Source organism: Schistocerca cancellata, chromosome 2, assembly GCF_023864275.1.
Source record: "Schistocerca cancellata isolate TAMUIC-IGC-003103 chromosome 2, iqSchCanc2.1, whole genome shotgun sequence".
NCBI lineage: Eukaryota > Metazoa > Arthropoda > Insecta > Orthoptera > Acrididae > Schistocerca > Schistocerca cancellata.
The window spans coordinates 984,558,599-984,630,687 of record NC_064627.1 but is presented as its reverse complement, the minus strand read 5'-3'; the positions used below and the strand labels follow the sequence as shown (position 1 = coordinate 984,630,687).

The 72,089-nt window shown below is 41.9% G+C and overlaps 1 protein-coding gene across 1 annotated transcript; it reads right to left on the bottom strand.

Moving 5' to 3' along the window:
* Nucleotides 1-30,015: 30,015 nt before the first annotated feature.
* Nucleotides 30,016-68,146, bottom strand: LOC126149112 (uncharacterized). The gene is made up of 6 exons (XM_049915795.1): nucleotides 68,116-68,146; nucleotides 58,200-58,348; nucleotides 52,961-53,138; nucleotides 48,181-48,375; nucleotides 39,471-39,582; nucleotides 30,016-30,285 (listed from the first exon to the last, which is right to left on the bottom strand). The coding sequence occupies exons 2-6, from the start codon at nucleotides 58,336-58,338 to the stop codon at nucleotides 30,079-30,081; spliced, it is 831 nt and encodes a 276-aa protein (XP_049771752.1). The 5' UTR covers nucleotides 58,339-58,348; nucleotides 68,116-68,146; the 3' UTR covers nucleotides 30,016-30,078.
* Between the last annotated feature and the right edge of the window lie 3,943 nt (nucleotides 68,147-72,089).

Sequence of the window (72,089 nt, the reverse complement as noted above, 5' to 3'; positions counted from 1 at the left end):
TAATCTCTCTGATTTTATCCTCATGGTCTCTTCGCGAGATATACGCGGGAGGGAGCAATATACTGCTTGACTCTTCGGTGAAGGTATGTTCTCGAAACTTTGACAAAAGCCCATACCGAGCTACTAAGCGTCTCTCTTGCAGAGTCTTCCACTGGAGTTTATCTATCATCTCCGTAACGCTTTCGCGATTACTAAATGATCCTGTAACGAAGCGCGCTGCTCTCCGTTGGATCTTCTCTATATCTTCTATCAACCCTATCTGGTACGAATCCCACACTGCTGAGCAGTATTCAAGCAGTGGGCGAACAAGCGTACTGTAACCTACTTCCTTTGTTTTCGGATTGCATTTCCTTAGGATTCTTCCAATGAATCTCAGCCTGGCATCTGCTTTACTGACGATCAACATTATATGATCATTCCATTTTAAATCACTCCTAATGCATACTCCCAGATAATTTATGGAATTAACTGCTTCCAGTTGCTGACCTGCTATTTTGTAGCTAAATGATAAAGGATCTATCTTTCTGTGTATTCGCAGCACATTACACTTGTCTACATTGAGATTCAATTGCCATTCCCTGCACCATGCGTCAATTCGCTGCAGATCCTCCTGCATTTCAGTAAAATTTTCCATTGTTACAACCTCTCGATACACCACAGCATCATCTGCAAAAAGCCTCAGTGAACTTCCGATGTCATCCACCAGGTCATTTATGTATATTGTGAATAGCATCGGTCCTATGACACTCCCCTGCGGCACAACTGAAATCACTCTTACTTCGGAAGACTTCTCTCCATTGAGAATGACATGCTGCGTCTTGTTATCTAGGAACTCCTCAATCCAATCACACAATTGGTCTGATAGTCCATATGCTCTTACTTTGTTCATTAAACGACTGTGGGGAACTGTATCGAACGTCTTGCGGAAGTCAAGAAACACGGCATCTACCTGTGAACCCGTGTCTATGGCCCTCTGAGTCTCGTGGACGAATAGCGCGAGCTGGGTTTCACATGACCGTCTTTTTCGAAACCCATGCTGATTCCTACAGAGTAGATTTCTAGTCTCCAGAAAAGTCATTATACTCGAACACAATACGTGTTCAAAAATTCTGACGTATACCCGGCCCGATGTTGGAAATAACGAAAACGTTGACTCGTCGGAATGTATGACGTGTTTCCACTGATAAACCGCCCAGGGTTTATGCTGCAGACACCATGTTTTACGCTTCTTTGCGTTGGTTGTCGTCACTAATGGTTTCGGTATAGCAGCTCGTCAATGAATATTCGCTTTATGGAATTCTTAGAGGACAGTGTCGATAGATACAGGGAATTGGAGACGGCTATTGAGCTTTACAGTCATTTTACTCGCCGTAGTTCTGTGTTGTTTTGACACAATTCGTGTTAGTGTACGACGATCTTTATAATTAAGTTTTGATTTGCGCCCACTATTACGTTTACACGGTGATGTTTTTCCATGTTTTGTGTAGGCTTTCGTGACTGTTGAAACAGTCAGTAAGTTGTCATGTTGATTAATCGGGTTTCTGCCGGCTATTCGCGTCTTTCCTGCACGATATTTCGACTGCGTGACTCGCAGTCTTCTTCAGGTGCTGTCTGATACTGATTCCAGAGTGGAACGAGTCCGTTATTTATGCCTACGTTGTGCCAGGCGTTCTCTCTGCGTTCCGCGCCGCTTCTGGGGCTCTGTCCGTGGTTTGCGCCGACCAATAGCAACGGCTGTAGCGTTTTCTTCTAGCCGCGGCTGTTCCGAACGCTGTGCGCGTACTTTGTGGTTATTATCCATTGTCAGTATAGCTGAATTAAGTTCTGAATGGCGTCCAAGCTCTGCTAGACGTTTTATCTTCCGATTTGTGTCATTTGAGTCCTTCTGTGCATTACGTCGTTCTGTTACCGTGCTGTGTCGTTGAAATCTGGTGTCGCAGGACAGAACGGATCAGGTTGTGGAAAGGGACTCAAATCAGTTGCTGCTAGTTGTTCAAAGATACAAACTTTATTTGTTAAAAACGCTTAATCACATGTGCCCTTAAAAGAATTCAGAAACAATACTGCTGAATCAAAATATCCACGGTTGTACTGCCGGTCTACAGTGTCCAACGGGCACAATATTTCGGCGATCATAGATGTCGCCATCCGGCACGGAGATCCGCGACCGAACCCAGTTCCCTCTGAGCAACCATAGCGTACGGATCTCCGTGCCGGCACGTTCACAGGAGCTCAGTCCGTCAGTTCACCTGATGATGGCGACATGTATGATCGCCGAAATATTGTGCCCGTTGGACACTGTAGACCGGCAGTACACCCGTGTTTATTTTGATTATCAAATACGCCGGGAGACACTCAAGAATCACAATACTGCTTAAGGCCAGAACATAAGTTATTAAAATTCCGTTGAGGAATACACACGGCTGAAGGCCGTAGTTACAAGATAGAAGAACTGAGGGCTTAAAATATTTCACATAAATACGACTGAAGCCCTCATACTGAACATAAAAGAACTCAAGGTTTAAGGCTTGGGTAACAAAAATGAGAGAGAAGACAAAATTTTCAAATCTTCAATTTTTTTTTAATTTCAGATGGCTGAAGGCCGTATCTTAAAATATTTCACATAAGGTTCGGCTGAAGGCCATATACTGAACACTAAAACAAACTAAATTAATACACGGCTGAAGGCCTCGCACAGGAGTTGAGACTAAAGAAAATCACAATCCCAAACAACAGATCAATGGTGCTCATAAGTGTTCCAAGTGTCAGCCTGGGTTCAAATGGCTCCAAGCACTATGGTACTTAACATCTGAGGTCATCAGTCTCCTAGACGTATAACTATTTAAACCTAACTTAACCTAAGGACATCAGACACATCCATGCCGGAGGCAGGATTCGAACCTGCGACTGTAGCAGCAGCGCGGTTCCGGACTGAGGTGCATAGAACCGCTCCGTCACAGCGGCCGACGGTCGGCCTGGGGAGGAAACTCTAACAACAGTTTAGGTGAGACAGGCAGCCAAATGTAACACTAAATATTCGGGTGGCAGCACGACCTAGGTACGGCTGACGAATCAACCAACAACCTAATAAATTCCACCCGACCAACGGCACACCAACTGAAAATATCAGCGAGGTCGAAGATCCCAGCAGCACTATGTCTTGACAGTTGGCATCTAAAGACAGTCAAAGCACAATAACCACTCAAAGACAAAAAAATGAAAAACACTAAAGCAGTCAAAAACTACACGCCATGCCGGACTGCATCAACACGGTGAGGAAAACACACTGCCAGAAAACTACACTAACAACCACGGCAGGTAACTGGAACGATTATGGCCACAAGGCAGAAGATACTGCTGGCGCACTTCACTAAAAAGTTACAATCATTTCAATAGTTAAACTCCATTCAGAAAGACATCTGCAAAATTTGTCGGCTCCAGCACACCATACGCCGCTGCTTGCGGGAACGGCCCAGGAAGCAACAACTGGCAACGAACGAAGAGATGTCACGGCAGTTGAGGTATCGTGACAGGTTAACTGATTACTCAACTCCAGAATCCAGGTTCGGTGGGCGACGAACTTTGCAGCTCTCGCAGCTAGTGCCTCACAACTCCGACCGCGCGTGCACGTCGCCAGTGGACCCGCTCTGACCTCACGCCGTGGAGACTTCCTCGCTGCTCTGTCCCAACCGACCGACTGGCCACTCCAGTACCCAGACAGCATTCATCCGCTCAGCGGAAATCACAGAAGCTCCACAAAGCTCCACGCAAACACTTGCTCCAAGAACTCCGACAATTCTAAAACCGGTCACTGTGGAACAACAAGGAGAAATGACAAGTCACACACACACACAGAGTTTCCATAAGCCATCGCCACCATATACACGTCGTCCAATGATACGACCAACCGAACAGCCAGCCAAGGTCGTCCCCACTCAAGTTACGAGTGTTGGCAACGGGCGGGCGAGTCTTGGCTGTCCGGAGCTCACTGCAGCTCCAACCCAACTCAACTCGATGTCTGTTCGGAACTCGGAGACACGGCGACCCGGGCACACTGGCTCGGTAACTGTTTCCCATCAGCGACGACATCTCTGCACGAGGAAGGAACCGACCCACTTCCGGTAAGATTACCAACTGACGAGGCCCAGAAACGGTCAAAAGACCAAATACACGTCTCCCAATGAGAGGACCAACCGAACGACCAACCAGCGGTCGTTCCGGCTCCAATGTCCTTCCGTCGGACAGTTCATGTCTGTGTCCAGCGGTCGGCGAGTACTGGCTGTCCTGACCTCACTGGCACCCCGTGCCCTACACCATTCCAGACATACGACGACCCGGAAATACTAGCGGTCTCTGCACAGATAGTACGACAGTGCACTTATCGATAAGCGCTGCTGCTGCCACTCACGGGCAAGCAAACCAGCAACCTAGTGACGTCAGTAAATCGAATGAAAAGAAAAATGATTCGACAGAACTATAAAAACGAGATGACGAGCAATAAACGGCATGCCCGCGTGCCGCAGACGGGTCAGTCGTGTTAGGCGTTCCGTCCGAAGTTCTTGCACGCCAGGAGCGTCTGCAGTCTTAGTTTCACGCCGATTGTGTTCAAACTGTCGCTCGAGACTCGGAAGAACGTCCTCAGATACCGAGTCTGTTGTCTGAATCCCTTACGTCCTTTGTTACATGTAGTGGGCTGTTTGTCTCTAATTTCATCCTTATGCCTGTGTCCCTTGGGCTCTGGATGTTGCCTACGTTGCGTATTCAAAAGATCGAGTGCTGAGTTCCAAGCCGAGCTCTGCTGGAAACCGGTGTCCCGGTTAATGAGATTCTCCACAACCTTAATCTCAACAGATTCTGTGATGACGCTGTCCTAGTATCTGGACGTTCGTGTTAAAATCTTGGCATCATTATACTTCATAGAATGATTGAATTATAAGAATTGCTCGGCAATCGCTGACTTGGTTGCCTGTCTCAGTTTGGTGCGCCTTTGGTGCTCTTTGCACCTAATGTCAACGGTGCTGATTGTCTGGCCGATGCATGCCATACTACATACATACTTACACACTCTTGCACAGGGATCAAACAAACAACACATTGTGTAATGGTCTCCAGCCTAGTAATACTACGTTCTTTAGCTAAGTAAGACATAAATGTTTCTTGTAGATACATGTCTGGACACATTATAAAAATCTGTAAGGTGGTCACTAATAACTTGCCTCACTCTTGAGATTGTGATTTGACACATAAGTATCTTGTATTGGTTTTATTCTACAATTGGAGAGCATCCACATTAAACAGTAGAGCCCAACTGCCTTGTTGGATTCTATAACCCTAAATGTCATGTGTGTTATGTATAAGAAAGAAAAGAAAACCGAAGGAGGAGGATATTAAAGCCACATAGACTGTTGCTACGCTTTTAGCTACCCTGTTTTAACAACTTATCAAGGTCATACAACTACCCACATCCCATACAGGAAGATCGTTGTAAAAGGCAGCCTTTTTAGGATTTTGCCGGCGCAGCAAAGAAGAAATCATAATATATTCTCTGACACACAGAAAACAACTCGCTCTTTATTTTTATTTGGTGCAGGTTTAATGACGTCCAGCTTAATGTTTAGCTTATAATTTAAATCTATCTTGAACTCTTCTAATTCTTTCTCCAGTCAGTAACTTGACAGGTACAAGGAAAATAAGTTCCAAATTTCCAATACATATCTCAGCTTTTCCTATAAACAATCTCTTTTATGGCTTTGACAGTTATCTCTGTTAGTACCAGCAATATTCTTCCAGACGAGAGCATTCCGGGTTTCAATGTTACCTAGTATTTTTTGCATAACACTGTTGGTATAACACTCCACATCTTCCTGGGTGTACGCTACCAGCTCTTCTGGTGAAAAGTCTTGTGTAATTTCCGTACAGAAATTTATGTTTGCAAGATTTGCAAACGAGCAGCCATTAAAATATGTTATTCCGTTGTTTCTAAGTTCTGCAAATGGTTGTTCCGTTGTTAATTGGACAATATCCAGTCCAGCACTTTTAAATTCAGTGTAACAATCCTTCGTATGCACATCCATGTCGGACTGAAGCTTTATAAAATATTTATATATTGCAAATGTTTAATATTCCCCGGTCGTTGCCAGATTTCTCCATACACAGGGCTTAAGGCCATTTGTAAGCGTTGTCTGCACATCTGAAATAACGTTTTCTTTTTCCAACTGCAGTTTATATTCATCCGTTTTGGTAGCTGCCTTCGCCATATACTTCAGTACACGTTTTTCCACTTCGATGTCTTCCATTCCGTTTTCTTTTCCGTACACGCACCATAGTAAATGAACTTGAAGGAGTAATTTCTATAACGGGAAACCATTAATGACTATGCGACACAAATACTCTTTTTCTTAGGACTTGCGGGATACCATTCCCTGTGGGTGCCAGTCCTAATTCGCCGATATCTGTATCTGACGGTTTTGTGGAGAACAATGTCCTGGATTGAGAGAAATATGTTTCCCCTGATTTAATATGGCACTTGTGCAATACATACATTGTTTTTGATTTTTAGGGTGTAAAAGGAGGCTTGAGAATTGCAACTGAGCAGTCTTATTGGCAGCGGAAAGTGTCAACATGTCTTCATCCGATGTGCTAAACATCCCTCACCTATTAGGGTGGAGGATGAGCCCAACCTACGTTGTTACTACTGGAGAACTAGATATTGGTAGTATAAATTACACCATAAATGGAACGCTTCTTAGCAGAAGAATTTCAGTGTGCCTATGCCCAGTACAGAACAGTTTTCGTGATAACATTGCGGTTGCTAAAATTTGTTATCTTAGTGGACTGTCGGGAGCAATTATAGAAGGGGAAGACTGCAGTGTTTAACAAGGGGATGTGTGGATCATTTAACTATCATGTACGTAGTAAGCCGGCCGGGGTGGCCCATCGGTTCTAGGCGCTACATTCTGGTACCGCGCAACCGCTACGGTCGCAGGTTCGAATCCTGCCTCAGGCATGGATGTGAGTGATGTCCTTAGGTTAGTTAGGTTTAAGTAGTTCTAAGTTCTAGGGGACTGATGAACTCATAAGTTAAGCCTCATAGTGCTCGGAGATATTTGAACCATTTTTTTGTACATAGTAAACTCTCCAAGTTCGTCGCTGTGACAGATGGTCTCAAGGGGAAGCTACATTTTCTGCTACACAGGAATAACTCTGTGATAACAAGAGGAATACTGGAAAAAAGTCTTAAGAAAGCACTGGAAACCATTCTGAGGAAATATGAAGTGGCCTAATAACCCAGAAGATTTTAACTTCAAATATAAACATACTCTGGCTGTTTCATATAAAGTGCAGTTGTGTGACGTTACTTCGGGAGTTTAATGAAAGAGCTGCCTGGAATGTACTGCCAGCTTCGTATGGACGTCTATTACCTTTTTGATTTGGACATAGCACAAGATTTCGCCGGAAGTTTTAATAAAATGAAGATGTGTGACTATCTAATATCTGACCACGACTTCAGCGTGGAAAGAGACTGCTAGAGAAACAGCAATGTGATTGTTGACAATGATAAGACAATAGAACAAAAAAAAACCCAAGTTGCTAATTTCAATTTTTTATTTAGTCGATGACTAGTTTTGGGCCAGGACCCATTTTGGAATCATCATCACATTAGTCAAAATTGTGTTTTGGAAAATACAATAATCATGCCAAAATTAAGTACTTATTATGTAGTGCAAATGAACAGTAATTGTTAATTTCCTTTCAATATTCATTCAAATTTCATTTGAAATCCTGCTGAATATTGTTTTATATTGTGTTCTCTGTTGCGTATATTATATAAGGCAATTTCGTTCACTTTATGTGCATGATTTCAGAAAAGACCATGTTTTAAGGATTTATGTACTCATTATCATTATTGTAATGATTCTGTATCATAATAATGAGTTACTCATTATTTTCAGTTAACAGAATACACGTATGTGAAATAGTATTCTAAAAAATAAAAACAAAAATGAATGTGAAACGTAAAATAACAATGTAAAAACGAAACAAATATAAGTGAAATAAATAGCAAGACTAATAAAGAATGTTTAAATATTTTATTTAGGTATGCTGGAAATACTCTGACAGCACACTGCATACAGCTTATTTTCCCAAAATGGTATTTCAGAAACCAGTTTTATTACCTGTGAATGAACGCAGCTTGAAAGCTTCTCTAATATATGTTGTAACAAATGTTTTCAATTTTCAAAATTGATTAATGCTGGTGCGATATTTTGCAGAATTTCAAATTATTACAAAATTCGATAATTCAGCTTTCACAGACGTTAATTACATATCAACTTTCATATGAGAACAATTTTTTATACATCATCATTTCGAAGATTTCCCTTCAAACCTGAATATGCCATATTACGTTTTGGGCTTTATTCCTTGAAAGTTAAATTGAGTACTAACAAATAAAACACGTATTGCGTTATTTAGTCGCCCCTACACGCCTGTCAAGTTTCATCAAGGTCGTTTATTGACACATGCCAATATTCCCTTCTAAGAACTGGGAAGAGAAGTTGAGCGATGTGCCTAATGTCTTCAAAAGAAACTGTAATATGAATATTAATAAAAATAAACCTAGGATAATGGAATGTAGTCCAAGCAAATTAGCGATTCTGCAGATGAGTTTTGTCTTCTGTACAGAAACAATGGCCGGAGTAAGGAATATATAAAATACAGACTGGCAATAGGAAGAAAAGCATTTCTGGAAAAGAGGGATTTATTAATATCTAATATAAATTTAGTGTTAGAAAGTCTTCGCTGAAGATATTTGTCTGGAGTGTAGCCTTACTTAAGAGTGAAATGCAACTGAGACAAGAAGAAAAGAGAAGTTTTATTTAAATGTTATTGTATAGAAGAATCGAATAACAAATAAGGAGGTGCTGAATAGAAGTGGGGAAAAGAGAAGTTTGTGACACAACTTGACTAAACGAAGGGATGGATTGATTCGACATATCCTGAGGTGTCAAGGAACTGACAGTTTCGAAATGGAAGAAAGCATGGAGGGGCAGAAATTGTAAGGGGAGACCAAGACTTGAATACAGAAAGGAGGTACGTTGTAGTAGTTACACACAGAGGCTTGCACGCAGTGTATCTGTAAGCCTTAAATTTGCTATACGTGCGGATCGGTGGATGTTATCGTACCCTTGAGAACAGATCGCTTTCATCAGGTTATCGATCATCCGCTATCGTTGGCAGTGGGAAAGCGCACGTCAGTTAGGCACTCCAAATCTATTGCAAGTCATCTAGACGTAACGTATTGTTGTGGCAGTAACTGTTCTATAAGGCAGTGTTTCATGCTTCGTAGTGGAATGTTTGTTTGTCTAATTGACACGGGCGCAGAAGACAGTATGGATCTTAAATAGGAGCTGGAGATCAACGTAGAACGCTGGGGCGTGCAGAAACCCAAAAAGGATATTTCAGACTGCTTGAAGTTGCAGGCTTACATCCCATAAATGTTCGGGATCACATGCGGTTCCTCTTCGTCGAAATGTCTTGGCTCAAACTTGTCTAGGGGTTGAATAGCAGGTGTCGCATTACACGACCTAAATTAGAGGCTTGTGACCCTTTGGTTCAATTGTCTGGCTGATGGCAAGTTTGCGAAATACAAAGTTAATACAACATATAATAACAGTAGTAATAATATCGGGAACTAAATTAACGACCCATAAATGATGTAGACCACACAGTAGCGATTTGGTTAGAATAATGTTTATTCAGAAAGCAAACTAATAGCGAAAGTGGTCGTATTTAGAGTTACTGTTACACTCGAGCGCATGTCCATTTGACACAGTTGGATCATTCGCAATCTCATCGCGAAATACAAGTTATCTACGCGAAATGTTAGAGTTCACATCAGGCGCGCCGCTGCTCACCGCTCAGAGACTAAGTCCCGCCATACCACACAACGCGAAATTTTCTAACAGTAAGTCGTTTCACTTCCTAGCTGCGTAAGGACCAACTGTCCGCTTTCGCGTCTCAATCCGAATTATACACTTCGGTGTCTCCAGCCGCACTGTACTCTTTGGTGTCTAGACCAGAACTACCCTTTGCCCTGCCCGTCTCTGACCGCGTTTCCCGCGCGCCGAACATCTTCGCTCAACCAACTAGCGCAGTTCCCTTTTCTGAAGCCGTCCATATGATTGGCTACAGCTTATTCTACATTATTTTACATTTGAACATATTTAAATAATCAAAGCTTGACTACTTTCACGTTCTAAATAAAGTAACAATAATATCCATTGCATAATAAACGTTAAATTCTTTTACATAAAACCAATACAGTTTCCTTCTTAGCTTTGAATGCCACGGCCAGTAGCTTTGCAGCAATGTTATCGACTACAGTCTTAGGCAACTGAAACCATACTGCGAGCAGTAGCACCAGTGCATGTTGGGAGTGGCGACTGGGTAGTGGTAAAGAGTAAGCTGGAGTGGGGAGGGGGAGGGATAGTATGGTGGGAGTGGCAGACAGTGAAGTGCTGCAGGTTAGATGCTGGACAGGGAAGAGGTGAGGAGGGGGGAAGTTTCGGAAAAGGAGAGAAGTAAAAAGACCGATTGTCATGGTGGAATGATGGCTGTGTAGTGCAGGAATGGGAACACAGAAGGGGCTGGATGGGTGAGGACAGTGACTAACGAAGGTTGAGGCTAGGAGGGTTATGGGAATGTAGGATGTATTGCAGAGAAATTTCCCACCAGTGCAATTCAGAAAAGCTGGTGTTTGGCAGCCTGTTCAGAAATAGGTTGGTCCCCTTGTTTCTTGGTCACTGTTTGTCGGTGGCCATTCTTGTGGACAGACAGCTTGTTGGTTCTCATGCCCACATACATTGCAGCACAGCATTTTCAGCTTAGCTTGTAGATCAGATGACTGGTTTTGACAGGTAAGCCTGCCTTTGATGGGATAGGTAACATTTGTGACCAGACTGGAGTAGTTGGTGGTGGGAGGATGTATGGGACAGGTCTTGCATCTAGGTCCATTATAGGGGTATGAGCTGTGAGGTAAGGCTTTGGGAGCAGGGGTTGTGTAAGGAAGGAAGGGTATGTGTGTAGGTTCAGTGAACGATGGAATACCACTGTGGGAGGGGTAGGAAGGATAGTGGGCAGGGCATTTTTCATATCAGGACACGATGAAAGGTTGTCGAAACCCTGGCAGAGAATGTAATTCAGTTGCTCCAGTCCCGGGTGGTACTGACTTATGAGAGGAATGTTCCTCTGTGGCCAGACAGTGAGACTTTGGGATGTGGTGAAAGACTGGAAACGTTGGGAGGATAGTTACAGCCTGTGAAGGCTTCAATGAGACCTTCAGTATATTTTGAGAGGGACCACTCATACTGCAGATGTGGTGACCATGGGTGGCTGGACTGTAGGGAAGGGACTTATTGGTATGGAATGGGTGGCAGCTGTCAAAGTGAAAGTATTTCTGGTGGTTAATAAGGCTGATATGGATGGAGGTACTGATGTAGCCATCTTTGAGATGGAGGACAACGTCCAGGAAGGTGGTTTGTTGGGTTCAGCAGGACCACGTGAAGCAAATGGGGGAGAAGTTGTTGAGGTTCTGGAGGAATGTGGATAGGGTGTTCTCAACCTCGATCCAGATCACAAAGATGTCATCATTGAATCTTAACCAGGTGAGAGGTTTAGGATTATGGGTTTTTAGGGAGGCTTCCTCTAGATAGCCCATGAATAAGTAGGCATAGGATGGTGCCATGTGGGTGCCCATAGACATACTCTGGATTTGTTTGTAGCCTTCAAAGGTAAAGCAATTGTGGGTGAGGATATAGCTAGTCATGATGACAAGGAAGGAGGCTGTTGGTCTGGAATGCGTCAGGCATTAGGAAAGGTAGTGTTCAATAGCGGTAAGGCCATGACATTAGGTTTGTTAGTGTAAAGGCAGGTGGCATCAATAGTGAGAAGAAGGGCATTGTGTGGTAAAGGGACAGGAACTGTGGAGAGTCAGCGGAGGAAATGGTTCGAATCTTTTATATAGCAGGGTCGGTTCCAGATAATATGTTGAAGGTGCTGGTCTACAAGAGCAGAGATTCTCTCAGTCGGAGCACAGTAACCAACACAATGGGGCATCCTGGATGGTTAGGTTTATCGATTTTAGGAAGCATGTAGAAAGTAGAAGTGTGGGGGGTGGTAGGGGTGAGTAGAGAGATTGACTCCAGGTAGCGGTCCAGGAGGGGCCTAAGGATTTGGCTAGTGACTGGAGATCCTGCTGTAATTCTTGAATTGGGTCACTGTGGCAAGGTTTGTAGGTGGAAGTATCTGACAGTTGATGGAGTCCTCCTGCCAGGTAATCCTTGCGGTTCAAAACAACAGTGGTGGAGCCTTTGTCTACAGGTAGGATTATAAGGTCAGGACCAGTTTTTAGATGGTGGACTGCAGTTCTTTCTGCAGAGGTAAGGTTAATTTGCATGCATCATCAGCCACAATTACTTCCCATTTGTACACATTACCTACAAACAAATATGGGGTACGGCTATGGGCACCCACATGGCACCATCATACGCCAACCTACTCCTAGGCCACCTAGAAGAATTCTTCCTAAAAACTCAGATACCTAAACCCTTCACCTGGTTGAGATTCATCAATGACATCTTTGTGATCAGGATCGAGGGTGAGGACCCCTGTAACCTCCCCCTCACTTATCGACCTTAATGACAGTGAAAAATTAAACCGCGTGTACCTAATGGAAATTTGGGAAAAGCAATCGTCACCGAAGTTAATTTGTCGGTAAAGAGGGAGGAAAGGGTTACATCTAAATGAAAGGAAAAATCTAATGAAACTGGTGGAAATTACTTTTGGAAAGGGGTAAAGTTAATAAAGAAAGTAAACGTGCGGCCGTTACATTAACAATTAACTAGCGGTAATTAGATATTTGAGATTTGGGGGAAATTACGGTCGCCAGTCCTAAGGACAATTACTATAGTAACTGAAAAAGAAAGGTTATTACACATATAATTAGCACTAGAAGCGTGGCAACTGAAGGTTGACACGTGCAGTGTGAAAACTGAAAGTTTGTTAGAAGTAATAAATTTCGCTACACTCTGACTTAATTTAGCAAAAGAATTAATAAAACAGGAAAATCTAAAGTTAATTTAGTGACTGAAGTTAATAGTGAGCTTTCTTTCTGAAGCACATCGAAATTCAGTAAAAAATCATTTCAAAAGCTACTTGAATCTACGCAATTTAGAAATAAGAGATTTAACTTTGAACTTGAATTAAATGATTCTGAACAATTAACAGTAGTAAAATTTAGTACGTACCAAGCTGAGCTGCAGTCACAGGTAAGCTAAAATACGGTAACAAAACTCGCACTCTTAATTTGTGCTTGTGTAATCTGAATATTGTAGCCAGCTATGAATACCTTAACTGAACTTTGAAATTAAAGCAGTGAAATAGAATAATGTTACTTTAATGCTGGCGTTTGAATTTCAACGACACTCGGGTTCATTCCGGAAAAGGAAGGGACCCTGCTTGGTAATGCAATTGGGACAATGAGCAACAAAGGTTCATGCTACGTTGCTGTAATTTTGTGATTTGAACAGTTTTAAAAGCTGAGGTCTGCCATACAGTTCTAAAACTTTACGTGCTTCCAGTCTTCCTTGTTGGTTGATTGAAGGTTTGAAGCCGTCGATCGAGGAGGTGGCGACAGTCACTCATTGTCGGCCGTCGCTGTTGCAGAAGTTGGATGTTGGCGCGCCTCCTTCTCGACACCGTCACCAGGCGAAACGGGCTCTTGATGAGCGCCAGCTAATGCTTCCCGTCCGCGACACCGTGTCCGAAACTATCATCGCAAGTCGAGCGCAATTACATGCTGCCAAACCCCGAAAGCGCGGCAACTCGTGGGAGCTTTTCACAACACACCTGCTCCACTCGCTACTCCAGCCAGACTCTCCTACTGCCCTCGCTCCACGCGGCAGAGTTAACACTACCAAAGATCCTACACACTTTGATTCTTCACACGACCTATCGATGTAATCGTTGGATAGCAGTTTTCCCTAGGCAAGACCCAGCGTAAAAATACAAATAATATTTACGAAACAAACCAATTATACATTGACATAAATGCATATATATATATATATATATATATATATATATATATATATGTATATATATATATATACAAATAGTAAAACAATTACAATATGTAAAGACACAGAAATGTCATATATTCAGGTAACAAAAATAAGGAAAACAAATTTATAGTACAATAGATGGAAATAGGAGGATATGCATTTCCGGCGTTACACACCCTATTATCCACATTACTCTAGAACCTCAACAACTACTCCCCCAATTGCTTCACGTGGTCCTACTCAACCCAACAAACCACCTTCCTAGATGTTGACCTCCATCTCAAAGATGGCTACATCAGTACCTTCGTACATATCAAACATACTAACCACCTTCACTTCGACAGCTACAACGAATTCCATTTCAAGAAGTATCTTCCTTACAGCCTAGTCACCCACGTCGATGTGTGACAACAAAGAGACAGTAGACAATGACTCACACCGTTGGCAGCCACAAACTATACTTATGAAGCTGACGACGCAGCTGCCGTAGCTAGTAATTACGTAAAAATGGAAGACATTAGGGAAATCTTACTCCAGGAACACGATGTAAAACAGAACAGCATTGCATATCCTGTAATTTACGTTACAGTAAATGACGTAAAATTTACTACAGTACTTGACTCTGGCAGTCCCATTTCAGTAATTAGTGAAACAGCCTTTAGCAAATGCAACAAGTCGAACAATTGCCCCACACTACCGTTACGTAAGATTAAATTACAAGGTGCAATGTGTAGATGTACGCCAACAAACCAACTTAGAATTCTTTTGTCAAAGCCACAGTTTCTCTATGAACTTTCTTATCGTTGAATTATTGTCGACAGAAATTGTATTGGGAGTAGACGTTTTGAATGAATATGAAGCAATCTTAAACTTTCACGAGGCTGAAATAAGTATAAAGAAAGAAGGTAAGTCAATACCTTTGAAATTTGTGCGGCAAATCATGGCGAGGAAATTAATCGGCTTTACCTCTTGTTAGACAACAGTTCGGAATTTTCGACGGAACTTGACACTAACAATCACTTTGCAAGTATTGACGGGGATGATATCGACGACGTATTTGGGGCTAATGACTTAATTCAGAATAAAATTAAACAATTGAGAACCATAATGACACTGATAGGCAGGATCTTTTTGACATTTTTACAAGCACATTCCACAGATTTTACTCACAAAACAGGAACAATCAAGGCATTTCACTACCAGTTTCGTGTTCGTGAACATACTACACTTTGTGTTAGACCATATGTAATTCCGGCACATTGTAAGGACCGTGTTAGAACAGAAATACAATCCATGCTTGACGAGGGCATTATTGAACCTGCAGTAAGCTCATACAACATTCCATTACATGTTGTTGAGAAGTTAAATGGATCGATAAGGCTTGTCTTAGATTCGAGACAAATCAATACTATCATCGTTCCTGAAACAGACAGACTGCAAACGTTGGAAAAACTTCTTCAAAATTTTAATGGTGTAAAAGTGTTGTCTTCTATTGATCTCAGATCCAGCTTTTATCAGATCGAACTTCATCCAGAATGTAGAAAATACACAGCTTTTCTTTGTTTCGACGTTTGTTATCAGTTTCGGAAATTTCCTTTTGGTTCGAACATTTCTAGTGGGCTAAATTCTATATTAACTGAGTTCTTAAAACGTCAAATCACCTTATATGTGGACGACATTCTAATAGCAGAAGCCTCATGGGAGCAACATAATCGCATACTCAGCAGTGTGTTACGTATTTTTGCAGAATCTGGAATTACTGTTAACTTGGAAATGTTTGAATTCGGTAGGTCAAAGGTGAAGTTTTTGGGACACATTATTTCTTCTGAAGGCATTCAGCCGGACCCTGAAAAGTTACAAGCAATCAGAGCCATTCCAGTGTAATCCACAAAAAAAAAAAAAAAAAAAGGTCCGCAGTTTTCTAGGTCTCGTAAATTTTTACCGTCGTTTTCTGAATATGCATATTCTAGTAACACTAAAACTTTGTTCTCTCACTTAAAAAAATACTGTATGGAACTGGCACGAACAGTCACAGTTGGAATTCAATTCTTTGAAAGAAGCGCTACTTAACACGGCAATACTAGCACATCCAGATCTGTCACAAGAGTTCTGCCTTAGCACGGATTCTTCTAAAGTAGGTCTTGGTGCCCATTTATTTCCAGAAGTCATAGAAAATGACACTAATGTTCAGAAAACTATTGCTTTTGCTAGCCGCTTGCTAAAAAAAACTGAAAAATCTATTCCGTTACTGAATTAGAAGTTTTAGCTATCGTTTGGGCATTTAACAAATTCCGTTTCTTTCTTTCTGGTGAACAAGTAAAAGTATACAGTGATCATCGTGCATTACAATTTCTTATGTCTTCAAAATTAAATCATGACAGGTTAAAACGTTGGGCATTGTTTCTGCAAGAATTCCACTTCACAATAGTCTACATTCCCGGCAAGGAGAACATTGTTGCGGACGCACTATCACGTTCACCGGCTGGGCTTGAGAAAAGTAACACAGAAGGCAACCTTTGAAAAAGTTTCAGTATTCCTTACATTCAGAAAGTCGCCTTCGAAAACTTCATCACCACATCTTTAAAGGACATTGCTCATGAAGAAGATAAAGATCCTATTTGGAAAGACATCAAAAATAAATGGGATGAAAAGACACACACAGATTCGGCATTATTATCTGGTAAGAAACAACATACACTTCAAATGCTGCACTGTTGATGACAGACTATGGGAACTTTGCATTCCTGACGATTTTGTTAATAAGCTCATTTGGTACATTGATTTCAGCTACGCACATTTTGGTCCATGAAAATGTTATCATATTTTTCGAACGACTTGTTATTTTAACAATATGGAAAAGAGAATTCAGAGAGTCTTGTCTATTTGTAAACTTCCTCAAAAAGCTAAGCCATCTACCATCTCACATTGTGCTCCGTTGTTTCCCATCATTCCATCTAAATTAAAAGAATTTGCTGCTGTTGATCTCTTGGGGACCTGTGTCAGAACATCGATGGGTCTTCGTACGTTCTAGTAGCTGTTGAACTAACTTCAAAATTTGTTTCTTTCACTCCGTTACTTAAAGCCACTGGACGGTCTGTATCCAACGCCTTTGTTAAAAATTTCTTACGTGAAGTTGGACACGTTGCTAAAGTCATTTCAGATAATGGACCGCAATTCAGACGTGCTGTTTGGTCACACATGCTTCGGAATCATAAAATCAAACCTGTTTTTATTTTATTGTAACCCGACTGAACGGATTATGAAAGAAATCAATAAGCTTTGTAGACTTTATTGTCACAGAAAGCATCAGTATTGGAACAGACATTTGCACTTATTTCAAAACGTGCTGAATGAAATGCTTCATAACTCCACTGATTTACCACCTATTCTTGTACTGAAGAATGACGAACCACCAAACAGAATCAGAGAGCTTGTACCTTTTCCGAATACACGTAAACTCTGACACAAAGACATAATTGATTTGGCTATTAAATATATAAATTCTGCTGCATGCAAAAGGAGAAAACTACATGGTAAAGCAAATGCAAAGAAACTATATATTGGTCAGAAAGTTCTCATTAAAGCTCATTCATTGTCACATAAGAAGAAACACTTGAGTCACAAATTCTTTCTGATTTACAATGGACCTTCAGAATCCGACGTATATCACGTGATAATTGCGTTGAAGTTGAAACTCTGCGTACTAGAAAGAGTAAAGGTTTACACCACATTTCACATGTAAAACCGTTTACTGAAAGATAATTTGCTTTCTGAATTAGTCGTTGCTATAAGATTCCTACTTCACGTTACTAGTATGCTTTGTCACACTTAGAAACTGTTAACATGCAACAATGTTTTGAAGTTAACTATCCAGTCATGAACGTAGGGAACTTATTTAGACAGTAATTACGAATGCACTGTTATAGTGAACAGACGACACAGTGTTATTGTGTGTACATTCTTGCTTGTTAGTTGCACGATTACATAACGACTATAAGGCGTATATACTTAGAACATATACTGCTAATGAGATTTTAATGCAACATTTTGGTTTACTTGAAAATACATTTTGGATTTAAAGTACTTTCTGAGAGATTGCAGATGACTTAGTATTTGGTTTGTTTGACAGCTACATGATTATATCAAGTCGACTATTAAGGAGTAATACAATTTACATTGTTGCTTTTGCGGTGTATCTGTTTTATATCTGCACAGTTTTTCTGTATTAATCTCGAAAGTAAAACATGTTTTAGTAGTAACTTTTATGGTATAGTTACAATGAGACAGCCTTTTCCGTAGCACAACAATACGTTACAGTATAGTACTTTCTTGATCAAGGTAATGTATGTAATAATTACAATATCTATACGCATAGTATTTCACTTGTGTTTATTACGAGGTAAGTACATTGATTTCTGTAGAACTTTGCTTATGGACGATTACAATTACGAAACTTGGCACATTTTACCATTAAGTGATGACAGAGATTATCTTACAACAAGACGCACAGTTTAGCCCTACAGTACACACATCTGAATGATTAATTTTTGAACTTGGAACATATTTTTTTGGAAAGATTTTTGAATTACAACGATACAAAGAAGGTTTTCGGTGATACATTTCATTCGATTGCTGTAATCTGTAACATCCGAGGGTATAATTGCATCAACCTTATGGGGTACACACCTACTTTGTGTACTAAGCGTGTGGCAAGCTCTAGAAGCCCTAGCTAATATGGTATTTGCTTGTACAACTTTACACATCGGTACCATATCTCTCTAACACAGAATTACACAGCTATCTGATCATTTAAGAGAGACAAACACTTTTTTTACTACATCAATGAATTCACACTTACGAAATTGTATTGTGTCTGTACTTTGTGAAGTTTTCAAATTTTTTTGGTACCATTGTGATACTATGAGAGCTTTGGATGATATACAGAGCTATTACAAATGATTGAAGCGATTTCATAAATTCACTGTAGCTCCATTCATTGACATATGGTCACGAGACACGACAGATACGTAGAAAAACTCATAAAGTTTTGTTCGACTGAAGCCGCACTTCAGGTTACTGCCGCCAGAGCGCTCGAGAGCACAGTGAGACAAAATGGCGACAGTAGCCGAGAAAGCGTATGTCGTGCTTGAAATGCACTCACATCAGTCAGTCATAACAGTGCAATGACACTTCAGGACGAAGTTCAACAAAGATCCACCAATTGCTAACTCTATTCGGCGATGGTATGCGCAGTTTAAAGCTTCTGGATGCCTCTGTAAGGGGAAATCAACGGGTCGGCCTGCAGTGAGCGAAGAAACGGTTGAATGCATGCGGGCAAGTTTCACGCATAGTGATGTGAAAGATTCAGTGTTTAAACCTCCTCTACCAAGAAACGTGCCAGAACTGCGAGCTCGCATCAACAATGCTTTCGAACTCATTGATGGGGACATGCTGCGCCGAGTGTGAGAGGAACTTGATTATCGGCTTGATGTCTGCCGAATCACTAAAGGGGCACATATCGAACATTTGTGAATGCCTAAAAAAACTTTTTGAGTTTTTGTATGTGTGTGCAAAGCATTGTGAAAATATCTCAAATAATAAAGTTATTGTAGAGCTGTGAAATCGCTTCAATCATTTTAATAACCCTGTATTTGGTATGGGATCATAATTTGTAAATTATATTTTAGGTAGAAGACACTATTGAAATGAGCAGAGAATTTTTTTTTTGGTTTTGAAATTATTAAAGAAAGCTACAACGTTTTTGAGATTTGACTGTGGTATTGTTGTTGTTGTTGTGGTCTTCAGTCCTGAGACTTGTTTGATGCAGCTCTCCATGCTACTCTATCCTGTGCAAGCTTCTTCATCTCCCAGTATCTACTGCAACCTACATCCTTCTGAATCTGCTTAGTGTATTCATCTCTTGTGATGTTAATATTGTGACTACGATGTGTATTATGCTGTTGAGATATATTTATTATCAATAAGATGATGCTATATGAGGAATGTGTTTATATGCATATGAATAATGAGAAGAGATTAGGGACACTGGTTTGTGAAAAGCATGCTGGAAACCAAGAATCGTACTTTAAGAGTTATGAAATGTGTGTACATGGGTGAATGTAGCACAATGCCGGCAGAAATTTTTGGACACTGTTATATTTATTGGATTTTATTTCTACACATATGTAGCGTAAATTTTCAACCTGTGAAATTTTTTGTATGAGACTGTCACTATAGCAGAAACTGCTGTCGTAAATATTTAGGTAAAGAAGCTAAGTAACCTTGACGTACTGCGTAGTGGGTGCCCAGCTGTGTGACAGTCGCCTGGAAGAAAACGATTAGTGTGTGCCTTTTAGAGGCACAGATGTAGAAAAAGAGGCCATTAACCTAGATATTGACATTTGTTTGTAGAAAGCATCGCAAATACGACACACTCATACATGAAAACATATGATTACACTTTGGAGCTTGTAATTTCTGATATTTACTGAAATGCCTATGAAATCATGAGAAGTTTTGTACGTCTACAAATCTGACTATGACTACTGTCTTTCTAGTAGAGAGACTTTTTTACCGCCTAATGAAATGCCATATGGCTAGCGAATGAAATCTGTATTCTTTGCCTTGTATATATTTGCTAATTTTGTTTAATATCTAGTTTCTAGTTGCACTGCAGCACTGGTTAAAATAAAATTTAATAGATGTACTAATATCACTATTTTATGCCTACAGATCCAGTAAATAATAATTTTATGATCTACTTTCTTAAAAAAAAATGGAGTGTAAATAGACATTTCCCTTCACAGGAATTGCATATTGCATACATAATTTTTTCACCGGTTTGGTAACTTGTTTTGTAGAGTAAGTTATCATGATGAATCACTCTAGTGTTATGATGTGACATAGGTATTGGACATTTCGTATCGTTATTGTAATATTTTTTCTACTTGAGCTTTCTCATATTTATGTATTACAGTATTACAGTATTTGCTGCTGCTGTTTGCCAGAGATAGTGCTACTAAATTTCACATTGCATTACTTTTTTAAGTCAGTTTTACTACTGATTTATTTTTCTTATTGCTGGACATTGCCTTATATTAGTTGTAATGTTGCATTAGCTTTGCTAGTTTAGATATACTACTGTTTGCTTTGCCAATTTGCATTTTTTTGTCACTGCTGTTTGTGTTAATTGTTTTGTGCTGCTGCATTGCCTCATCCCTTAGTTTATGCATCTGAGCTCAGCAGATTCAAGTTAGCTCAAGAGGGGGTAAGCTATACAAGAGAATGAGTTGTGATGAATTGGAATAAATGCATTGACAAGCTATAAGAAAAAGGTTTGGCCAAAAAAGTAGTGTACAATGAAGAATAATTATTTTGAAAGAGAATGTGAACAAAAAAGTAGGGTTTAGTGACAACAATTTAGGTAGGATTATCTTGGAAACAACTGGTGAGGTAAGTTAACGGAAAATAAATAATGAGGTATGATCTATGTGAACATATAAATACAGAAAGCGTGCTTGAATAGGATTTTTTATTGCAGGAATAAATATTGAAATAGGGAGAAAGATCTATGGAATGAAGTTTTGGGTCGGACTGCAGTACCAAATGTTATACTGAAAACAAACCCTGTCCTTTCCTTTTGTGTTATTCTAAGCTACATTCACTATAATGAGGAATACTGTTATCGTCAAATACTTTGGAAAAATGTTTCGATATTATTTACTCTGTTACGTTTTCCTTTAATGATAATAAGTCAAATTAATGTTTGAATATTCTCATTTATTTACTTATGTTATAATTCCTGTAGCACTGATGTATATGTTTATTTCTATTCTTTTTTAAATCCCATATTACTACAAATGTTATCTGTATTACTATGTTCTTTAATGATGTATTTTGTACCTTTGTAATTGTATTCTTATGTTGTAAATTTATAATTGTATAGACACCCGTTCTTCAAATTAAGTTTCATTTCACTGCACATGTTTCTGTTTGGTCATAGTATATGCACAATATGTGAGAAGTTAAAAAAGAAGGACTGTTAGTGCTCACACGTGTGTTTATAATTCAGCAAGAGACTGGTTAACAATATTGCTGGTTTTAAGGGCATTTCAAAAGAAAATTTTTTTGATCGCACAAGTGGTGGTTTATGGACTTGCCACATTACCTGCAAGACACTTCGATGGTGATTGTGCAGTTGCACATTCGGAACACATGGCTACTGGCCATTACTACAGGGACTACTGTGGGCATGCACATTTGATGGCCCACCAATACCATTATCTCTACAAGGACTACAGTGGGTCTGCACCTTTGGTGACCCACCAATACCATAATCTCTACCAGCACTACAGTGGGTCTGCTCTGTGATGACCTACCTACCAATATTCTTCGAAACTTCGACTGACTCTGCTGTGGGTTTGCTCTGTTGTGGCCCATTATCTATTTGCATGTCAAGAGTCAGCACTGTCTTTCCGTTGGAAGGACAACACTACTTCTTCAAGACTGCATGGAAATCCACTACTTCCATGTGCATTTTCTTTTACTGCTAAGATTTTGTACTACTGTGAAGAATGGTCACGACTGTCTTTATGGACTGTGAGGACAATTTTGCTTTTGACCAACTGTGTATCAATAAGTGTGTTCATTTGATATCTTTGTTTTGTAATTACGAAAAAATTTTTCAAATCAGTATTGGGTATTGCCCAAAACAATTTGTAAATTTTTTTGTGGGGAGCATGGGGGCTATATAAGGAGGCTGTTTAGGTTTTTATGTTGGTAACGCCACGTAGCACTCTGTATGAAAATCACTGACTGTGCTGTGTGCAGTCCGTGACTGGTTGGCATTGTTGGAATATTCGCTATTGTAGTGTTGGGCAGCTGGATGTCAACAGCGTGTAGCGTTGTGCAGTTGGAGGTGAGCCGCCAGCAGTGGTGGATATGGAGAGAGAGATGCCAGAGTTTTTAGCGTTGGGCTGTTGGAGGTGAGCCGCCAGCAGTGGTGAATGTGGAGAGAGAGATGCCAGAGTTTTGAGAGGTTACTATAAGCGGACGATCTGGACGTGTGTCCGCCAGAAACACAAGATGGTTGTCATGAATTGATAGACATATATGATGACTTTTGAACATTGTTGAGGTAAATACATTGTTTGTTCTCTATCAAAATCTTTCCTTTGCTAACTAGTTCTTGTCAATCTTTCCCTAATGCTCTGGTTCTTTCAGATTATCCAGGTCCCATCTCCTCAAATTCCCGCGTTTTTGCAGTTTCTTCAGTTTTAATCTACAGTTCATAACCAATAGCTTGGTCAGAGTCCACATCTGCCCCCTGGAAATGTCTTATAATTTAAAACCTGGTTTCTACATCTGTGTCTTACCTTTATATAATTTATCTGAAACCTTCCAGCGTCTCCAGGCCTCTTCCACGTATACAACTGTCTTTCATGATTCTTGAACCAAGTGTTAGCTACGATGAAGTGCTCTGTGCAAAATTCTATCAGGAGGGCTTCCTCTTTCATTCCTTACCCTCATTCCACTTCACATCATATTTCCGCAAAATACGACATATCTTGTTCATAATGTTCCCTGCGTAAGCCAAAAATGCCGTAGACTCTGATGCCACGACAGTCACAAGGTGCGACATGATCGCGAATTGAACAGTGACCTGAATATAGAATAAATTTCCTTTAGTTCACGTCTAAGGTCACAGATTTTTTGTCATCAGGCTATCTGTTTCGGTCTATAACGACCATCGTCAGATCTATTTTATGAAAACGTGTCCTGATATACTGTAGCCATAGTGACATCATCAAATGATTAACACGAAATCAGCGCCAGCATCGTCAAATATACAAATTTCTTAGCAAATGCCTTTCCGAGATTGACCACTGAAATACTCCTCTGTGATACAGACAAGAGGGAGATTGAGTCAATAATTAAAACACTGAAGAGTAAGGACTCTCATGATTATGATGGAGTGTCTAGCAGAATGTTAAAGTACTGTGCTGCACATGTTAGCCCTGTATTTAGCCATATTTGTAATTTTTTCCTTTAGGAATGGTCAGTTTCCTGAGCGATTAAAGTACTCAGTAGTAAAGCAGCTTTATAAAAAGGGAGAAAGGGATAATGTAGATGATTTTAGACCTATTTCTATCCCATCAGTGTTTGCAAAAGTTAAGGAAAAGGCTGTGTATGTAAGGTTAATTGATCGTTTTATATCACACGATTTGCTATCAAATGTACAGTTCGGCTTTAGAAGTCGTTTGACAAATGAAAATGCTGTATTCTCTTTTCTCTGTGAGGTACTGGATGGGCTAAACAAAAAGTTTCGAACGCTTGGCGTATTTTTTGATTTAACTAAGACATTTGACTGTGTTGATCTCACAATTTTGCTCCAGAAGTTGGACCATTACGGAATAAGGGGAGTAGCTCACAATTGGTTCACCTCTTACTTTAGCAACAGGCAGCAAAAGGTCATTATTCACAATGTTGATAACGGCTGTGATGTGGGATCTGAGTTGGGTACTGTCAAGTGGTGGGTGCCCCAGGGAGCAGTGCTGGAGCTGCTCCTGTTCCTTATTTATATAAATGATATGCCCTATAGTATTATGGGTAACTCTAAAATATTTCTGTTTGCTGATGCCACTATCTTGGTAGTAAAGGATGTTGTGTGCAACATTGACTCGGTTTCAAGTAGTGCAGTACATGACCGCAGTTCATGGCTTGTAGAAAATAAACTAACGTTAAATCACAGTAAGACTCAGTTTTTACAGTTTCTAACATACAATTCAACAAAACCTGACGTTTTAATCTCACAGAACGAGCATATGATTAGTGAAACGGAACAGTACAAATTTCTAGGTGTTCAGATAGATATTAAAATGTCGTGTCAGAATCTTGTTCAAAGACTTAATACTGCCACTTTCACTATTCGAACAGTATCAAAAGTGAGTGATACTTCGACACGTAAATTAGTCTATTTTGCTTATTTTCATTCACTTACGTCGTATGGTATTATGTTTTGGGGTAACTCTTCCCATTCTAGAAAGATATTTTTGGATGAGAAACGGGCGTTTCGGGCAATGAGTGGTGTGAGTTCACGAACCCATTGTCGACCTCTGTTTACGAGTCTGGGTATTTTGACATTGGTCTCTCAATATGTATATTTCTTGTTGTCGTTTCTTGTTACCAATATTAGTTTATTTCCAAGAATAAGCAGCTTTCACTCGGTTAATACTCGGCAGAAATCAAACCTCCATTTGGATCGGACTTCCTTAACTCTTGTACAAAAAGGTGTGCAGTATACTGCTGCATCCGTTTTCAATAAGCTGCCACTCGAATTCAAAAATCTTAGCAGTAATCCACGAGCTTTCAAATCGAAACTGATGAGTTTTCTCATGGGTCACTCCTTCTATTCTGTCGAGGAGTTCCTTGAAAAATCAAGCTGATTCTTATTGTATTGCTGATAGCGTTTATTTAAACTTATGGACTGACTTTTTTCAGGTTCATGAACATTTACTTTTATTTGTTATTACTTTTATGTTGTAAGTTCATGTACTGACACGTTCCATGACCTTGGAGATTTCCTCCTCAATCTGGTCGTACGGAACTTGACGTGTAAATAAATAAATAAAAAATAAAAAATATATATAAATAAAAGTACGTACAAGAGTCATCTTTTCAGCAGCTCTGTTGTTCAGAACAACAGTGAACAGAAGTGCTGCTGCGAGATGACCCTTGTATATACTAGAGACTGAAAATTCCGCTGCAGTTGTAAGGTTCTTTTATTTAACACACGACAGGCTTCAGGCTCTTATACGCTCAACTACAGGCGTCGTTCTGAAAATAGCAAGAAGTGGGAGATGATTTTTACATGCTGTAATGCACATAAAAAAGAAAAACGCCTAATAAAATTTAAAAAAAAAAAACATTGAAAAACTGCCGGTCGGTCTAGGTGTTGCGAAACCTAATCACCAATTCAAACTGTGAACGTTCGAACTAGTGGCCTCGCGTTCTTCTTCCTGTCAGCAGATGGCAGTACACTTGAGACTGGTTTACCAGCTTGCTTCCTCCTCCTCGTCCGCTACTCCACGCTCTGCGCTCCTTGGTAGCACACCACGTCTTCCACTCGTTCACAGCGGCGCCCAGGGTCACAGCACCGAGTGTAAGTGTCCTGGTATTCTTTGCACATTTCTTTGCCCAGCAGTCGTCGTTAGTACTGTCTGGTGTCACTTTGATCCTGACTTAGGTTTCACAGCACCTAACCCTACCGGCAGTTTTTAAACGTTTCTAAATCTTTTGAAACGTCCCCTTAGAAAAATTTATGAATGACTGTGCTGATAAACCTCTTACATTAATTGATTTTCACACAGCTGAGCAGAACTGAACGTACTCAGACATTTCGCTCTTTACCTATTCTGATCAACACTAAACTGACACACAATATTTTTAGCACGACGCAATCTGACTTTCAATAATCCCTACAAAAGAATGGCCCTGACTAACATTAAACTATACCTTTCACAAATCACTTACCTCACAAAAATCTTCGTTACTCGAACTACTGCAATACAGCGAACGCCACTACTGCCAGCTAAATAAAAGATTCAAACTACTGAAGGGACTAACTACTGATAGGCATAGTTAGCAAATGAAAGATTTTGATAAAGAACAAACAATGTACACTCCTGGAAATTGAAATAAGAACATCGTGAATTCATTGTCCCAGGAAGGGGAAACTTTATTGACACATTCCTGGGGTCAGATACATCACATGATCACACTGACAGAACCACAGGCACATAGACACAGGCAACAGAGCATGCACAATGTCGGCACTAGTACAGTGTATATCCACCTTTCGCAGCAATGCAGGCTGCTATTCTCCCATGGAGACGATCCTAGAGATGCTGGATGTAGTCCTGTGGAACGGCTTGCCATGCCATTTCAACCTGGCACCTCAGTTGGACCAGCGTTCGTGCTGGACGTGCAGACCGCGTGAGACGACGCTTCATCCAGTCCCAAACATGCTCAATGGGGGACAGATCCGGAGATCTTGCTGGCCAGGGTAGTTGACTTACACCTTCTAGAGCACGTTGGGTGGCACGGGATACATGCGGACGTGCATTGTCCTGTTGGAACAGCAAGTTCCCTTGCCGGTCTAGGAATGGTAGAACGATGGGTTCGATGACGGTTTGGATGTACCGTGCACTATTCTGTGTCCCCTCGACGATCACCAGTGGTGTACGGCCAGTGTAGGAGATCGCTCCCCACACCATGATGCCGGGTGTTGGCCCTGTGTGCCTCGGTTGTATGCAGTCCTGATTGTGGCGCTCACCTGCACAGCGCCAAACACGCATACGACCATCATTGGCACCAAGGCAGAAGCGACTCTCATCGCTGAAGACGACACGTCTCCATTCGTCCCTCCATTCACGCCTGTCGCGACACCACTGGAGGCGGGCTGCACGATGTTGGGGCGTGAGCGGAAGACGGCCTAACGGTGTGCGGGACCGTAGCCCAGCTTCATGGAGACGGTTGCGAATGGTCCTCGCCGATACCTCAGGAGCAACAGTGTCCCTAATTTGCTGGGAAGTGGCGGTGCGGTCCCCTACGGCACTGCGTAGGATCCTACGGTCTTGGCGTGCATCCGTGCGTCGCTGCGGTCCGGTCCCAGGTCGACGGGCACGTGCACCTTCCGCCGACCACTGGCGACAACATCGATGTACTGTGGAGACCTCACGCTCCACGTGTTGAGCAATTCGGCGGTACGTCCACCCGGCCTCCCGCATGCCCACTATACGCCCTCGCTCAAAGTCCGTCAACTGCACATAACGGCTCACGTCCACGCTGTCGCGGCGTGCTACCAGTGTTAAAGACTGCGATGGAGCTCCGTATGCCACGGCAAACTGGCTGACACTGACGGCGGCGGTGCACAAATGCTGCGCAGCTAGCGCCATTCGACGGCCAACACCGCGGTTCCTGGTGTGTCCGCTGTGCCGTGCGTGTGATCATTGCTTGTACAGCCCTCTCGCAGTGTCCGGAGCAAGTATGGTGGGTCTGACACACCGGTGTCAATGTGTTCTTTTTTCCATTTCCAGGAGTGTATTTACCTTAATAGTGTTCAAAAGTCATAATATATATATATATCAGTTCATGACATACAGTCTTACAAATTTACTGTCTCTGATGGACACACGTCCAGATCATCCGCTCTCAAAACTCCGCCATTTCTCTCCCCACATCCACCACTGCTGGCGGCGCACCTCCAACTGCGCAACGCTACGCGCTGTTCACATCTAACTGCCCACTACAATAGAGAATTTTTCAACAATGCAAACCAGACACAGACTGCACACAGCACAGCCAGTGATTTTCATACAGCGCGCTACTTGTCGTCACCAATATAAAAACCTAAACAGCCTACTTACACTTTTTATGGATTTTTGTTTTTATGTGTAGTGCAGCGTGTAAGAATTATCTCCCGATTTTTGCTGTTTTCAATACGAGACCTGGAGATGAGCGGGTAAGAGCCCGAAACCGGTTGTGTGTTAAATATACGAACCTTACAACTGTAGCGATATTTTCAATCTGTGGTATAATGCTCAATTGCGGATGTTCCTACGACAAGATTGCTTGTGTATACTATTGTTTATATATATTTTACGATGCTGGCACTGATTTTGTGTTTAGCATTTGACGATGTCACTATGGCTCCAGTATATTAGGACATTTTTTCAAAAAAAAAAGATTTTGAGATTGTTATTATAAACCGAAACACGCATTATCACCACCCACCTGTGCACTTCTGGTCGACAGTGCAATGTACGTCTGATCTTCTTTCACTATAACCATTTTGACGACAGGTGAACCTGAGACGGGGTAACCCACCTGGAAAACTCTCAGGGGCCGAGATGACACGTAGAGCCGGATTGTGACAACTATCAGGTATAAGTCAGTGTGAGTAGGCTCCCTACTAACAGCAGGTTCCAATGTACCACCAACCTTCCTCCTGACCAACGCATCAAGAAAGGGAAGGCAGCAGTCCTTTTCCATCCCCATCGTGAAACAAATGTTTCGATGAATTGAATTCAGGTATTCTAAAACGTCGCTCAAATTCTCACTGTAATGGGGCCAAATAACAAAAGTATCATCTACATATCTGAAAAAATACGCACTACGACTTAATAACAGTTGGAGGGGCCTGCTTTTCTGAGATTTCTCACTTGGACCCTTAAGTATAAGGGAGAACGTTTTAATGTTTTACCAGAGTGTGTGGCTCAACTTATTTTGCTGTAACTGATCAGCCAGCCTTACTTTCCTGAGATGTTTTCTAGCCTTTATTCTATATCTGAGTTATAATTTTAATTGCACGTTTACATACTGCAGGCTTTGTGGGTGGGTGGACCTGAATAGGTGAAAGCGAAAACGGTAGAGAGTATAATTTTAAGTGAAAGTGTATTTTGTACACTTTTAGTCATAGCTTCTTCAGCCTCATTCCTCACGGACCGTTTAAGCAAGAGCGCTAATAACACAGCTTTCGAGAGCCCTAACTGCACACACACACACACACACACACACACACACACACACACACACAAGCGCGCACTGGCGCATGTGAGCGCGCTCATAATGACCTGCTGTGCCACTAGATACTCCCTTTGTTGACTAAATTATATACCGTTATTTAAACACCGTCTGGCCTTCTCTTCAGTGGGGTTATTCCCGAAGTTACGAGCAGAGCAGTGAGTAAGATGATCACCATCACTGGCTAGCTGCACCAGAAGGAGAACTCATAAATCAAACGATGCACGGTAAGTCGCCCCAGGCCATCATGTCTTATGAGCACGGATGTCAATGAAGTTTTAAGGTTTGTCGAGAAATAAATTTGACACTATTGTAATAAAAAGTAATTATTTTATTTATAACAGTGCTTTTGGAGTGATCCGGAGATGGGTCTTTAGCAGAAGACTCCCACCACTTTGCAGATGATGTCGTTCAAGGTATAGCCGGAAATTGCCTCATTAACTGCGTCAACAATGACGGGTACGATGGCTCCCAGGATATTGTCCTTCTGGTTGTCGAGGATCTGCGGCACCAGGTCGCTGATGATCTCATTCGTCACGTCGCTCAGGTCTCCTCCACCTAACAGACCCGTGAAGTTCGTCTGGAACAAGCGTATAAGGAAAGTCGTACTATTAGTCGACACAAGAAACTAACACACGTACATCACTTGCTTCCAAAATTTGTGTCGGACATTTTGCGTCCCTTAAAATCTAATTTACACCCTAATCCGCGTCGCTTGATGTGAACTTTACGTTTATCGTCAACATCTACTTTATCCTCATGTTCGCTAGTCTGTAGGTCTAGCTAACTCAGATATGTGTTCCACACAGATTCCTTCCTTTCTTCTTTATACATCAGTAGGTTTGTTAGCAGTAATAATCCCATGTCTCTCTTCGTGTAGCAAAGTGTTTCTCATTAACTTCTTGCCTATTTCCCTCCACTTCGCTTGGTAACTATCAAATACGGAGTACAGTTCAAAATGTTCAAATGTGTGTGAAATTTTATGGGACTTAACTGCAAAGGTCATCAGTCCCTAAGCTTACACACTACTTAACCTAAATTATCCTAAAGACAAACACACACACCCATGCCCGAGGTAGGGCTAGAACCTCTGCCGGGACCAGCCGCGCAGTCCAGGAATGCAGCGCCCCAGACCGCTCGGCTAATCCCGCGCGGCACGGAGTACAGTGTTTGCAGGGAAGTGATGTGAATTCCCGAAAAGTCTTAAAAGAACCAAGTATGTCAAACTATTCTAGCATTTTCTGTTGCTCTTTTTTGATAGGTCACATCAATTATGCACAAAATACTGTACTGTAACTACCGAAGACGTATTGCATCGGAGGCTCCCAGTCTGTTTTGCAAATACGACGTCAAATCCTCCCTTTATCGCATGTTTCTCAGTTTATATTTCTTAATGCTTGATTCATGTTCGTGTTGTCTTCACTACTTCTATTATTCCTCACCGTGTCATTAATTGAGTTTTGTGCTCAATAGAATGGTCAAGCAATTTCATAATTTCTAAATGTTACTTACCGTTTTATACCAATGTCACATTGCTGTAGAAAAATTTGGGGGGTGGTGCAGCTCTCACATTGAAAGGATATAGTTTATGACAGTCGGACTTAACAGTAATACATTCAAATTTTCGCAGAAATACAACTGCAGGATATTCCTGAACGACACAATTATAAGCAGGCATAACAGATTCGTATGCCTAGGGCTATTATTTATTTAGTAATTTTTGTCAGGCGGTAATAGTCATTTGTCTTATTGACGAAATGGTCCGGAAGTTTCATGGAGCAAGTTAAGAGTTTGTTCTTTACAACTCACAGTCATAGATACTGCTTATTTTTAATGGATTAAATAATCTTTGGTACCCGGGACACACCAACGCCACAAAGAATATTGTATTCACTTTTCACGAAGCTCCATCACAAAGTAATCCAAATGTGATGAAGATAATGATGATGGCCCAATACACACAATAAACTCTCGGGTGGGGTTGATATTAATCGATGATGGTCCAGGGCATAGTAACCCATATGAGGCCATCGTAGCTACGGGGAATACACTATTAATAATATTACCTGTTTTACCGAGCCCATTATCCTATTCCTTCTTCTAATAAGTGTTTTCCTGGTATTCCTGTCCTCGCCGGTGCTGTAAAGGGCCTCTTCACTCCAAAGCTTATGAGTACACCTAATTTTCAACATCCTTCTACAACACATATGAAACGTTCGAGTTCTACTACTCTTTTCTGGTTTTCTTACCGACCATAGTTTACATCTATACAATTATGTGCTGAAGTTATGCTCAGATTTTCCTTTGTCAAATAAAGACATAGTTATGGCACTACTACACTTCTTTTGTCGCTGAGTGCTCCATTTGCTAATGCATGTCTGTTTATGTCCTTTCGTCGTCCCACATGAGTCGTCTTGCTTCCAAGACTTTAGAGGACCAACATCGTAGATGAAGACAGCTATTGACATATGTAGGACAAATAACTGAAGCTGTTGGGTATAAGCGCTGAGATGAAGAAACTCGCATACGTACAGGGAAACATGTCGGACCGCTTTGAAGCCGAACACTGACAACCTCAAAGAAAGCTACACTGATAAACAACTGAGCTACACGTGGTGATCAGATAGCGGTACTTTCATCTTATGATATGATTAAGAGGTGTGTAACGCCGGAAATGCATATCCTCCTATTTCCATCTATTGTACTATAAATTTGTTTTCCTTATTTTTGTTACCTGAATATATGACATTTCTGTGTCTTTACATATTGTAATTGTTTGCTATTTGTATATATATATATTTATGCATTTATGTCGATGTATAATTGGTTTGTTTCGTAAATATTATTTGTATTTTTACGCTGTGTCTTGCCTAGGGAAAACTGCTATCCAACGATTACATCGATAGGTCGTGTGAAGAATCAAAGTGTGTAGGATCTTTGGTAGTGTTAACTCTGTCGCGTGGAGCGCGGGCAGAGAGGGAGTCTGGCTGGAGTAGCGAGTGGAGCAGGTGTGTTGCGTGAAGCTCCCGCGAGTTGCCGCGCTTTCGGGGTTTGGCAGCATGTAATTGCGCTCGACTTGCGATGATAGTTTCTGACATGGTGTCGCGGACGGGAAGCATTAGCTGGCGTACATCAAGAGCCCGTTTCGTCTGGTGACCGTGTCGAGAAGAAGGCGCGCCAACATCCAGCTTCTGCAACAGCGACGGCCGACAATGAGTGACTGTCGCCACCTCCTCGATCGACGGCTTCAAACCTTCAATCAACCAACAAGGAAGACTGGAAGCACGTAAAGTTTTAGAACTGTATGGCAGACCTCAGCTTTTCAAACTTTTAAAATTGTTGCATCACAAAATTACAGCAACTTAGCATGAACGTTTGTTGCTCATTGTCCCAATTGCATTACCAAGCAGGGTCCCTTCCTTTTCCGGAATGAACCCGAGTGTCGTTGAAATTCAAACGCCAGCATTAAAGTAACATTATTCTATTTCACTGCTTTAATTTCAAAGTTCAGTTAAGGTATTCATAGCTGGCTACAATATTCAGATTACACAAGCACAAATTAAGAGTGCGAGTTTTGTTACCGTATTTTAGCTTACCTGTGACTGCAGCTCAGCTTGGTACGTACTAAATTTTACTATTGTTAATTGTTCAGAATCATTTAATTCAAGTTCAAAGTTAAATCTCTTATTTCTAAATTGCGTAGATTCAAGTAGCTTTTGAAATGATTGTTGAGGTAGTCCAAGACTAACCGTATTTTACTGAATTTCGATGTGCTTCAGAAAGAAAGCTCACTATTAACTTCAGTCACTAAATTAACTTTCGATTTTCCGGTTTTATTAATTCTTTTGCTAAATTAAGTCAAAGTGTAGCGAAATTTATTACTTCTGACAAACTTTCAGTTTTCACACTACACTTGTCAACCTTCAGTTGCCACGCTTCTAGTGCTAATTATATGTGTAATAATCTTTCTTTTTCAGTTACTATAGTAATTGTCCTTAGGACTGGCGAACGTAATTTCCCCCAAATCTTAAATATCTAATTACCGCTAGTTGATTGTTAACGTAACGGCCGCACATTTACTTTCTTTATTAACTTTACCCCTATTTCAAAATTAATTTCCACCAGTTTCATTAGCATTTTTCCTTTCATTTAGATGTAACCCTTTCCTCCCTCTTTACCGACAAATTAACCTCGGTGACGATTGCTTTTCCCAAATTTCCATTAGGTACACGCGGTTTAATTTTTCACTGTCATTAAGGTCGATAAGTGAGGGGGAGGTTACAGGTGTACGTATGGTATTGCAAGATATTGCAGTGCTTGACTGACGGTTAGTTCAGCACCTGGATGTTTCAGTGAATTTGATCACAGCCATATCACCTCAGCCCTGATCATGCCACATCTGTTGTTTTGCTCCACTGCCTACAGTGCCGATGATCTATTGTCATTGCCTCGATACGGTAGGTTGCCGTTAAGAAGGTCAACTCGTATGACATTGTTGCCGTCGGCTAATTCTGATTTTAACAGCTGACAAGCTAGTGACAATGCAACAGATAGTGACAACTCTGCTGGGCAACTTCTAGAACCATCCCGTGCAAAACTAATTCTCTTCGCGCAAGACGTAGGTGGCAATAAAAACGCCAACGCAATGTTGAAGCACGAAGACTTGCACGGAATGGTGAATGGTAGATCACGTTTGCTCGTGCGGATTGCAGACGAGTCAGTGACAGTTCGATAGAGTTCATCCTGAAACAGATAATGTTTATACGACCTGCATTAGAGCATCGATATGGCAGCAATATTTTCCCATAATATGAACTCGCATGAATCTGGAAATTATCATGTAGACACGTCAGTTATGTTCTGCAGCTCACTGGGGACTTGTAAGTGGTATCGTGCATCCCAGTGCTGGGAACAAGACACGAACCTGATCGCTTCTCCCTTTTATCGAAGAGTTTTTATGAACACTGTTAGGATATAATAATACTAAACATTAAATTCTCCGCCGGTAAGCTGAATGAAATAATTCAGAACTAAGGCTTCCAAGGTTTATCACCGTTAGCATAAAAAAATTCCGACTGCCAGTTTCAGTCCAGCTTCTGTATCCCCGTTGTTATTTGCTAGAGACCTCAATGTTCGCTGTGGCTGACTGAAGACGTTCTCTAAAAAAGCCGCGACTGCACCCATCTCAGGCTGGGTACTCACAGTGAGGCAGGAACGAGGCCTCGACCTGAATCATTTTGGGCTTAAACTACTATTAGTGTGTGGCGTGTGCCAAGAGACTAACGACATCAAACTATGAAAGGATGTTTTGTTTACATCGGTAGACTGAGTCACGCAAGAGCCGTCTTCTTACATTTCAGTGCTTTTGTGATCCAGGAGTGGTACTTGGATCGCTAGTTAATATTTGGGGTGACTTGTCGCATATAATTTGAACCACATATGCTGCTAATTGCTGGGTCTAATTTCAAGTTCAACTCCACACTTGCTTTAAACCAGACTGACCTTGCTGGAGATTGCCTCAATGAACGATAAACATTCCAACGGTCTCTTATTTTCATTCTCCGATGGTTTAAATCAGCGTTTTCCACACGTGACGTGAATCTTTTCTACAAACCATAAAACCATTTTTCTGGGGATTCTAAACACCATACTTTAGTTCGTCCTGCTGTTTTAGTTTGTCTGACGTAAATATTGTTATTGCCCGATAAAACTGGTTGGGGAGGGGCGCAGGAGGGGCGCAGGAGGGGGCGTTCCGTTATTTAATCCTGTGAACTGATAAAAACGAAAAATTCAGAGAAATTGTAATTTATATGGTGGGTTATTCCACGCTCCATTCGATAATGGAACAGAAAAGGAAGCAAAATGGTAGTGGTAGCAGAAGTGTCCTCAGGTACATGAAAATTATCCATTGAAATAATGTTATCCATAGCCCACAGTTACGAACTGTAGTATTCACCAGAGGTGAACTATAACAACCAAACAACTGCATTAATGAGTATTTTTTCTTTAGCACAGCACACAACGCACTTAAGTCCATGTAGTGTGCAAGAGGAAGGTAAATGATGTAAGGATCAAAATGGACGTGACTGTGGCTCTATAGCAGGGGTGAGCCACTGGTGACTGGTTTCGGTCGGGCGCGTGGAAGAAATTTCTGGAAGAGCGAGCAAGGTACTCGCACTGTACTACGCCCGGGACCCATTTTCGGATATTTCCGCCACCGCGCGGCTCGCTATAGTAGAAATATCTTACATAAGGGACTCTCACCCGTTCAGTATTATTGTTGTTACGTCACTATAATGACCACCTGATGGCGACTATTGTCGTGCTGCCAACACAAGGAATATTGACGAACAGTACTGATGCCTACGAAAACATTCTCAGCATGGCCAATAAATTCTGAGTGAGTGAAGGCGTGTATCATCAGTTTGACAATTGTCCAATCGGTTGTTAGCATTTTTCCAGTTTTGATTCTGTACCGTACAGCCGATAGATGCTATCGTTCGAGCGCTTTAGAGTTTTAAACTTTTTAAAACGAAGACAGAAATAATGGCTTAATTTCTATCCAGAAACAACCCATGCCTACGCTGTCAGTCATCAAAAGTATTTTCGGACAAATATTTAAATACGCTTGCTAATAGTGTTTGTGGTTACTAATACACTAAATTTCAAACATTTTGCCGCGCGGAGTGGCCGTACGCTTAGAGGCGCCATGTCACGGATTGTGCGGCCGCTTCCACCGGCTAGCGGTTCTAGGCGCTCAGTCCGGAACCGCCCGACTGCTACGGTCGCAGGTTCGAATCCTGCCTCGGGCATGGATGTGTGTGATGTCCTTAGGTTAGTTAGGTTTAAGTAGTTCTAAGTTCTAGGGGACTGATGACCACAGCTGTTAAGTCCCATAGTGCTCAGAGCCATTTGAACCATTTGCGCTTCCGCCGGAGGTTCGAATTCTCCCTCGGGTATGGGTGTGTGTGTTGTTCTTATTGTAAGTTAGTTTAAGTAGTGTGTAAGTCTAGCGACCGATGACCTCAGCAGTTTGGTCCCTTAGGAATTCACACACATTTGAACAAACAGTTTTCTTTCTTGTATAACATTAGTAAATAATTGTTGTTCGTTGTGGAAGCATTATAACACACAAACTGTTGAAACTGAACGTAAGTTATAATGAATTAGCTGCAACCAGTTGCCTTTACGGGCGTTTTTTATTCCGTGATCAAAATTTCAAGATATCTTATATCTAATCTTCAGATGTATACATTTATTTGTGTGTCGTGAACATTATTTTTAAGACTGATATTGTAAAATGTTGTAAATATAGAAACAATGTTCACGACGCGTAAATAACCGGAAACTTCTGAAGATGGGGTGAACATAAAAAGAATGTATTCGTAAGAATGCACGTTTTGAGGCATAATTTGTTGGAGTGGTGTATCGGTAGAGGGGTGTCATTCCCATCGGTGCTTTACTCCATAAAGAGTAACATCACAGACGCTATAGAGTTGACTTTATGCGCTAGGAGCGATGCTGCCGCATCGCAAGACAAGACGGCCCGTGAGCTTAAGTAAGTATGTGAATCAGGTCCATGTGTGAAACTTATAGTCGATATCGACTATAACTATGTCATTTACCTTGTTTGCCTTCTTATGCTTAGTGTGATATCTGTATCATTATGTTCTTTGGTTCAACCTCTACTTAAATGTTTGTTCATATTTTCTGCAAACTTATGTCACAAGAATTAATGTAAGCATGTAACTTTAAAAACCATGTTTTGTTAAAATTCTACTGTGTTAAAATAGTATTTGTTCATTTATTCGTTGGTTCGCGCATAACGTACGTCGGTCTGTACTTACGTAAAACCTTGAGGGAAGTATGCACCACGAAACACGAAAGAAAGTGTAGAAGTGTGACTGGCGGTAGAATGGTAAGGAATCTTTGTAGCACAAAAAAATCGATGGCTAGCATTCAGACTGTTCGTATCTTGTATGCTGAAGGAGGCAAGGAAAGCAGAAAGATTAAATAATAATGCCTCAGACGTGGAAATTTACTAGGTAGTAGTTCATAATATTTATTTGTTGCCTCTGAATCATAATAATCCGGTGCGAAGAAAATAACTTTCGGAGCAATTGCGTTGTAAGAGCCGTGATTACGTTGGCCGCCTTTGTTTCAGCCACAGAATATCGCCACAGCCACAACCAGCTCAAAATAAAAGTTTGGTAATGTATTTGTTTGCAAGGACCAGTAATTTGCTTCAGATGCAAATAATTAGCACCTTACTTTCAACTTTGTCTCGAGAACCTTGAATAACTCCTTAGTCATTTTACACAGACAGGATCCTTTTCGTAGTGACGTAATACAGCCGAGTGTCGTATTTTATTGAACTTCAGTGTAGTTATTGTTTTAATAGTACCGTTAACTTTTGTCGAATAGTATATTTCTTAAGCGTTCAGTAATTTTTGTCTTTGAAATATACAGCGTGAGTTGCATAGGTGGATAGTTAAAGTTTGGTAAAAGTGTGAATGAGAAGAAAATAACTAATTACTTTGCTTAAGCTTCATGCTTGCTAAAATCTTAGTTAAATGTTAAAAGTAACGGAATAAAATAGTGATCATTAAAAGTGATTACTGGCCATTACAGTTTGATACCTGCTTCAAAGGCTTGTAAAAGTGTCGTTTTATTCGTATATTTATGTTTATATATGTGTCATTACTACGGTTTGCCTGAAGCACTTGTTCTCACCCCAGTTTATATGTCCCCCATTTTAAATGTTGAGCCAATACCACAAGCATTACTACACTGAAAGTGTTTATGAAGTGCAGTAATCATATTTTGTGTTGTTGTAAGATTAACTGGCTGCAACTTGCTCAGACCCTTATAGATTGAACACTCCCTTGTTTCACTTATGCTCTGCTTCATACAAATAAATATGGGCTCCCTTTGAATACATATAGTAATCATATCAGTCAGTACAGCAATTTAAAGATCATTTATATGTCAAAGTTTTTCAATAGCAAAGTGGTAATATCTCCTCATGTTCAAATCATTTGTGTTTCTCCCTTATTAGCTAATTTCGTGTAGTGAACATAAGTTTTCTTGCTTTGAATACAGACGGTGTATCTTAGTGAGAGGCAGTTTGTTGCCAGAACAATTTGAGCTTTTATTTGTATTTCATGTTATTAGCTAATTTATCTAGACTTGCTAGACTGTGTTACTGTTTCGTGTTCTATCTGCAAAAATAGATTTTAGTTCCTAGTAAAGTCATACACAGTAGTTAATTTTCTTAATGGACCGTATAATCTCTTGGTACCACCTTGTGTAATTAGAATGGCCACCGTTTTTCTTTCCTCTAACTACAATTTACTTTATAACTATCGTAACCTTTTCTTGAGTCCCATTAGCTCAGCTACTGATCTCTATCAAAAGTAATCGTTCAGGTAATGAAACTATGTCCGATGCCTTAACCATTAGCACACGTTTTAAATTACTTCCAAAGGATTAAAATTAACGGGACCCTCTCTTGTAGTGTTAGAGGGAATTGTTTTACTTGTCTTCGCGCTTCACTAATGATTGTCTGTGACTGGTCTACAGCGACAGAAATGTATTTTTTAGTATAATAAAGTACAAGTATTTCTGATTGTGATTGAAGGTGCTGGTTATTACAATTTCCGTGTAACGCTACACTGGAAATGTGGAGGTGCAGACAACACCTAGAAACTACTAAGAAAAACAAGTAGATTTAACAGTGAAACAATTCACTGCATGTCAGCTTACCTGAACAATGGGAATGTCATAGTCGATGATGAGCTGGTCGATGTATGGAACGTTCTCTGAAGTTGACTTCAGAGCAATGTCGATGCTGAACGTAGAATTCTGCACAGATATGCTGCAAAAAATAAATGAGATACCATACATTTGCTTGTATTTATAGGGTTGCTTTAGAGAAAGGTAGAAAAATTGTCCATTAATAGTACAAGATTATGCATAAAAATTCTTCATAAGAATGATCGAACTCGACAACGGGATTAGAATGGAATATGTTCCTCTGGTGCAAGGTTAATTAGCCGAAGACTTGATTCATGAATCTTGAGATACTGGATAAACTCTCAGAGCGCTCTTACTTATGATTTCTACATTTCGGATGCGACTCCTGTTTCCCAGTGTCATTCTAGTTGCACGCATGTGCTCTACGCGTTAGTGCCCACATTTTATAATTCTGGATGTACTTAGCTCTCATATATTACCATAGAATACGAAAATCTAATTCTTTTTTTCAAATTAAACGCCTCCAACATTTTTCGTAAGGGTTTAAGAGACGAGGTTGACAGTCCTGGGATTACAACTTGATAATAAATTCAGTTGGGAGGAGGTCACCACAGAACTGCAGAAACGCCTTAACAAATCTGTACTTGCAATTCGAGTGTTAGCAGACATAGGCGACATAAAAATGAAAAACCTTCCAAACTTTGCCTACTTTCTTTCCATAATGTGATATGGTATAATATTTTGGGGTAACTCTTCAAGTCAAACAAAAGTTTTCTGAGTCCGAAAGCGTGTAATACGTATTATTTATGGGGTAAATTTACGGACGTCCTGTAGAAACCTCTTCAAAGAACTGGGTATACTGACTACTGCCTCTCAGTATATTTACTCCTTAATGAAATTTATCCTAAATAATATATCTCTTTTTCCAACAAACAGCTGAGATCTGCACAAGGACTTAAAAGCACTTACTTTAGTTCAAAAAGGAGTCCACTACTCAGGAACATTCATGTTCAATAATTTGCCAGCAAACATAAAAAATTTAGTTACAAATAAAGATCAGTTTAAAAGGAGCCTGAAAGACTTACTAGTGGCCAACTCCGTCTACTCCATTGATGAATTTTTTAATAGAAACAAATGATGCATTGTATATATTCATACTACTAGTATTGTTATTTCAGCTTTAAAAAAATGAAATAAAATTAAACTGACATGTTCCACATCCACGAGGATCTCCTCAGCACGGATCTATGGAACGAAAAACTAATCTAATCTAATCTAATCTACTGGAAACGACGGAACACTCACAAAGAATAAAATCCGCTGGCAGGGACCTGTTGAAGGACTGTAGGTCCAAGAGGAGGAGACAAGGGGGGAGGGGGATGGGGGGGGGCGGGAGGAAGAGGAACAGAGGGGAACACGGGACACATCAAGAGGCAGGAGACGGGCTGGGTGGGGGATGAAGAGGGAAGAGAAGGCAGGAGGGAGTGCAGAGACACTGAAGGGAGAACAGGAAAGAGAGGGGGTATAGGAGCAGGAAATCTGAGGAGGAGGCAGGAGGAAGGTGGGGTTAGAGTTGGTAGGAAGGGTAGACATAAAGGCGAAGTTCATCATCCGGGAGGGATAGACGTTGGAAGTTGCATTGGGAAAAGAGGCTATGGCGATGTGTTGCAGTTTTTTTTTACTTTATTGATTTTCAGTTCCCCCCAAAGGGCAGCAGCTTAGTACACTGCTCTACAGCCTACAGACTTTCATTTCAAAAAGGCGGAAGAAGAAAAGAAACGAGAAAAACAGGCGATAAAATGGTGATGTCAAGTGTAAAATGGCGGAAAAATGCGGAAAGTTAAAACAGAAAGCAAAAGGGGTTGGCAACGTTAATAAAAAACACAGGAATCAGACAAGTAACATAGTACACACACAATTAAAAAACACGGCGACAGTCTGGTTTCTGTTCGCAAGAGATAAAAGGCACACCCAGCGACAGTATGATGGCCGTTCGCAACACTTCCCAAAAAACACAACACGGAACACTCACTGTAAAACACTCACTGTAGAACACTCAATGTAGAACACTGCACGAAAGTGGCGGCACAAAGATGACACTCCCGAGCCAAAGGGGGGGGGGGGACCAAGGAGGGAGAGGACTAATAAAGGGGGAGAAGGGCAGACGCGAGAGGGAATGAGAGGAGGCAGAGGAGGGAAATGTAAAAGGACTCGGGGGAGAGAAGGGGACAAAGAGAAGGGTGGTGGGGAAGAAAGAGGATGGAAGGCAGGGAGAGGGAGCCCGGGAAAAGGACAGAGGAAATGAGGGGGAGTGAGGATCAGAGTTGATAGGAGGATAAATGGAGGGAGAGAGGGCATCATCCGGGAGGGGGAGCTGATGGAAGCCACCTTGGGAAAGGAGATGTAGGGTGTAGAGATGGAGGGTAGGGGGGACACAACAGTGAAGACGTGGCGGGGGGCGGGGATGGGAGATGAGAGGAGCAACCAGGGGGTGAGGGGGTTCAAGGCGGCGGGAGGTGTAGAGGATGTGGATATGTTCGAGGAATAGGAGCAAATGGTGGAAAGGAATGAGATCATAGAGGATCCGCGTGGGGGATGGGAGGCGTATACGGAAGGCGAGGCGGAGTGCATGACGCTCAAGGATCTGGAGGGACTTATAGAATTTGTGGGGGGGGGGGGGGGGCTGTGTTGGTGCAATGGGTCGCCAATATATACACTGACATGTTAGAAAAGCGCAGGCGCCAAGGGTTGAGGCTGTAATGTCATCGTAGACGAATCATAGAGCACGACGACATCCAGTGCCCCCTGCCGAGCGAACGGGCCACGGGATTTTCATTCGCGATGCGGGATAAGCGCAGCCGCAAATAGCGTCCCAGCGCGCCCGCGGGCAGAGTATTGGCGTCCAGTTTAAGTGTGTGGACATTGATACGCCGTCTGTGTTGACTCGTATTTGTTAGTTTGCGGCCGACGATGCCTTAGTACCGCCACTGCTGAATCCCATGCTTTGTTGAGTTGAAATCCGGTGTCTGCATTGGTCAGGTCGTTACTTATACGAGTTTCGACTGCTTCTTTAATGATGGAGTCCCAGTATGTGGAAGCGGACAAAAAGACTTTTGACTCTCCGTAGTTCATGCTGTGTCCCGTGTCAAGACAGTGTTTGGCCAAAGCAGACTTTTCTGGCTGACCCAGTGTGGTGTGACGTCTATGTTCAGCACATCTATCCTTAACAGTGCGACACGTCAGGTCAATGTATGATTTCACACAATGGCACGGCATTTTATATCCCCCTGGTCTCCTTAGACCTAGGTTGTCATTAACAGAACCCAGCATAGTTTCCACTTGCGCTGGAGGGCGGAAGACACATTTTATTTGATGTTTTCTGAACAGCCCTCCAATCGTAAACGGACGACACCAACATCCGGTAGAAAAACCATCCTCGGGGAGATCTCTGTTTCTTCTGGCTATTCTTGAGCTTCGGTGCGTGCAGGTTTAAATACATTACATATCTGTTTATCAGAGTACCCGTTTAATACAAAAACGGAGAGAACATGGCTAAGCTTTGCTGATAAGCTCCCTGCATCTGAGATAATTCTAGCCCTATGAGAGAGTCCGCAACACACGATTGCGTTGAAATGGGTGATGGAAGCTCGTAGGTATAGGTCAGTGTGAGTCAGTTTGCGAAACACACTGTGATCCAAGGAACCATCTTCTTTTCTGTGGACCAAGACATCAAGAAACTGGAAGTCTCCATTTTTCTTCACTTCCATAGTGTAGCAAATTCTGGGATGGAGGAAGTTAAGGTATTCCAGTAATGCAGGCAGAGTTGCTGATCCGTGTGGCCAAACTACGAAAGTGTCGTCCACATATCTCCAGAAACATTTAGGTTCCAACACCGCTGGCTGAAGCGCTTTTTCCTCGGAGTCTTCCATAAAAAGGTTAGCTACTGTGGGATACAAAGGGCTACCGATAGCAACACAGTCAGTCTGCTCAAAATACTGTTCTTCAAATAAAAAGTAAGTCAAGTTAGGCATATGTTTGAATAGATGTAAGATGTCCTCTTCCAACTTAGCTCCTGCAAGTTGTAATGAATCAACCAAAGGTGCTCGTGTGAACAAAGAGACCACAATGAAACTCACTAATATGTCAGCTAGTTCCAGGCGCAAAGTCTTCAGTCGTTGTATAAAATCTTCTTAGTTTAGAACGTGATGTTGACATTTTCTTAACAGTGGGCTTAGAAGAGAAGCCAGATGTTTAGCAGGTGATAAGTTGGGGTTCCTGTATTGCTCACGATGGGGCGAAGAGGAGTCCCTTCCTTATGAATCTTAGACAGCCCATGAAGACGTGGTGGAACTGGCGCTTGTACTCTTAAGCTCTTTTCAAAATATTCAGGAAACTGGCTGGATTTGAGAAGCGTCAATTGGGTCGTTCTGGAGACGGCGATAAGCTGAGTCCTGCAGTGCGTCATCTTGCCGAAATAAGATGTTGCAGGCAAAAGAACAGTAGCGTTTCCCTTGTCAGCAGGTGAAGTGACTATTTCTGTGTGTCCTCTTAAGGAACGGCGACCTTTCCTTTCTTCAGTGTTGATGTTCTGCTTCGGTACAGGCGTCACAGTTATGGCCCCGCAAGCCTCTCGCCTTCAGCAGTCTCACTCGGAAGTTTCTCTAGCAAGTCAGCGTATAGGGCAGGGTGGTCCATTGATAGTGACCGGGCCAAATATCTCACGAAATAAGCATCAAACGAAAAAAACTACAACGAAGGAAACTCGACTGGCTTGAAGGGGGAAACCAGATGGCGCTATGGCTGGCCCGCTAGATGGCGCTACCAATAGGTTGCGACCGAACCGCCGGATCTTTCCATCAGTAAATGGGGCATGTTCTCAACTCACTCGGTTGTTTTAACCCCCTCCACTGACGGAATGACCCGCTTCCTAATTCCGTATGTATAAAACCAATACGGACTTGTAGCTGTCACGCCTTTGCGCTTACTGCTACGTATTTTAACTGTAAATAGCTCAGTCCTAATGGTAAGAGGTAGTAGTGAATTCACGTTGTTAATATTTGAATACAGCACAGCTGCCACAAGCTCAGATCACTTTTACTCCACTCCTACCCTCGCCATTGCACCACATTAACTAGGTGCTACGAGGACCTTGCTAAATTCACTTGCGTATACATTTTTGACCGTTACTCGCCAGTATTTACCTAATGATTAGTACACTCCTAACCGGACTATTTCCCTAAGAGCTGTGATGATTGAACGGGTTCGATCCACGGCCTACAGTGCCCTACAGTTCACATGGTGACACTGCCTACCTGACCCACTTAACTTGGTAGTGAGCTTATGTATCCAATCACCACTGCTAGCAGCAGTGGATAATCCTATCAGCACGACGAGAGCAGCAGACTTACCGTCGAATCCTCCTGAAAATACTTATAACTACAGTCGCCAGCTCTGAAGGAGCAAAAGAATAAATCAATTTTTGGCTCGTTTCAAAGTGAAATGGCTTGAGTTGAATTTAAACTTAATTCTGAATATTACTATTTCTGATCATTCTAGATGATTCTACAAAGCAAATACTCTCTCAATTTCTGTGAGTTGGCTTGGTAATTACTACCAAGACAGTTTATGCAACTTGGGTTAACAAAATTCTATCCTTCAACTTATTTAATGATTTTGGATATTACTCTTTGGACAACTGATACAGAATTAGTTAAATGACTTTACTTGAAAAGTTACTCAGAAAAATGTAAGTAACTATAAATAGGCGGCTCATTCTGGTGTGATCATTGCTTTTTTCAACATTCTTATACGCTAAAGTATTCTACAACCAAAAGAATTGTAAATGAAAGAGGCGATGGTGGCCTCAGTCTGATTTCACTATACTATGTTTCAGGTTACTACACTTTACAATGAACAACATGCATCGTAATTTTACTCATTACTATATTCTGTCCTCTGCACTTGCATAAAAGAAAACTGGTATTCTCCTTTTACATGTATACAAAGTTCGACTTAACAATTGCAAGCAGTCTTGCCTTGGGTAGACGTGTCAGTGCTGGTGGTGAGATGCATGTGGCTAACGCAGCTCTTCACGCCTCATGTCCTTAATGGCGGCTGGAACTACGAGCTGTAGCACTCGTATAAGCTACTGCACGTCCACCATAAAATCTGGGTGCAGGAACTCTTACAATCAGCCCCAGTGGCATAGAGGCGGCTTCAACAACCATTCGTCGCGTTTTACTCCAAAAACGGCGACGATATTCGCCTCTTCTCTGTTGCACAATCACTTTTGCGTGAGCACAGTTACGCACGTCCGATCACGTCAACACTCCCCAAGCCATTCCATTGTCCAGTCCCTGTGTCTCCAGCTACCTCTAGCTACGCTCGTATCACCAAGAGTGGGGGCGTTCCCCTACCAGCCTTTCACCGAAATCATTTAGTATTTAAGAATATTTGTATTTATTAGCCTGGAGTTCATACCAGTCATAATGATTTACTACTAGCGCTTTACAACATTAAATTATACAGTAATAACTTATAATTACCAAGAAAAAGAATACATTTAACTCCGAGAGCTTAGTGCGTTGTCTGACAGGTAGCGCTAATTCCCAGTTTCGCCAATAGATGGCATCAGGGTGCACTCCCTGGCAGTCTCACACAAGCGCGCCCGTTTCCGACGCGCGGGCTCCAAATTACTGTCAGCCCACCATCATTTCAGTACCGTTACAAGGTGAAACGGATATCAACTGCGTTTTTTAAAACAGGAACCCCATTTTTATTACATATTCGTGTAGTACGTAAAGAAATAAAAATGTTTTAGTTGGACCACTCTTTTCGCTTTGTGATAGATGGCGCTGTAATAGTCACAAACGTATAAGTACGTGGTATCACGTAACATTCCGCCAGAGCGGACGGTATTTGCTTCGTGATACATTACCCATGTTAAAATGGACCGTTCACCAATTGCGGAAAAGGTCGATGTCGTGTTGATGTATGGCTATTATGATTAAAATGCCCAACGGGCGTGTGATATGTATGCTGCTCGGTATCCTGGACGACATCATCCAAGTGTCTGGACCGTTCGCCGGATAGCTACGTTATTTAAGAAAACAGGAAGTGTTCAGATACATGTGAAGCGTCAACCACGAACTGCATCAAATGATGATGCCCAAGTAGGTGTTTTAGCTGCTGTTGCTGCTAATCCGCACATCAGTAGCAGATAAATTGCGCGAGAATCGGGAATTTCAAAAACGTCGGTGTTGAGAATGCTACATCAACATCGATTGCACCCGTACCATATTTCTATGCACCAGGAATTGCATGGCGGCGACTTTGAACGTCGTGTACAGTCCTGCCACTGGGCAGAAGGGAAATTACGGGACGATGACAGATTTTTTGCACGCGTTCTATTTAGCGACGAAGGGTCATTCACCAACAGCGGTAACGTAAACCGGCATAATATGCACTATTGGGCAGCGGAAAATCCACGATGGCTGCGACAAGTGGAACATCAGCGACCTTGGCGGGTGAATGTATGGTGCGGCATTATGGGACGAATGATAATTGGCCCCCATTTTATCCTTGGCAATCTAAATGGCGCAATGTACGCTGATTTCCGACGTAATGTTCTACCGATGTTGCTACAAGATGTTTCAGTGCATGACAGAATGGTGATGTACTTTCAACATGATGGATGTCCGGCACATAGCTCGCGTGCGGTTGAAGCGGTTTTTCATGACAGGTGGATTGGTCGTCGAAGCACCGTACCATGGCCCGCACGTTCACCGGATCTGACGTAACCGGATTTCTTTCTGTGGGGGAATTCGAAGGATATTTGCTATCGTGATCCACCGACAACCCCTGACAACATGCGTCAGCGCACTGTCAATGTATTCCGGAAGGCGAACTACTCTCTGTTGAGAGGAATGTCGTTACACGTATTGCCAAATGCACTGAAGTTGACGGACAATTTTTTGAGCATTTACTGCATTAATGTGGTATTTACAGGTAATCACGCCGTAACAGCATGCGTTCTCACAAATGAAAAGTTTACGAAGGTACATGTATCACATTGGAACAACCGAAATAAAATGTTCAAACGTACCTACGTTCTGTATTTTAATTTTAAAAACCTACCTGTTACCAACTGTTCGTCAAACATTGTGAGCCATTTGTTTGTGACTACTACAGCGCCATCTATCACAAAGTGAAATAAGTGTTCCAACTAAAACATTCTTATTTCTTTACGTACTACACGAATATGTAATAAAAATGGGGGTTTCTATTTAAATAAACGCAGTTGATATCCGTTTGACCTATGGCAGCACCATCTAGCGGGCCAACCATAGCGCCATCTGGTTTCCCCCTTCAAGCTAGACAAGTTTCGTTCTTTGTAGTTTTTTCGTTTGACGCTTATTTCGTGAGATATTTGGCCCGGTCACGATCAGTGGACCACCCTGTATATTGGCGAGCCATTGCAACACCTCAGTAAGCACCTGAAGATGGCGAGCAGCTGTCTCGTCGAAATACTGTGCAGGTTTCACAACATTATCCGACGAGACGCCCCTTAAGCGATGAAGTAATTACTGCGTCGCCGAAGTCTTAAACAGCACAATTGGGACTTACTTTCTGGACAAACCTTGTAATTCCGGGTACATGTAGAGGGGTAATAGGAGCGCCCAGCTGCCTGTGTTACAGACTGAGGGATTGTACGACTCACGTGAAGGGTCCCTGTCCGTAGACAAGCAGCAGACCGGACATTAAGGCACCGTCCAGGTTGTACTCGCCGGACGCGAAGATCTCCTCGAAGTGGACTACGACGGACAGCTTGAAGCCGACGATGCTGAACGAGGCGCTGACAGTTTCGAAGGTGGACAGTTTGTCCACTCTGATGTTGGAGACGTTACCAGCCAGCCTGCACAAAAAGAGGTCATGACGTCATAAAAGAGGGTCGGGGGCTAGTGCGATTCTCTTAAGATTAATGTAGTTATGCTTGCGATGGAACGTTGTTCTGTTTACTATACAATCTATTGGAAAATAAGAGTCACGCAAGTTTTTACGAGAGTTAATCAATAAATAAATCGCAGACGCCAGAATACCATATATCGTTTTAAATTTGGCAATTATACATATCTAGAAGGTAGTGGCATGTGTCACGTGAAAGGTAGCCTACACACAGTTCATGATTTGCGGTCAAACCAAGATGGCAGGTGTGTTATGAATGTGTACCTGACTAGACTAATTCCCTCAGCATCACCCGACTTAATTCGACTAATGAAATGTAGTCGAATTAAATAGGGTGATGCTGAGGGAATTAGATTAGGAAATGAGACACTTAAAGTAGTAAAGGAGTTTTGCTATTTGGGGAGCAAAATAACTGATCGTGGTCGAAGTAGAGAGGATATAAAATGTAGACTGGCAATGGGAAGGAAAGCGTTTCTGAAGAAGAGAAATTTGTTAAGATCAAGTATAGATTTAAGTGTCAGGAAGTCGTTTCTGAAAGTATTTGTATGGAGTGTAGCCATGTATGGAAGTGAAACATGGACGATAGATAGTTTAGACAAGAAGAGAATAGAAGCTTTCGAAATGTGGTGCTACAGAAGAATGCTGAAAATTAGATGGGTAGATCACGTAACTAATGAGGAGGTGTTGAATAGAATTGGGGAGAAGAGAAGTTTGTGGCACAACTTGACTAGAAGAAGGGATCGGTTGGTAGGACATGTTCTGAGACATCAAGGGATCACCAATATAGTATTGGAGGGCAGCGTAGAGGGTAAAAATCGTAGAGGGAGACCAAGAGATGAATACACCAAGCAGATTGAGAAGGATGTAGGTTGCAGTAGGTACTGGGAGATGAAGAAGCTTGCACAGGATAGAGTAGCATGGAGAGCTGCATCAAACCAGTCTCAGGACTGAAGACCACAACAACAACAACAACCTGACTAGAACAACACTACGTTAGTCAGCCGAGGGACTGACTGTCCATGGAGAACGTTGTAATGGTTCTCTATTTACGTGACTATTACGGCACTCCGACCCCAGTTCTCGATACCAGTAATATCGTACTACTTGTCTGCGAAGTAACAGACATATTTTCGTGACAATTTTCACATTTGGTTTTATTAATGTATAGGTACTCCGATGTATCGATATATTACACTGAGATGGTTCTTGTGTGTATTCATTTCTGTGAGACTGTCATAATCTTTGACTTAATTGTAACCGCTTTGGCACGAATGCGCACAGAGCAGTCTTTGTTTCACTTTGGCAGAGGTTGTTATTTCGCTTAGTAAAAGAACAGTCTAGTCTTGTGTTTGGTTAAAGTGGAAATTAAATATATGAAGATTGATACAGAACTGTTTTCTTGATGATGTGACAATTAAGAAGAAGTATATGTGAATTTACATGAAGTTTAATAAAAATGTGGATCGTCAGCACCAAGTAAAAATTACTTCTACCGTACCATTGTTCTGATCTGGGATTGTTTGATCATTAAGAATTTCCTGAAAAACGCATTTGTTAGGTCTTCAAATATTGCTAAAATACGGATCTGGACCTTCTAGCAGTCAAAGTGGAATCACCCCGAATCAACAGGATGAGGCATAACGATTTCGACGAAATCTACGTGGGAATCCATTCAAGATAAGTGCCAAATTAATGACTTTTATACAGTGACCTCATTATTTCCATTCTGACGATACCATCCACAGTCAATAACTTTGTTGTTGCCCGATAAAGCGAACATATGCTGCGTGAGCAACATTATTAATCTGATTGCTAACCTACTTTGCAAGTGGTGGTATTGTTAGAACGTCCATAGCAAAATTTGTCCCGCATATGGTTAGAACTTTATTTGATCGAAATCTGTGTTCAATTGCATACAGAAATTCAGCAAATGACGAAAAAAGTCACCAAACACTATCGTGCTGGCCTTATCCAGCGTCCGCAGCTCGTGGCCGTGCGGTAGCGTTCTCGCTTCCCGCGCCCGGGTTCCCGGGTTCGATTCCCGGCGGGGTCCGGGATTTTCTCTGCCTCGTGATGACTGGGTGTTGTGTGATGCCCTTAGGTTAGTTAGGTTCAAGTAGTTCTAAGTTCTAGGGGACTAATTACCATAGATGTTAAGTCCCATAGGGCTCAGAGCCATTTGAACCATTTGAACCTTATCCAGCTATGGCACATTGTTTCCGCGTCTAGGGGTATTTCGCTACCCGCAGGATACATCGGTCTTATGGGTTGCAACAAGGTAAGGAACCAAATACTCTTGATGTATGCCAGAGCTCACTCGTTAGATGCGAACGCTGCCACAAGCAGTCTATGGTGCAGACTTTTAACGCGTTGTCGAGCGATGAGATAAGAGTTTAAGATTGCAAGGGGAATATTTTGAAAAGGAAAATAAATTTCAGGTTCGTACAACACGCGGCTCTGGACAGAGATCCCAGTTTGCGACTAATTTATTGACTCATATGGTTCAAATGGTTCAAATGGCTCTATGCACTATGGGGCTTAACACCTGAGGTCATCAGTCCCCTATACTTAGAACTACTTAAACCTAACTAACCTAAGAACATCACACACATCCATGCCCGAGGCAGGATTCGAACCTGCGGCCGTAGCAGCAGCGCGGTTCCAGTCTGAAGCGCCTAGAACCACTCGGTCACAGCGGCCGGCCATACTTATACCTCGTGTGGTGAAATTCCACATGATTTGTTGTTGTCTTCCTCCGAATCGTGGTGGTAGAGATGTTTGGCTGTATCGTGTGGATAAATGTAATGAGTGCCTTGCAAATTAATGGCATATTTGAGTATTAATGAAGACTGAAACAAAAGGAAGTGGTAAGAAAAGAAAGAGCGCTGTCACACAGCGCTTTTCACTCACGACAAGACGAAAAGAGCTGATGATATTAATGTACAATCCGACGGAGAAACAACTTTTAAGTGTTACATGCCCTCAGTCCAAGACATATCAGCTTAAATGCTAAGACTTTTTCAGAGACTAGGGATCACAGGCCGCCACTTCTTCTCTTACAGCAAGACAGTTACCGTGATTAAAACTGTTTCCAAGGTTTAGACTAGAGTCAACTGAGTCAAGCTCTATAGCATCGCTGCAATTTAATATTTCAGCTACGAAAATAATTTGTCTTTGAGTAAGGAAATAAACAAGAACCTCTTATACGACGTATAGACGTACGAGTTCTAAGCTGAAAATAACGTTCATTTTCATGTAGCATGGGAAGTAGTGGCATGAGACGAGAAGCCGCTGCATTGACTCAAGCTATAGGTCTGTGTGCTTAGAGCTACGACAGCGAAAAGGGCACATTGAAAAATCCAGCCAAATGTTCAATCCATTAAGCGGTACAAATTTTAAGACCAAATAACATGAACTGAGGTGTTGCACTTCGAAGAGAGGAAAGGTAAATGTCCATGTTGATGCAGGTGTGGTCATCTGTTATAACAAAGTAGTACAGAAAAGTGATGAAAAAATAACCGTGAAAACTGATATACTCGATATCTAAACTGTCGGGAAATTTTCCGCTGATTTCTCGGAGTGTTTTGCACGATATCATGAATTATCAACTAGACCTCTGGTCGTTGTGTTCCAAAAGTCAAGCGGAAAATACTGTGTAGAAGGAATTTGTCAGTTCGTTAAAAGATATGATAACGTCTTACGGAAGAATTTGTTTATGTAGAGGAGTAGTACAGCCCGTTTCAAGATTTTACTAATGAATTTCCTCCATATATTTTAATGTTTTACTTATTTTCAGATACCTGTAGTGTATGTCGTGACCTTCTCTCTCATTGTAGCCCTAGTTTGTAGATTCTGATCACAGATATCGTCTATTACTCTACTGTATAAAGTTCTGCAAGATCAGAATACTGTTAAGACTGAAGCCATTTGGGTAAGGTTACTACTAACAGGTTCAGTGAGCCGATTGATGAATTGAACAGTTATTAAGTTATGCTGTTAATTCACTTTTCAGGTACAAGGCTTAAGAACAACAGAATTGCCAGAAGCAACTGGGCTTTAGACTTGCTTAAAGTACGTTTAAATACAGTGGGTCCAAAATAGACTATGTACCACCGATGAGAATACAAACGAACCTTGACCGAGCGAGGTGGCGTAGTGGTTAGCACACTGGACTCCCATACGGGAGGACGACGGTTCAATCCCACTTCCGGCCATCCTGATTTAGGTTTTCCGTGATTTTCCTAAATCGCTCCAGGCAAATACCGGGATGGTTCCTTTGAAAGGCCACGGCCGACTTCCTTCCTCATCCTTCCCTAATCCAATGAGACCGATAACCTCACTGTCTTGTCTTCTCCCCCAAACAACCCAACTCAACAAATGAACCTTCATGATAATTCAATATGTATCCTCACACGCCTGCTGTCAAAACACAACGGTACTATCTATGTAGACGTCATTTCAAGTTGTCTGTAGAGCTACATATTTTACAGGTTGTATTTCGTCACTTGTAGGTAGCAGTTTCATTACGAACGTACGCGATCATGTCGTTATCGATGTTGATGTTGATGGGCCCAGCAACCTCCAGCGGGTCCAGTGTTCTGTTACCAAGGAGTGCCATGGGTTCCCGCATCATCTGCTTCAGCTGCTCCAGGAATGCCTCGATCTGCTCTTCGTAGGCCATGGGGGTCAGTTCCGCGTGGCGGCGCACAACACCTGAAACGGAAGCCTGTTACTCCACTGGTTTCCAAGGAAATCAAAAACGTTTTCTCAATTTCTTCTCAATAAATTAGACTTATCTCTCATATTCTGATAATGTGAGGTATATGGTGCACGCTTAAGCGACATGAGCGTATTTGAACCTAACAATAATCCAGCCGAACAGTGGCAGGTGAAAAGTGTGACTGATGGTATCAAAATTATGTAAATACAGGACTTATTGGCGAATTTCGCTAATGAACTTTTCTCGGGTTACCACGTGAGTGGCAGTGTTGCAATGAAGCAACGTTTCAACGAGTTTCGTACTCATCTTTAAAAGAAATATCGCTTTCCTGTGAAACGGAGATATCACATTCTACACTCTCTTGACTGGAAAGTTTGCTGAAACGTCGCTTTAGGACAACGCTGCTACTCGGCTTCAGATTCCAAGGAACCCCGTCACTGTTCCTGAAGATGACCAATAGAAAATATACTGAAATATTCAGATAAAGCTTCCACATAGTTGAAAATCAGACGTTTCATCATTGATATTTTCCTAGAAAGCGGGTAATGTTACAAAGAAGATAAACATATACATAATACAATGCAGCGTCAAGACAATAAAACAAGAATCGAGAAGGCGAGGCTGTTGTGAATCAGTACCACATTTTCATTTCGTAGATGTATGTATTTCAAATAATTTGAAATGAAACTTGAGACCTGAAACTTAAACACTGAGTTTACTATCAGTCCAACGAAATGGAACATGAGAAAACATTTATTATTACAAGCTTTGGCTATTTGCATATTCTGGAAGTACTTAGACAATACAAATCCCAATTCAACCACGCAGCCAACAGGCTATCGGCTTTTGAAGCATTTATGTAAAGCGGAAAACTGACAACACTGAAACCAAAAGTAAGATGACTTATACATCTCATAGTTGCCGTTTCATAATAAAGAAGTCTGAACTTCTGTTGCTTTGAATATGTGCACAAATTTATACTCATTCACCACACAAAAGCCACTCCCTACCAAAGGGTTAGTGTTGTGCATTTACGCGCATCTATTTTCGACAGCTGTTCAGAATTAATTCTAAACTCTCGACATAGTGTTCAAACATAGTTAGAAATTATACAAGTTCATTACTAGCATCGAAGTTAGTACTACCTTGTGCGTTGCTCAACACTTCTTAACATGGAGGTGCAGGCCAAAGTGTTCAGCTTGGTTTACACCGGAGCGAATAAAAGCGAACACAAGTAAATGAGTATGCACCGAATATTCGCTGGTGTTCACTACCGTGGTGTTGAGGTATCGTCTTGGTTAATAATTTTGATTAATAATCAGCATTTGGAGGCCGAAGACTTCCGGCATAAGAAGTCGTCCTCGTTCTGCCAATGGCCTTATCAAAGAGGGCGGAGGAGGAGACTGAGGTTCAGGGGACTCTGTTGTCCTTGGGGTGGGAAACTGCCCCTAAAGGCGGAAAAATCAGCGATGATCAAAGGCATGAAGATGCAGAAGGCAATGGAATCCACTACATTAAAGACACATGTGGCCTGTATTTGAAAAAGTCTCATGATGACATCTCCATTGGCTAAAGATTCCGAAATAGTCCCCCTTTCGGATCTCCGGCAGGGAACTGCCAAGAGGAGCTGACCATGAGAAACAGATTGAATTATCAACGAAAGGACAACTTTCTGCGAGTCGAGGCGTGGAATGTCAGAAGCTTGAATGTGACAGCGAAGCTAGAAAATCTGAAAAGCGAAATGCAAAGGCTCAATCTAGATATACATGAATATAGACTAAAATCAACACCAGCAGAAAATGGTGTAACGGTGTAGGATTCGCTATGAATAGGAAGGTAGGGCATAGAGTGTGTTACAGAGAAAAGTTCATGATACGGTTTTTCTTTTCAGAATCGACAGCAAACCAATACAGTCAACGATAGTCGAGGTGTGAATTCCGGCACCGCAAGCTGAAGACGAACAGATAGAGAAAGTATATGAGAATATTGAAAGGATATTACAGTACATAAAGGGAGATGAAAATCTAATAGTCATGGGGTACTCGAATGCAAAAAAAAAAAAAAAATGGTTCAGATGGCTCTGAGCACTATGGGACTTAACTTCTGAGGTCATCAGTCCCCTAGAACTTAGAACAACTTAAACCTAACTAACCTAAGGACATCACACACATCCATGGAGGAGCCAGGATTCGAACCTCCGACCGTAGCGGTCGCGTAGTTCCAGACTGTAGCGCCTAGAACCGCTCGGACACCCCGGCCGGCCACTCGAATGCAGTTGTAGGGGAAAGAATAGAAGGAAAGGTACAAGAGAATATGGGTTTGGGACAAGGAACGAGATCTGAGAAAGACTAATTGAGTTCTGTAATATTTTTCAGCTAGTAATAACGAATATTCTATTCAAGAATCACAAGAGGAGGAGATATACTTGGAAAAGACCCGTTGATACGAGATTTCAGTTAGAAATCGAAAAAGAAATGAATGTCGGAAGGACTGACTCAGCATACAGGAAAGTCAAAACAGTCTTCGGTGACACAAAAAGCAAGGGTGGTAACATTAAGAGATCAAAGGAAATTCCACTGTTAAATGTAGAGGAGAGAGGGGATAGATGGAAAGAGTACATTGACGTCCTCTATGAGGGTGAAAATTTGTCGTATGTGACAGAACAAGAAACAGGATTCGATTTAGAAGAGATACGGGATCCACTATTAGAAGCGGAATTTAAGAGAGCTTTGGAGGACTTAAGATCTAATAATGTAGAAGGGATAGATAATATTCCATCATTATTTCTAAAATCATTGGGAGAAATGGCAACGGAACGACTATTCATGTTGGTGTGAAGAATGTATGTGTGTGGCTGTATACCATCTGACTCGGATAAATATCATCCACACAATTCCGAAGACTGCAAGAGCTGACAGATGCTAGAATTATGACACAATCAGCTTAACAGCTCATGCAACCAAGTTACTTACAGCAATGATGTACAGAAGAATTGAAAAGGAAATTTAGGATGTGCTAGATGACTATCAGGTTGGCTTTAGAAAAGGTAAAGGCACCAGAGAGGCAATTCTCACGTTGATAATGGAAGCAAGACTAAAGAAAATTCAAGACACGTCCATAGGATTTGTCAACCTGGAAAAAGCGTTCGGTAATGTAAAATCGTGCAAGATGTTCGAAATTCTGAGGAAAATAGGAGTAAGCTATAAGGACAAACGGGTAATATACAATATGTAGAAGAGCGAAGAGGGAATAATAAGAGTGGACGATCAAGAACGAAGTGCTCGGGTTAAAAAGTGTGTAAGACATGGATGTAGTCTTTCCCCTCTACTGTTCAACTGTACATCGAAGAAGGAATGATGGAAATAAAGTAAAGCTTCAGGAGTGAAATCAAAATTCAAAGTGAAAGGATATCAATGATACGATTCGATGATGACATTGCTGTCCTGAGTGAAAGTGATGGAGAATTACATGATATGCTGAATGGAATGAATCAAATGAGTACACGATATGGACTGAGGGTAAGCGAAGAAAGACGAAATAATGAGAAGTAGCAGGAATGAGAACAGCGAGAAACTTAACATTAGGATTGATGGTCACGAAGTATATGAAGTTAAGGAATTCTGCTACCTAGGCAGCTAAATAACCAATGTCGGACGAAGCAAGGAGAACATCAAAAGCAGGCTAACCTGTCAAAAAGGGCATTTCTGGTCAAGGGAATTCTACTAGTAGTCCTTAATTTGAGGAAGAAATTTCTTAGATTGGACGTCTGGAGCACAGCATTATGTGGTAGTGAAACACGGACTGTGGGAAAACCGGAACACAAGAGTATCGAAGCATTTGATATGTAGTGCTACAGGCGAATGTTTAAAATTAGGTGGATTGATAACGGAAGGAATGAGGAGGTTCAGCGCAGAATCGGAGAGGAAAGGAATATATGGAAAACACTGACAAGGAGAAGGGACAGAATGTTAGGACATCTGTTAAGGGGGGTAGGGCGTCAAACGGGCCGTTTGGAGCAGGAGAGGTACTACAGGACATTTTAATTTCCACTGTTTATACTTTTACAAATAAATTCATACAACTTTGTCAGCATGACCAGGAAGGATTCAGAATTCACACTCATTGCAGTGGAAGTTCGAAAACATAACGAAGTAATTTTTTTTACATGTGAAATTTCATCATTTTTTCACTTACTAATGGCAGCATTCGTTGCTACAGGTACACGTTTCTTCATAAATAAGACAGATGGTTCGATGAATTTTGCACAGCATACAAACCATACTTAAAGGTGTATGAAACTCTAGAATTTTCCAAATCTATTAAAAACTGTGGTAAAAATTGAGGTTATTAACGACAAAATTTGTGTTTTTTCTAAACATGAAGTTTAAAATACAACAGATCATTCACTTTTTCATAAATTAAATAAATTCTAGAGTTTCATACACCTGTATGTACGCTGTGCAAAATTCATGGAAGAATCTCTCTAACTTATGAAGGAAAGTGTACCTATAGCAACAAATGCAGCCATTAGTAAGTGAAAAAAAATGATGAAATTTCACACGTAAAAAAACTTCCACTGCAATGGGTGTGAATCCTGAATCCTTCCTGGTGATGCTGACAAAGTTTTATGAATTTATTTGTAAAAGTATAGACACTGGAAATTAAAATGTCCTGTGATGCCTCTACTGCTCCAAGTCGGACCGCTTGACATCCTACCCCCCTTAAGGCATCGGGGAACGAGTTCCACGGCACTAGAGGGAGCTGTAGAGGGCAAAAATCTGTAGAGGAAGACAGAGATTGGAATACATATAACAAATAATTGAGGACCTAGGTGGCAGGTCCTACTGTGAGATGAAGAGGCTGGTACATGAGAGGCATTCTTGGCGGTCCGCATCAAACCAGTCAGAAGACTGATGACGTCTCCCCCCCCACCCCCCACCAAAAAAAAGTTCTTCCCAGCACCATTTCATTACGAGTGGATCAAACCTGCTAACATACCATAACGTGCATTTGAGGTGAGCGAAAGCATGTTAGTGCAGTTTGTGAGCGGGTACCTGTGTGATGGCCGTTGCTCCTCGTGGCACGCAGCTTGCTCACAGCGGCCTTCACTTTGCTCAGCCTGTCTTCGTCTACGTGGCCGGCCTGGGCGGCCGCAACCGCCAGCAGCAACATCACGAACGACAGCTTCCACATCTTGGCGCCGCTGCAGACAACGAAGAACACGGTGAATGAAGAAATATTGGTAGCAGCAATGTTTGTAAAAGGCAGCAGAAGATACTGAAAGAAATAAAAAGTTAAGTCAGCAGCAAGAAATCGCAGCTGTGTTATTCTGTTGGTCAGTTCAAAAATGTTCAAATGGTTGTGAAATCACATGGGACTTAAGTGCTAAGGTTGTCAGTCCCTAAGCCTACACACTACTTAACCTAAATTATCCTAAGGACAAACACACGGTGTGCGGACATTTGCCACGCCGGACATTTGCCACGATTTTACCTGCTCCGAAGGGTTGGGTCCCTTGCCTCCCCCTCCTTCTCCTCCTATATTATGTTTGCAGCTGTTCTCATTTCGAATTCTGGAATATTTACTTCGTCTTCTTTGGTGAAGGAAGTTCGGAAAACTGCATTTAGTAACTCCACTTTAGTGGCACTGTCATCGGTAACATTACCGTCGATGTCGCGTAGTAAAGGTAATTACTGAGCCTTTCCGCTGGTTTACTTAACATAGGACCAGAATCTCTTTGTATTTTCCGCCACATTTCTAGAGAGAGTTTCGTTGTGGAAGTTATGAAATGCATCTCGCATTGAAATCTGCACCAGATTTCAAGCCTCAGTAAAATTCGCCAGTCTTGGAGATTTTGCGTTCGTCTAAATTATACGTGCCTTTTTCAGTGCTCCTGCAGCAGCTTTCTGTCGTGTTTTGTGTACCATGGGGGATCAGTTCTGTCTCTTATTAATGTATTTGTTACGAATCTCGCGAATGCTGTTGATACTATTTCTTTGAACTTAAGCCACATACGGTCTTCACTTACATAGTTTGGAAGGATTGGAGACTATCTCTTTGAAACACGTCAACGGAATTTTTAGCTGCTTTTATAAATAGATATATTTCGCGTTTAGTTTTGGTGAATTTCTTTGTTACGGAATTCAGCCTCGCTACGACTGTGTGTTCACTAATCCCTGTATCCGTCGTGATGCTCAGGATTATTTGTGGCTAAGAGGTCAAGTGTGTTTCCGTGACCACTTACAATTTGGATGGCATCGTGAACTAATTGTTCAAAATAATTTTAAAAAAGCATTTAGAACGATTACGGAAGTTGTTTTCTATCTACAATAGGGTCTGAAAATGTATTTTTGTCAACATACGGAAGGTAGATTGAGGTCACTGCCAACTATAATTGTATGAGTAGGGTACCTATTTGTGATGAGACTCAAGTTTTCTTTGAACTGTTCAGCAATTGTTTCATCTGAGACCGGGGGTCGGTAAAAGGAGCCAGTTCTTAATTTATTCCGGTTGTCGAATATAACCTCTGCCCACACTAAGCCACAGGAACTATCAGCTTCAATGTCGCTTGTGAGCTAGAACACACATTACATTATTTTTCCTTACGTTGTGCTTCTTGTTTCTGTTGTGGTGTAGATCATTAAAATTACGACTTTTCCCTCTGAAACCTAGAATGCTTTCTCTGTGACCCTGTAATACCAGAGCTAAACAATGTAGAACAACAACGTACGTTACAAGCACAGCATTCTGTATTATTTCATTTCTTTATTTCTAACATTTTAAGATTGTACGTCGACTTTAGATGACATGTCAATCATAGATGTTCTTATCTCTATTCAGTGAACGTATTTTCAGTCATGTTTTGAACATTGTCCCGCTACACTTTATTAACTAATGTTTCGCCGCAAGGCCCTATCGGATTTTAGAGAGTAAATTAATATGGAATATGTCGTTCTTCTTTTCAAACATTCACATACCCATTTCTTCATTCCTTATTGTCTTTTGGGCATCCGGTTGTACTAATTAAAGTAGGCACAAATACAGTGATCAAAAAGAAATGATTAGCGTACATTCGCATTCTCTTTGCATCGTTCTTTCTTGTTGCTCCCATGGCGATGGACTGTTCCTATCGCAATCAGTAAGCGTGAAAGGAAGCTACGGTACAGACAGGGGGATCTGTATTTACACTTGGCAGAACTAACTACACACTGACATAACCGTTGGTATTGCTTTCGTTTCCCAAAAGTTATAAATATTTCGATTTCGGGAAAGAAGCTCTCTATTTCGCCAAGATGTCGAAGAAGGAGGTCCCTTACGTACTGGTTGTATCGAGTAAGATGTGAAGACGGCGGATGGAAAGCGGACAGAAGAAGTTCGAGGAAGGGCGTCCCTTACCTGAGGGATCGCTGCTCAAGCTACCTGGCGAAGGGGTAAGTATGGCGAATGTCCGGCGTGGCAAATTTCCGGCGTGGCAGATGTCTGGAATTCCAAACACACACACCCATGCCCGAGGGAGGACTCGAACCTCCGCCGGGACCAGCCGCACAGTCCATGACTGCAGCGGCCTAGACCGCTCGGCTAATCCCGCGCGGCTCTGTTGGTCAGGTGTTGGCGCATCATATGTAGTGTCTTCATAAAATAACCCGAATATTTGTTATTCGGAAAGAATTTTATTTATTCATAATATAAAATTAAGTCAGCTACTTTTCCAATCCACGAAATACTTCAGGAAGTCGATCACTGTGATAACTTTCAGCTCTCTCGACCATTCCTTTTCTGTCTCTTGTATGCTTGTAAGACGACGGCCTTTATTTTTGGGAACAGAAACAAAGTCACTTGGGGTCATGTCTGGCGAAGATGAAATCTGGGGCTCCATTACAGTATTATAGGCAAGTCCATTACCGTGCTTCATAAGCCTTATATTATTTCGCCAAAAATCACGACGCTTTTGGCGGATTGCCTCACGAAAAAAACGTTGAACTTGTAAGGAAAGCTCATTAGTCGTTGGATCTTACGGCATGAACTCAAGATGCACTGCATCGTTAAAATAAAAGAAAACAGAGTATAACCTCCACATTTGACCGCACCGATGGAGCTTTCAGTGGTCTTGACTACCTAAAATGCTTTCACTGTGACGATTAAGACTTTGTTTCCATGAAATATCAATAAACTCTTGTTTCGTAACCTCTTATAATGCGTTTCAGAAGTTCTGCGTCGCTGACTTTTTGTAGCGATTCCCTTCTTCGAAATTCAACAATGTATGATAAATTTTGTCGTCACAGTTTCACATCCACAACATCCAAAGAATTTTTTTCACTTTTTCCACTGTTTCATCGGTTGGGTGTGTTCCGGTGGGCCCAGGGTCTCTTCATCTTCAACGTTACAACGGACGTTTCCGTAGCGCTTATGCCACTTGTAAGCTCTTATTTTATTCACTACACACTCAACAAAATCTGTATTTAACATTTGTAAGATCCTGTTTCACGTTCTTCCGTTCTAACAGAAAAAATAATGCAAATTCGCTGACCTATTTATGCACAAAATAAACAATCGCAGATACTACAGAAACACTGGTATCCATTTTGGCAACAGACAACAGACTAAATATCAGATATGGCTAACATTATAACGTTAATTTTCAGATAAATTTAGCGACACAACAAAGAGATAAATCACGCGAATCCGACTAATGAACAAGCGAAATCATAAATTTTCCGTAATTTTGAGAACGCAACTCTTGCAGCATAAAGTATTGAGTGCAATACCATTAATTTCTTACACTGCTTCTTTTCGCTTCAATGCCTGGATAAAATGATCTAAAATCTTTTCGTGGGACCTGAACTATTTCAACTGAAGTGTTATCTAGTCTAGACTCACGCTGTGCGTGGTAATGTTTGGATGAAAACAACTGATGTTGAGGTTTATCGACCAACTCACGACGAGATTAGAGACGGCGCACAAACTAGGACTGGCGAAGAATGAAGGGAATCGGCCGTAATCTTTCCAAAAAAAACCATCGCGAGCAGCAATGTCGCGATACGATAAACCGCAATCGCGATAGGCTACAATCCGAACTTTATCAAAGTCTGAAACGTGATGGTACGCATTTCTCCTCCTTACAAGAGGCATCACAACAACGTTTCACCAGGCAACGCCGATCTACTGCTGTTTTTGTATGATAAATCGGTTGGAATCTTTCCTCACGTCAGCACGTTGTAGGTGTCGCCACCGGCGCCAACCTTGTGTGAATGCTCTGAAAAGCTAATCATTTGCATATCACAGCATATTCTTCCTGTCGGTTAAATTTCGCGTCTGTAGCACGTCATCTTCGTGTAGTAGCAGTTTTAACGGCCAGTAGTGTAATTTGAAACAGATCGTGTTGGCCTGAAGCATGGGTTGTGCCATCTCTGATGTCCGGTAGGCGCTGGTCTATACACGTTCAAACGTGCCAGGTTTGCTCTGTGAGTATCTCAATCCTAGGAAATCCGGCGACAACAATGTCGACGGTCGTGAATGGCCCGGGTGGCTGGGAACTGTCCACATATCCCGGATTGTAATAGTGTTTAGACGGACCGCAGTGCGGCAGACTGCTTGCAAATTCAATGCTGGACAACATTAAACGGTGAGCAGTCATAGCATCCACAAAGACCTCCACGCAGTGGTGTGTGTGGAAGTCACCGCCGACCTGATACAGACCAGAGAAACACCGCTGCTGAGTACTCGGAGCATGAAGGTAAGATCGTCAGGCCTGATGAGAAACTGTATATGTTTGCAGACGCCGACGGAGGGTAAGACTTTGTCGGTGAACCACACGAGGTTCTTGCGGGCACGACTCCATCAAAGCAGACGGTAAGGTATCGTTTCATTGAGGGTGTGTGCTGCCCGTGGTACCTCTCCGAACGCCTTTCATCCACACAGGTACAGTGTCTCTGCGTCGGCTTCGGACTCTTAGCAGTATGGATTAACAGAATATTTAGAAAAAGATTCAGAGAAGAGGTGCACCACTAGCCAGATGTTTCCAAGTCAGCATGACTGTGTTATAGAGATGCTTAGCACTTAGAGATCCAACAAGAAAAACGTTGTGCATCGCGGGAAGCGCTGGTTGCAAAAGTCTGAGAGTTCATATTCCAAATCGAGTCAAGACGCATCCTGCTTCCTAGTACACCTCACGTGGCGACCAACATTTAATTAGAAAAGTTAGACACGTTTGGCCCTTACAGGTTGGCACTGACTGTCCTAATTCCACCTACCATCGGCGAGTCCAATAGGAAGGGATATAGAGCATTACTTACCATCAGCCACACTCCGTTCGGCGATTTGTGGCGTGCAGGTAAAAATGTAGAAAAAAATGATTTGTAAGTGTGGTTGCAAGGTAACAATGTTTCTATTCTTCATGAAATTTAATTTAACAGAAACTCACAGGTATACAGCATACTACACGGTCTGAAAATGGGAAATGCTACACTATGAACACCTCGATTGCACATACCAACTCACATTGCAGTATTCCATAGCCTACAGCATTCGTTGGTTAAAATCTCATCGTTGTTTGAGATGATTTCCAGTACAGAAAACTGCAGTTCTACAGATGGAAAATGGAGTCAATACATAATGGCAACTGGGTGTGTCTAACGTTACTGGAACGCTCGAGGTGGAGATCACAACATATCATGGCCAGTGGACTTGGCATGTGCAGTTTACCTCTCGGATTTTGAATAAGTTCGAATTATTATCACGGGTTATTATCATGGAAGCATCAATCGACAGCCTGCAACAACTGCAAATCGAGTGGTGGTGAAATGGACTGAGGGAAAGTGTGTGACACGACGAGTAGTCACGGGGTCTTCCAGCAGAAAAGACTACACCGCGAAAATATTAGGGAAGTTGGACTGGCTCCGACGAACGGACGGATGACAACAGTCGAAATTCGGGTAGAAGCTACAGGCATTGTGTTACCACGAACTGTCAAGAACGGATTACTCGGCTTGCCAAGCATTGTTTAACACTGAAACCATGTCATAGACAACAGAGAAGTGAATGGAGTAGAGTCACTTGGGATATAGCGAGTGACGTTCTGTTGTATCTAGCGACGTGTCTCACTTTTGTTTGTTGTAGTCAAATCGATCCCAACCTGTCTGTAGATGAAGTGGTGAAAGATCACAGGGAGCAACAATTCTGAGTGACACATACTGGGTGGCTATAATTAAACTGACGGTGTTTCGAGTGCTGCTGCGCGGGCAGTATACATTGTAGGACGCTGAAACGTTATAGGTATGTTCATTAACTGGTGCACGCACGGAGTATGCAAAAAAAAAGTTCCACTTTTTGCCCCCAGGTGAAAATATGACGCTGTAACCAGTCAGAATGAAAAATGTTTCCAATTTTGACGTCACTATGTTGTTTGTCGCTTGGCAATACCTGTTGATTTCTTCTGTGAAGCGACTGTTGGCGTAAGGGGTTAAGAAGGATGGAGGTTTCCGTTCCACTCGCAATAAGTATTGAGAAGAAAGACCGTACACTGCTCGTAGAGTTGTCTTGTCAGAACGTCAGCAATAACAGTGCTGTATTACTGAAATATCTCCAACAGCCACAGCTGCAAAGAGGCGTTATGTGAATAAAGGAGCTAAAGAGTACGATCAAGAAATTTAAAGAAACAAGCGAGTTAGGTGGTGCAACATGGGGAGGGAGGTGGCCGATTCCCATAGTATTTGTTGATGAAGTTGCTGTAGCTATAGCCGACGGTGAAGCACATCAGAAAAATTCTACAGCCAGTGCTCGAGCTGCGTCACACGGTCTTTCTCTCCCCTGGTCAATAGTTACAAATATTTTCGGTGCATTTTACACTGATATCCCTAAAAGATCCAGAATACTGGTTAAATGCAGCACCAAGATAGGATGTGAAACCTTGAATTTGCCCTTCGATTTTTGACACGCATCGAAATGGACGGCATGTGACTCGGGAATATTCTTTAATGGTGAGAAACATTTTACTCTGCACGGTGCCGTGAATGCACATAACTGTCGCATATGAAGCTCTCCGCCAAGTGTTGTACAGGAACATGGCACTTTACAGGCGTGTTACGTGTTCAGTGACATCAGCACGTTGTAAGGACTCCTTTGTAATACATGATTCCAGCTCATAAAGAACGCAGTTGTGTCCACATCACTATTTTCATGTAAGATGGGGCGACAGCACACGTCTCTTGCCAGGTGACAGATTTGCTTCTAGAAACTGTCGGTAATGACACCATCTCTATACAGTTTCAAGGGGTGTGGTCTCTGAGATCTCCCTACCAAATTCACGTGACTTATGGTTGTGGGGATATCTGAGAGATCGTGTCTATCAGAGTGTATCCAGACTCCTGCTCTGAAGGATAACATAGGACATCGTTCTGATTACATTGGATGCGCAGCCAGCAACTGTCGGCCATGTTGTGTTACAGTTGCAGTATGTTGCTGAGTCAGGAGACCATACTGAACACGTGTTGTAACTTGTGACCAGAAACTAATGATTACTAACAAACGTGTTTTATTTTTTAGCACACACTACAAGCACACTGATTAATGAAGATACCTACTATGTTTTAGTGTCCTGTGATGTATACAACCCACGCTGCAGCAATCGGGACACCATCGGTTCAATTATAATCTCCTGGTACTTTTCCAGCGTGTCAAAGATCACGGGAAGCAACGATGACACATACTCCTCCTGCTCTTAGAATCGAGGTGTGGACATTTATTGGATCTGACAACAGGATTGATTTGATAATTGTTGAGGGCTAAATGAATGCTCATACCCTTCATGACCAGGGTAACAAAGATAAACAAAATATGTAAGTCTGCAGGCTTTCGTGGCCGTTGTCACTGAAGTTAAAATCTTCTGGGTTATTAGGCCGCGTCATGTTTCTTCTAAAATGTTCGACGTTTCGACCCCTCTGCTGGGATCTTCCTCAGGATCTTTTGGTGTCCACTACTGCTAGAACACTCGAACATTTTAGAAGAAACATGACGCGGCCTAATAACCCAGAAGATTTTAACTCCATAAACAAGATAGTACACTATTGTCTATTACTGGCGACAAATCATTAGAAACTGTACCCATTTGGAGCCACCTAAATTGAAACGATCACATAGCACAAAATATAGGAAAATCAGGTGCCATGCTGGCATTCTTTGGAAGAAAGTTAAAGAAATGTCTTGCAAAACAGTTTTTCGACTGATTGTTGAGTATTGTTCACGGCTCTGGGACCCTTGACAGGTTTGGTTAATAGAACAGGTAGACGTAATCCAACGAAAGGGACGCATTTCGTCACGGGATCGTTTAGTCGGCGCGAGGACGTCCTGAACAAACTTCAGTGGTCGACCCAAGAAGGGAGGTGTTTGTACTCCGCGTAACAACCACAACGAAAATATCCGAGAAGTTAGAGCTAATACGATCATTCTACGCACCACTCCAGCAAGGAACAGGGAAGGAGGGTATCAGTTAGTGGTATCAGAAGTACTCTCGGCTACACATCGTAAGGTGACTTTTGGGGTATAGATATAGATGCAGAAACCATATCAAAGTTCACACCACTATACCTTTAAGGAATTTACGGATTCTTGACTGGTCTCCCACTCTCGTGATTGCACCCCCATAGAGAATGTCAGGAATACACTGGGGAGACATAAACTTTAACATCAGCCTCTACCCGGTACTCTTTGTGAAATGACACGGCATATTCTTCAGCCATGGCAAGAAATTCCTAAAGCTGACGTTCGCCGACCGTTTGCTCCCATTCCATAACGAATACAAGAGTGTATTCGCGCTCGTAGAGGTCACACACGCCACTGAGATATTGGCAGATATCGGTTATGATTGAAATTAAAGTTTAAACATTTAATAAACGTTATGTAATGAACATGGGCACAAAGTGTCCGCCCCCGTTAGCTGAGTGGTCAGCGCGCCAGAATGTCAATCCTAAGGTCACGGATTCGAGTCCTGGCTGGGTCGGAGATTATTCTCTGCTCAGGGACCGGGTGCTGTGTTGTCCTAATCATCATCATTTCATCCCCATCGGCGCGCAAGTCGCCGAAGTGGCGTCAAATCGAAAGACTTGCACCCGACGACTGGTCTACCCGACGGGAGGTCCTAGTCACACGACATTTATTTAGCACAAATTTGATAAATATCTGACTGGTGCTTCTTGGGGTAACACTCAGTTTCCATCTTTCTAATAGTAGAATTGGGGAAAGTTAATCTAAGTGGATACAAAGCCAAAACCATTTATGTCAATCCACCAGGAAACAGTAACGTAGTTTCATCGGCTTGTCTATTCTTGTTAAATGCTGTTATGTAAGACATCAAGCAAATGGCACCACCGGTATTAAATTAAAGAGAGTAATTTTCTTCAGGATCAACTGTTTTCTGTACCAGTGAACTGTGTTCGGAGCTCAGTGGATTTATTGCGCATCTCCAAATTTACAAGTGCACTTTCCCATAACGAATGAAAACGCCACTAGACAGAATTACATTCGTTAATGGAAAAAAGGGAAGTTCATGATTTTAGACCTCTCACTGAGTGGACACGGCTTATAGACGGTCAATACGGAAGGTATTGGTTTGGCATTTAAAACAATACCACAATTATCGGAGCAGTAGTCAGTCCAAGTATTGCACTTTTCGTGTTTTCGCGTAAAAGTACTGGTCACTTCTGTACACATCTCTGGTTCTTAATTAGATATTGCTTAATTAGATATTGCTTGCACTATTTCTCTGACAGACACCGATAAGTCGATTGCGAAAGGGGACAACTTCTTAGAGACAATTGACATACACTGATTCTTTAAAACAGGCTTATTAAAAATAGTGAGAAACAAAGCAACTTTGCTTGTTTGTTAATTTACATCAACAGTTACTGACGGAGGGCGCTAAGTGCCAATAATAAAAGGACAAATTAGAAACCGGATTGCAGCTGCCATAGAGCTTACCTGATTTCGTTAATACCCGGAGCGCTGAAGGCTGTCGTATTGTCATGTCGGCAAAATATATGGCCGATGATAACAAGCTGCACGATAAGCGATAAGCTCTGATTGGGTGGACAAAACACTCAACGAGTAAAATTTCTGGTCTCTGGGGCTAGTTCTCCAAGGTTATTGTTATCAGATTCTGTTCATATCAAATTAATGTTCACGGCAACACACTTAAATGAGTTTTATAACCACACAGCTGTCCTACTGGAACTGTCTATTGATGCAAACGCCTTATTATCTGGTATCGTTACCTTTTGTTTCTCCAACAACGCAGGAAACAGGTTCTTTGTTATAAGAATTTCTTCTGAAGTGAAACTTAACTGTTTTCTGGCATCTTTGGGGAGATACGTGGAACACTTCGGAGCAATCCGGAATTGATTTTAGTTATTCTGGTGGAAGGAGTCTTGTAGGTATCGGCAACGGTGAGAGAAAACGTACAGCGTTGTCCGGGGTCCTAGAGTGGAGATGGTTTTGCCTTTGCCTCTCATAGAGGTGTTGTTAATAGAAGTGGTTCATACAGCACTCACAGAGCAAGCTACCGGCCCCGCGCCGCCAATTTTTCCGGGGGAAAGTTACGCGTTGTCAGTTTTGGAATGAAAATAACAACACCTTTCAGGATTATTTGCACATCATTGGCCTATTTTCAAACCCTCAAAATAATAAATGGTGTATATTTTAGAACGTTTGAAGCAAACATTCGAAGTAATTCTATCTTATTAAAACATACGTATTCGAATTAGAGTGTTATATGCTTGTTCTTTTACACTTTGAGCTGCTGTTGTTATAACGAATGTGTCGCACAGTATTGTCGACAGAGATTACTTAGTTTGTATTGTTACCAAAGCTCACATAAAATCTGTGTGTTGATATTGATATTCAGTGAAGCAGTCGCGGAAACAGAATATTTCCAGTGTCTGAGAGCTTTCCCTTTGAATTAAGGTTAATGAATAAAATCTAACTCACTTAGTATTGCTTTTGCTATTCTGTTTTATGTTATTTTCACGAATTCAGCCACATTCTACCCTCAAACTATAATTGTCTACCATGTTTCAAAGATTTTCATGTTTTCCGTAATGTTTAACCCTTTCAGAGATGCTGGTGTTATCATTGCCTCCCGACAAATGTCGGAGTTCCAGCAGTTGTGCTTCCTCAAATGTACCATTTCATCGAAGGCTCTTGATTTATGCCAGTTCTATCGAGTGAGGACTGTAGCAGGACGTGAGAGTGGAACAAACAAGCAAAAAGGGCGGATGGGATGTGAAATTTAATTGCTTCCCCACCCATTACTATTATTCCTCCCAAGTTTCTGTTGGTACGATCTGCTGTGTAAATAAAAAGGAATTCATAAGTGAGCCCTCTGTGTCTTGTTAGTCGTTGCGCCAATAGACAGGAATATTCTGCTCATGCAACATGTTGTACCCTCATGTCAAATTGTGCTCTGTCTTTTATCATCAGCTGCATTGCTGAACCGTCTGATATTGTAGCGCCACTGGAAGTAGGCCGTAATAAGCGTACAAATATTAAATATTTTGATCTTATTCTAATACGAATGGAACTGTGCCACACGCCACAGCAGCTAAAGTTTTAAATTTATTTGCTTATCAGTGTGCTAAATATTTAACCTGTGTAGTGCTTCATTCAGAGCAATGCAGTCCAAATTAAAATTAGAATGAAAATACAACTCCTTGAAAGGGATATTTTCTGAGCTCTTGATAATAATCATTTCTTATTTCTGATTAATAATTTACCTGATGTTAATAACCAAAGGAGTAAATAAAATTTGTTCTTTACTGTACATAATTCTAAAACCAAAGCAGACTAGCTGCCACAAACTTATTTTACTTTCTCGCCTTCTAGCAAGTTTATAAAATGAGGAATTTATGTACTAAAACGACAATTTATTTGTGGTGTGGAACATTTTTCATTAATACACTGAATTTGTGTAATGTTTATCAATAATGCATCATTTTTTGTTAAACCTATTTACAAATTTGTAAAATTTACTATATTTGTTCTGATCCCCCATCCTATGTTTACTGATTCAGGTTTATTATTTAAATTCTGTCTCTGCTGATTTTCAGAACATACACTCCTGGAAATTGAAATAAGAACACCGTGAATTCATTGTCCCAGGAAGGGGAAACTTTATTGACACATTCCTGGGGTCAGATACATCACATGATCACACTGACAGAACCACAGGCACATAGACACAGGCAACAGAGCATGCACAATGTCGGCACTAGTACAGTGTATATCCACCTTTCGCAGCAATGCGGGCTGCTATTCTCCCATGGAGACGATCGTAGAGATGCTGGATGTAGTCCTGTGGAACGGCTTGCCATGCCATTTCCACCTGGCGCCTCAGTTGGACCATCGTTCGTGCTGGACGTGCAGACCGCGTGAGACGACGCTTCATCCAGTCCCAAACATGCTCAATGGGGGACAGATCCGGAGATCTTGCTGGCCAGGGTAGTTGACTTACACCTTCACCTTGGGTGGCACGGGATACATGCGGACGTGCATTGTCCTGTTGGAACAGCTAGTTCCCTTGCCGGTCTAGGAATGATAGAACGATGGGTTCGATGACGGTTTGGATGTACCGTGCACTATTCAGTGTCCCCTCGATGATCACCAGTGGTGTACGGCCAGTGTAGGAGATCGCTCCCCACACCATGATGCCGGGTGTTGGCCCTGTGTGCCTCGGTCGTATGCAGTCCTGATTGTGGCGCTCACCTGCACGGCGCCAAACATGCATACGACCATCATTGGCACCAAGGCAGAAGCGACTCTCATCGCTGAAGACGACACGTCTCCATTCGTCCCTCCATTCACGCCTGTCGCGACACCACTGGAGGCGGGCTGCACGATGTTGGGGCGTGAGCGGAAGACGGCCTAACGGTGTGCGGGACCGTAGCCCAGCTTCATGGAGACGGTTGCGAATGGTCCTCGCCGATACCCCAGGAGCAACAGTGTCCCTAATTTGCTGGGAAGTGGCGGTGCGGTCCCCTACGGCACTGCGTAGGATCCTACGGTCTTGGCGTGCATCCGTGCGTCGCTGCGGTCCGGTCCTAGGTCGACGGGCACGTGCACCTTCCGCCGACCACTGACGACAACATCGATGTACTGTGGAGACCTCACGCCCCACGTGTTGAGCAATTCGGCGGTACGTCCACCCGGCCTCCCGCATTCCCACTATACGCCCTCGCTCAAAGTCCGTCAACTGCACATACGTTTCACGTCCACGCTGTCGCGGCATGCTACCAGTGTTAAAGACTGCGATGGAGCTCCTTATGCCACGGCAAACTGGCTGACACTGACGGCGGCGGTGCACAAATGCTGCGCAGCTATCGCCATTCGACGGCCAACACCGCGGTTCCTGGTGTGTCCGCTGTGCCGTGCGTGTGATCATTGCTTGTACAGCCCTCTCGCAGTGTCCGGAGCAAGTATGGTGGGTCTGACACACCGGTGTCAATGTGTTCTTTTTTCCATTTCCAGGAGTGTATATTTCGTCCTTCGTAACAGCACACTGAGCAATCAGGGTGGAAAGTTCTGAACTGTTGATTGATTATAATACCTGGTACATTGCTGTTGTTATGGTCTTCAGTTCTGAAAAAAACGGTTCAAATGGCTCTGAGCACTATGGGACTTAACTTCTGAGGTCATCAGTCGCCTAGAACTTAGAACTACTCAAACCCAACTAACCCAAAGACATCACACACATCCATGCCCAAGGCAGGACTCGAACCCGCGACCGTAGCGGTCACGCCGTTCCAGACTGTAGAGCCTAGAACCGCTTGGCCACCCCGGCCGGCTCTTCAGTTCTGAGACTGTTTTGATGCACCTCTCCATGCTACTCTATCCTGCGCAAGCTTCTTCATCTCCCAGTACCTACTGCAACCTACATCCTTCTGAATCTGCTTAATGTATTC

Bases quoted from the DNA above. Each gene is read 5' to 3' on its own strand.
- LOC126149112 (XM_049915795.1), bottom strand. From the start codon at position 58,338: ATGTGGAAGCTGTCGTTCGTGATGTTGCTGCTGGCGGTTGCGGCCGCC. The intron at 53,139-58,199 runs GTACCCGCTCAC...CTTCCGTTTCAG, and splicing joins GAGCAACGGCCATCACACAG to GTGTTGTGCGCCGCCACGCG. The intron at 39,583-48,180 runs GTGAGTCGTACA...TATTTTTTGCAG, and splicing joins TACGGACAGGGACCCTTCAC to CATATCTGTGCAGAATTCTA.